Source organism: Lepus europaeus, chromosome 13, assembly GCF_033115175.1.
Source record: "Lepus europaeus isolate LE1 chromosome 13, mLepTim1.pri, whole genome shotgun sequence".
Taxonomy (NCBI): Eukaryota; Metazoa; Chordata; class Mammalia; order Lagomorpha; family Leporidae; genus Lepus; species Lepus europaeus.
The window spans coordinates 95,421,794-95,493,315 of record NC_084839.1 but is presented as its reverse complement, the minus strand read 5'-3'; the positions used below and the strand labels follow the sequence as shown (position 1 = coordinate 95,493,315).

The following is a 71,522-nucleotide window of genomic DNA, read 5'->3' as shown; positions in this document are numbered from 1 at the left end:
TTTATCAGAACCTGGGAACAGAAGAAAGGCTTACCCCACCGCTTAAAATTGGGCCATGGCATTTGGAAATCCAGGCAGTCAGTATTAGAATGAAATTCTGGCTGGAATGGAGGGTGTCATATCACATGAAATTTCCAAGGGAAAATGTAGGCTAAGATGCAAGGGAATTATCCGCCTGTTTGAGTTATTGGGCTGGTGAAGTGAGCGGGCTCAGAAAGCAGTCTCCTGGGACATTTAGAAATATACTGGCTAAAGCATCAGAGAATATGCCATCAAGAAAAACCTGCCGGATCTTGATGAGCAGCCTCTATTTTCGGGAGTTTATAATTCACACATGAAGTTCTACTCCAAGCTGCTTCCACGCTTTGACTCTGAGAGGAAAATGCCTGATTCAATTTAAAACAATTGGTTTTCCATTTTCAGATTATACAGATTTTTCAAGTAGAGGTTCTTGCATTTTGGTAATTGTTACAATTCCTAAAATGACTTAGCTGTAAATTAAATTTGGGGAAGGGTGAATCTCTTAGATAATCTAATGGCTTTCACTATTCAGAAATGAATGTGGAAGGTAACTTCTTGAAAATGTAAGGGGGACTTTTCTGAAATGTAAGAACACTGCTATGTGCTAACAAACTATATTTATACTACTGGCCACAAGTGGGTAGGAAAAACGTACTGTTGGACTTGTTTTCTAAGTGCCAGAGTTAACCCAATTACAAAATAAGTGTATGATCAAATGAAGAGGAATCTTGCTATGTAAGTTCTATTTTAAATCTGGGAAAAATTTATTCCATTAGAAATCTCCATATGAAAAAGAGGATTGTCTCTCTTTTAAGAGTTATTTATTTATTTATTTGAAAAGCAGAGTTACAGAGAGGCAGAGGCAGATGACAGACAGAGAGGTCTTCCATCCACTGGTTCACTCCCCAAATGGCCACAACAGCTAGAGCTTCGCCAATCCGAAGCCAGGAGCCAAGAGCTTCTTCCAGGTCTCCCATGAAGGTGCAGGGGCCCAAGGACCAGTGCCATCTTCCGCTGCTTTCCCAGGTCATAGAAAGAGCTGGTTCAGAAGTGGAGCAGCCAAGACCCGACCTGGAGCCCGTATGGGGTGCCGGCACTGCAGGTGGTGGCTTTACCCACGACACCACAGCAGTAGCCACAGAACTCTTTTAAAAGTGTGGGACCTGGCCGGCGCCGTGGCTTAACAGGCTAATCCTCCGCCTTGCGGTGCCGGCACACCGGGTTCTAGTCCCGGTCGGGGCACCGGATTCTATCCCGGTTGCCCCTCTTCCAGGCCAGCTCTCTGCTATGGCCCGGGAAGGCAGTGGAGGATGGCCCAAGTCCTTGGGCCCTGCACCCGCATGGGAGACCAGGAAAAAGCACCTGGCTCCTGGCTTCAGATCAGCGCGATGCGCCGGCTGCAGCGGCCATTGGAGGGTGAACCAGCGGCAAAAAGGAAGACCTTTGTCTCTGTCTCTCTCTCTCACTATCCACTCTGCCTGTCAAAAAAATAAAAATAAAATTAAAAAAAAAAAAAGTATGGGACCTTGAATTAGGAAACCTGAATGTTAGTTGTTGGGATTCACAGTGGTTGAACAAGATCAGACTGGGAGAAGAACGTCCTTCTTCCAGCATTGTTTATCTCTGAGAGAGTTGCATGTTCCATATTCCACATGGGTTATGGGATGCAAGTAACAATTGTTCAGTTTAAATTTTGCTCTGAAGGTATTCTGCAGGGCACATATATGGAAAGTTTGCATTTATGTATGTGTGTTTCTGTGTGTGAGCGTGCAGTGTGCGTATTTGAACATGTGATGGCAGCCGCTGGCTGGAGGGGTGACTTTAACTGTCGAGATTAACTCCCGAGAGCAGAGCGACCTCCAGGCTGAGCGTCCAGGGGGACTGGCCCAGGGCTGCCCACTGGACTCCTGAGGCTGAACTGCCTTCCATGTCTTAGGCCACTCTGGTGCCTAGGTGACTCAGGCCCTCATGGAGAACAGGTCGCTGTTTCCCTGGGACACGGCGCCCTCTCATCACTATAGAGAGAAGGTGAAAGTTTCATTTTCTAAACTGTTCTACCCTCTAGATTCCTAGGTAAGTTTTTGAATAATTGATGAGTAAGTGAGCGCTGGACAAGTGCAACCTGGTTTCCTTTTAAAAATAGATTAATATATGTGCACCATGTGTAGGTAGGTTATAATTTTTATTTGTCAAAGGGCACTTTCTCCCTTTTGGGTCACTGTGTAGCTAAAAAAAAAAAAAAAAAAAAAAAAAAAAGCATCCTCTTCTGCCTTATGTTTAAAATTAGTACCTGGGAGGGTTGAGTTAATTAAATTCTCAGCCTGAGTGAGTACCATTGACTCTGTATCCATGGTTTTCACATCCATGGATCCAACCAACCGCAGATGGGAAATATTTGGAAAAAAATATTATTATCTATATTGAATAGATTTTGCATTTGTACAATACACTGTGCAACTATTTACATAGTGTTTGCCTTGTATGAGGTACTGTAAGTAGTGTAGAGGTGATTTCACAGGCACGGTGTGCATAGGTTCTATGCAAATACTGCTCCAGGTTGTGTAAATGACCTGTGCACCTGTGGCTGTTGGGGTCCTGGAAGAATTCCTCTGTTGATACCAAGGTCTGACCATCTTGGTTCATTATAATAACCTTCAGATGACTTGACAGTACAGGAAAATGTCCAGGAGGTGTGCTTTAAAGCAATGGGATTGCTTTTTTTTTTTTTTTTTAAAGATTTAGCTATTTATTTGAAAGTCAGAGTTACAGAGAGATGGAGAAGCAGAGAGAGAGAGAGAAAAAGGTCTTCCATCTGCTGGTTCACTCCTCAATTGACCGCAATGGCCAGAGCTACACAGATCCCAAGCCAGGAGCCAGCAGCTTCTTCCAGGTCTCCCATGCAGGGGCCCAAGGACTTGGGCCATCCTCTACTGCTTTCCCAGGCCATCGCAGAGAGCTGGATCAGAGGAGGAGCAGCCGGGACTTGAACCAGCGCCCATAGGGGATGCCAGCACTGCCGCGGTGGCTTTACCTGCTATGCCACAGCGTCAGCCCCTGTGATTGCTTCTTAAATAAAGAAAATTAAAAGCTAAACATTCTTATTCTCATTCTACACTTTGCACCACAAAGTTGAAACGTCCTGTGCTGCATTATGGTCATACCATAGGAACAACCTACGTGTCACTGTCTCATATTCCCACCGAGAAAGCAAAGTTCATATTTTTGGTTTGGCGTTTTTCCAATACTGTCACATGACTTCTAAGTGCAGCATTAGGTGTAAAACCAGAAGTGGTAGAAGAAAACTTCAGACTATATTGCATAATATGCCCCTGAAGGCACAGTTAAAAGAATCCTGAGCAGAGGACCTTGGAATATATAACCTAATTATAATTACATAAAAATATATAATTATATACTATAATTATAATGCAGAACACCAGGAATATAATCAAGTGTAGCATGTGTGTATTCTATTGGCAAAATTAAACTAACTCACCTAACCCCAAATTTCCATGTGGGTCGGTCTCTCACTTAATTGAATGATCTTGCACTTTCATATTGCATGAAAAATGACAGGCGAGTTTCTGATGCAGGAATGTGGAGTGATCCTGCCAGTGGCATGCACATTTGGTTGGGGAATTATCATGTCCCTGTGGCGCCGAAGCAGCGGCCCTTGAATGTTCCTTGTGGTCAGCCATGTGGCCTGGGTGTTGTCCTCTGGGTCCCTGCTCAACCCAGAAAGAAGACTTTGCTTGGAGGCCACTCGTTCCTTGCTGTACTGAAAGGCGTACCTACGTTGGTCCATTTGCCTCCCAGAGTATAGATTTCCCAGGAGCTCACATGTTCTCTTCTCTGTGGGGAGAAGTAAGTCCAAATCAGGGCTTGGGGAAAAATCGAGTTTATTTCTTTGTAGCATTGGAAGAAAACAAGGATTGGTGGTGTAATAAGGTAGTTAAACACTGCTCTCAGGAGATGGATACTGCAACCAGGAGAACCTCCCGGTCACAAACGTGGTGAGCACACAGGTGTTCAGGTGAGTGATGTCGCTGGGTAAGACTGGACTGGAACTCGAAGGCCATCAAGCCTGTCTTTCTCTCTCTCTCTCTCTCTCTCTCTCTCTCTCTCTCTCTCTGCACTTACTTTCTTGTGACAGTGTTCCTGCTGCTCCATGTATACTTACTTAACAAATTCCATCAACTTCGGGGCCGATGTTGTAGCATAGGGTGTAAACCCACCCTCTGGGACGCCGGCATCCCAGAGGGGGACCAGTTTGAGTCCTGGCTGCTCCACTTCCAGTCCAGCTCCCTGCTAATGGCCTACGAAAAGCAGTGGAGGACGGCCCAAGTGCTTGGGCCCCTGTACTCACATGGAGACCAGGATGAAGCTCCTGGCTCCTGGCTCCTGGCTTCAGCCTGGCCCAGCCCTGGTCACTGCAGCCATGTCAGGAAAGGAATCAGCAGATGAAAAATCCGTCTGCCTCTACCTCTGTCCCTGAAACTCTGCCTTTCAAATAAATAAATATTTAAAAAATAGAGTCCATCAACTTCAAGTACAAAAGATTATGGCAGAATAATATCCCCAAAGTACCTTCTGAGAGCTCAGAGAAGCAAGCATGCCCCCAGCTTGCAAATTAAATATGGTATAAGAGATTTTCCTAACACATGCAAAACCGGCCAGGGGCACGCCTTTCCCTGATAATCCCTAAGCCAGAGATGCACAGTAGCAAGTGCGATTCGCTGGGAGAGAAGAGCACATAAAAGCACATCATTCTCAGCTTCTCCCGTCCATCACTTATTTTTCCCTCAAAAAGACTGGAGTCCTGAGCTCCATTTTCATTACTTTCAGAACATGCCTTTGTGCGCCCTGTGCATCTTGTGCCCACGTGTTGTGGTGGGCCCTGGGTCCAGAGGCCAGATTTACTCTGGCTAGGAGGCAGTGAGTTCACCAGCGTGTTTTCTTGACCACTGTGAAGATGGCTGCATGGAAATCCTCTGCCAATGCCACCTGCACAGATCTTGGATGCACAGTTTGATGGATTTCCATAAGCCACACGTTTTTTGTGTAACCAGCTGATCAAGAAAGACGTTATTACTAGCACCCGAGAAACCCTGCTTGTGCCCCTTCTTGGTCACTGTCTCCACTCAAGAGTAGCCAGTCCCCCGATTCCCTAGGAGAACAGAACACATTAGTGTCACCGGCTCTCGTTAAAGTTCAAACAAAATAACTTTTAAACAATTTAGTCTATTTGTATAGAATTAAGGCAAAGGTACCAAGGAAAGAGATATTGATGTGCAGTTAAAGTACAAATGGTTGATATTTGTTCACCATGGAAACTTTCAGGCTGTGTGAAGTGTGTTTTGGTATTAAGAACTCTGCATTGAGTAGCATAAAATTGTTGAGTGCTATAGATCATTCTTTCAATAGACTACAACCACAGAATCAAAAATGTATTGTAAAATATATTGAAAGCTAGTACATTATGCTCTAAATCTTGAAGACATTTTTATATATTTCAGTTTATTAAAAGTAATGCTGGAAAACACTTCAAAACTGAAATTTACTTGACTAATGGAATTTAATTTCATTTGCTTTACTAAAGGAATTTACTTTCATTTGGCAAATTCTGATTTGTGAATTTGAGTAATTTAATATTGCAGTGGACACTGACAAATGGATAGTTCTAGAAGCTGTTCTACATGATATACTCTCTTGGGAGATGTTTTAGAAGAATTCTTTCACAGGAAAAGTCAGCATGACTTGGAAGATTAAAGTCATATAGATTCTTAGGGATTTTTGTCCTCATAGATCTATTGTACCTGTATGCTGAAATTTGAAATAATGAAAATCTAAAAGCCCAGCCTAGGCCTGTCCCATAGCTCGCTGGTTGCCTGGCTTATAATTGGAGAGTGCTGGGCTGAGCATGACTTCCAGTATACTCAAAACCAAAGCATAAAGAACCAATAGAAAGGTAGAGCGATCACCGAAAATTCAGTAGCAAGAAAGAAGAGGGCCGGCATTTTGATGCAGTGGATTAAGCCACTGCTTGTGCTGTTGGAATCCTATACTGGAGCAACAGTTCTAGTCCCAGCCACTCTGCTTCTGGTGCATATTCCTGGGAAGGCAGTAGAAGATGGCTCGAGTGCTTGGGCACTGCCATCTAGGTGGGAGACCTGCATGGAGTTCCAAACTCCTGGTCTCTCTCTGGCCAACAGACAAATCTTAAAAGAAAAAGAGAGAACACAAATGCAAAGTAAAGAAGTGAAAAGGACAACAGACAGATTGCTTAATAAAGATCAGATGTACGCAGATAATATTATAGACATTCAGGGTTTTCCTGAAGCCAAAGAAGTCCGCTCACATCTCACGCCATTTGGTTTGGAGGAGCCTGTTTGGTAGCCAACACTTTCACGGCATCAAGGCTCCTGTGTTTGGGTTTCTGTCCCTGGAAGAGGAAGCTGCCTCTGTTATTTGCTACTGCAAGCCCTGGCTTCTCAGCTGTGCGCCCTTGGGCGTGTACTGATGAACTGGCTTGCAGATCTGTTAAGGATGTCACCTGTGCTTGTCCACAGACTCTCCTGCAATGGGGACAGTGACATTTACAGCTTCTGGAGGACAGCGTGTTTCTTGGGCTTCGGCTTCCAGAGAGTGTGATACTGTTTTTAAAGAAAACACTGAGTGGAAGCCGTGCACTGTTGCTGCCAAAGGAGCTTGTTGCATTCATTTGGTGAGCACCTATCCACTTTGCCGTCCTCTGCACATCTTTCTGTTCTCCACATTGGCAGCCATCTTTGCAGACCCTCAGCATGATCTCCTGGCGTCCCCTCTGACACTGGTGCCCCTTGTACACAGGACTCCATCTGTAGGTGTGGGATGTTGTGTGCTGCTGACTTGGGGCCCAGCGCCCAGGGCCTTCTTCCACACATCCATCCACTTTCAGAATGAAGACTGTCAATAACCTGGGTCTCTCTCGCGCTCTCCCCTGCCTACTTCCCAGTCCAGCCCCCACAGTTCCAGTTACAAGCCACACACCCACACACAGATGCATTGCAACTCCACCTCCCCATTGCTGCACTTTATTTTTTAAATTTTTTTTAAAGATTTATTTTATTTATTTGAAAGACAGAGTTATAGAGAGAGGTAGAGACAGAGAGAGAGGTCTTCCATCCAATGGTTCATTCCCCAGATGGCTGCAACGGCCGGAGCTGAGCTGATCCGAAGCCAGGGGCCAGGAGCTTCTTCCAGGTCTCCCAAATGGGTGCAGGGACCCCAGGACTTGGGCCATCTTCCACTGCTTTTCCAGGCCATAGCAGAGAGCTGGATTGGAAGAGGAGTAGCCGGGACTAGAACCGTCGCCCATATGGGATGCAGGTGCTGCAGGCCAGGGCTTTAACCCGCTGTGCCACAGCACTGGCCCCTGCTGCACCTTAGATAATGGACTCTGCTCACCCCTCACCCCTGAAATATCAGGAGCTCCTTACGGGTAGCCTTGGGACTGTATCCAGCTTCTTAGCCCATGGTTTAGGGCTGCCTGCAGTAGATTCTTCAGAAATGCATGTTGAATGAATGGAGCTGAAGGGATGGCTGTCCACTCTCTGAACCTCATTTTTTTTTTTTAAATAAAAGCAAGTGGATAGGATTATTGTACTTGTTCTTCAAGTTGAATTCCCATGAAAGTAGCTCCCCAAATTTTATCCATCCACTTTTAAATGACACCTTAAGGGGCAGGGGTCATGTGCCAATGGGGCCATTCTGGACACACACTGTCTAATCCTGGAGAATCCCGGTTGATCGCTTTGGAGAAACACACTCACCAGCAATGCTGATTTTTATGGCACTTTTTCTTTAAGATTTATTTATTTATTTGAAAGGCAGAGTTACAGAGAGAGAGCAGAGGCAGGGAGAGAGAGAGAGAGAGGGGTCTTCCATCCACTGTTCACTCCCCAATTGGCCGCAATGGCCGGAGCTGGGCTGCTCTGAAGCCAGGAGCCAGGAGCAGCTTCCAGGTCCCTCACATGGGTGCAGGGACCCAAGGCCCAGGAGAGAAAATCTGAAATTCCCCACTTCTTTTCCAAGTGCTGACAAAGGTGGTTGAGTGTCTTTGTTCTTCAGGAAAGCATTCAGAAGGGAGGGACAATAATTAGTATATGAATTGGGTAGGAGGCCCATGGGGAATTTCTAAAAGCACTCTGACTGGGATTCACATATCCTAACAATTAGAACCCCATACATTATCTGCACCTGCTGTGACAATAGAGCTGCCTCTGAGCAAATGGGCCCACCATGTAGCTAGTGAGCCACATTTTTTCTACCTGCCCAAATATCATTTATGAATAGAAGGTTAAAATTCGGGAAAGGTAACTGTAGACCAGGAGAAGTATAGGATGTCAGCTGTTCATGAAGAATTATAAATGCAGCATCTTGACCCTCCGTTCAGTCCAGCCTGACTGCCGGAGCAGACGCCAACACACATCTTTAGCCTGAAGGCTGCAGGAGGTCCTGTGCCAGCTCTTGCCTGTGTGTGTCAGGTGCAGGGCGGTGACCCCATTCTGCCATTGCTCCCTGCAGGAGCAGGTCACAGGGCTAAGGGACACCTTCTGAGGACTGGGACAAGGTTCAGAGTGCACCTGCAGTCATTACAGTAGATGTGGATCTTCCTGGGCTCGCCTCCTCCTGGGTACTGAGCACTGTGCATTTGTCTCCAGCATCTGTGAAGAGAATTTTGTTTTATTGGTCTTGTTTTGTTTTTGTTTGTTTGTTTGTTTGTTTTTTGAAACTTTTTAGTCTTCCAAAAGATTAGGTTGAAGCTGAGGGAGGGGCCTGAGCTGTGGCTTAGAGGGTAAAGCCACCGCCTGCAGAGCTGGCATCCCATGTGGGCACCGATTCTAGTCTCTGCTGCTCCACTTCAGAGCCAGCTCTCTGCTATGGCCTGGGAAAGCAGTAGAAGATGGCCCAAGTGCTTGGGCCCCTGCAGGCACAAGGGAGACCTGGAAGAAGCTCCTGGCTCCTGTCTTCAGAGCAGCCCCGCTCTGGCCATTGCGGCCAACTGGGGAGTGAACCAGCAGATGGAAGACTTCTCTCTCTCTCTATGCCTCTCCTTCTCTCTCTGTGTAACTCGGCCTTTCAAATAAATAAATAAATCTTTAAAAAAAAAAAGCTGAGGGCATGAGGCCAGCATTGTGGCACAGGAGGTTAAGGCACACAGAATAAGCCACCGCTTGCTACACAAGCATCCCAGTATCGGAGCACCAGCTCGAATCCCGGCTGCTCTACTTCGCATACAGCTTCCTGCTAATGTGCCTGGAAAAGCAACAGATGATGACCCAAGTGCTTGGGCCCCTGATCCCATGGGAGACCCAGTGGGAGACCCCAATGGAGTTCATAGCTCCTTACTTCATTCTGGCCATTTGGGGAGTACACCAGTGAATGGAAGATCTCCCTCTGTCTTTGTCATTCTCCCTGTCAAATAAGTAAATAAATCTTTAAAAACAAAAGCTGAGGGCATGCCTGGGACATGCCAGTTAATTAAAGGGCCTTTTTACCCAAAGTAGAGCAGAAATAAGAATGTCAGATGTGGTTGAAGTTAGGGACACTCGGTGATTTTCAGTGGTAAATCAAACGTTGCAGGGATGCCATGAAAATTTATGAACTGGAGTTTAAAACAAAGGAAAAGTATGTGTGGAGCCCTTGGATGGACAATTTCACTGCTCTACTTGTGCATGTGTTAGATACCAGGGACAGCAGGGAGTGAGGAGAGAAGACCCCAAGGGTGGAATTCATTGCACCCGGGGAAATACTTGTGCACTGCTCTCATAATCACGTTAAGCGGATATTAATGGCTTCATGCATGTTGGCTCTTTGTGGCTATGGTGTGACCTACAGCATTCTGGAAGTTCTTCTCTCTGGTTGTGGAGGGGAACCCACAAGGAAGGCGGCCTTGGTTCTTGTCTCATATAGAAGAGTTTCCAAGCAGACCAGACAGTGAACAAAGCAAGATTTATTAAAGTCAGAAACCTGCCACAGCATCAGAAGAGGGTCTCCAAGGGAGGAGAAACAGAGAAACTGGTCAAAGAGGAGTCTTTTTTTTTCCTTTTTTACTTGAAAGGCAGTTACAGAGAGGCAGAGACCAATAGAGATTAGAGAGAGAGAGAGAGAGAGAGAGATGTCTTCTATCCACTGGTTCACTCCCCAAATGGCCACAACAGCTGGAGCTGGGATGATCTGAAGCCAGGAGCCAGGAGCTTCCTCCAGGTCTCCCACGCAGGTGCAGGGGCCCAAGTACTTGGGCCATCCTCTACTGCTTTCCCAGGCCATAGCAGAGAGCTGGATTGGAAGTGGAGCAGCCAAGACACAAACCAGTGCCCATATGGGATGCCAGCACTGCAGGCGGCAACTTTACCTGCTATGCCACAGCACTGGCCCCAAAGAGGGGGTATTTTAAGCACAAGTTGAGGGTGGGGAAAAGAATAATAAAAAGCAATTAGAGGGCAGAGGCAAAACTCATCAGAGGGTCTGAATTGCAATCCTACCTAGCCTGCTCATGATACAACAACAACAACAAGCAACAAAAAAACATCAGAAGGGGCCGGTGCTATGGCATAGCGGGTGAAGCTGCCACCTGTGGTGCTGGCGTCCCATATGGGTGCTGGTTATACTGGCTGCTCCACTTCTGATCCAGCTCTCTGGTATGGCCTGGGATAGCAGTAGAAGATGGCCCAAGTGCTTGGGCCCCTGCACCCACATGGGAGACCCAGAAGAAGCTCCTGGCTCCTGGCTTCAGGTCAGCCCAGCTCTGGCCGTTGCGACCATCTGGGGAGTGAAACAGTGGATGGAAGACCTTTCTCCCTCTCTCTCTCTGCATCTCCTTCTCTCTGTGTGTAACTCTGACTTTCAAATAAATAAAGACCTTTTAAAAAAATCAGAAATAAGGGAAGACTACTCCCTTGCAATTCTCAGGATAAAACTAGAAGCTCTAAAGGGTGAAATAGCACTTCTGTCTCAGTGGGGCAGATTCTGGGGAGAAGCCAGCATTTTGTCCACTTTAAAATGGACTCCCCCTCTTCTCATCCTATGAGGGACCTGACCTGTCTATCCAGGTCCTCACATGGTGTCCCCACCACCAGCCAGGGCCTGCCTGGTCTCTGCAGGACAAGCACATGGCCCACAAGAGCCAAAGGTTATTGTCTTCATGTGAAACCTTGATCTTCTGTTAAGAGCTGGGTGGATGTTGCTGTTATTTGGGGTAATACATTAAAATGTGAAATTTAGTAGAAATTATGCTGTTTCTTGATGATGCCATCTGAATAGGGTTTTCATTGCCAGTTGGTTCTCTGCACTTTTTAATTATGTTGCTGTCTTCAGCAAGGTTTTTGATAATTGATATGGTTGGAAAAGCTCCAGAATGTTGGTGCAGCCAGGAAGGCCTTTCCCTGTGCTAAACCAACCCGTCAACATAAGAGTTGTACTCTTCAGGAAACCTCCAATCCCTGGGTGCTGGAACAGGTTGCAAGAAAACCCCAAGCTTTCAGGGAGTGAGCTTGCCCGGGTGTCCTTTCAACCACTGGTTCCATCTATTTTGCTAATTTCTTAGATTTTCTTTCGTTTTTTTAAAACTAGTTGTGATTCCTTGAGAAGGCTTACATCCAACAAATAAAAGTAAATACAATTTGTGGCTTCCTAGAACACTGATAATGAATGATAGGGCTCTAACAAGGAGTGCCGGATTTGCTTGTTTACATTTCATGAATATCCGAGGTAATTGGAAATTCCAGTGGGCCCTCGGAGTGAATTGCTATTAAACATTCAATTTACACACCCAAACAGATGTCTTTGTTCTCTTCTGGAAAGAAAGGCCTCCTGGTGCTCTGGGCCGGCAAGGCTGGGGCCCTGCTGGGCAATAGTGCCAGGCCTCTCTCTCCCAGGGAAAGGTGGGGGACCCTGGGTGGGGGATGTCACTCTGGGGGCAGAGGAATTGCTGGCTGCAGTGTCTAGGCTGGCAATGCCCCCAGGGACGGCCTGGTTCCTAAGTAAATAAATAAATGAATGAGGCCTTCCCTCAGCAGCCAGCTGCAGAGACCTCAGCTGTGTTCTGGGGTTGCTCTGTCGCAGCAGGTGAAGCAGGAAACTCCACGGTGCTGGGCCATCTTAATGCTCTCCCAGGCCATAGCAGAGAGCTGCTAGGTTGCCCCCTCATTACACTCTCCACCAATGAATACCCCAAGGACTCTCTCACCCAGGCTCAAAGGTCCGGGGTCTCCCGAGGCCAGGGCCCTCAGTTCTGTCCTGCTTTCTGTCCAGAGGGGACAAGGCCCGAGCTGACCTGGAGCAGGACATCTGTGCAGGTGTGAAGGAGAGAGGCAAGCGAGAGGGAGGATCTCCTTTCTCTCCAATCAGCCTTGGAGCTGGAGTCACCACGGTGAGGCCTCCCCATCAGTCCAGTTAACGAGGATGACTTAAAAATCCTTTCTTCCCTCCCCAGTGTTCTTTCCAGTTCTGGTAGGGCCTGACTGACTGCTTGGAGGCCCCCCTGCTGCCCAGAGAGAGCCCAGGCCATGGGAGGGGGGCCTCTGCACCTGCTAAACTGTCAGCCCTGACCTCCCCTCACCCCTGGGTGGGGCAGCCCCCTTCCCACCCCAACGGGATCGCTCTGTGCACTTACTGGGACTTGGACCGAGTGGCGGTGGTGGGGAGTACAGGGCAGTTGAAAGGAGAGACAGGTATGTTGTCTGCTTGCTGCAGGAAATTAACATTGGCCCCTGCCTGGGTCTTCTCAGCGTATCTGAAGGGGAGAGGCAAGCTCCAGGCCCACAAAAGCCCCCAGAGTCCCGGCCTCCGGCCTCCTGCCCCTTCCTGGTGGGTTGGCTGCACCTGTTCTTCCTGATAGAGGTGTCTAGTGAGTTCACAGCTCTCTCCCAGCCTTCCCCGGCTCTGCACGTATCTCCTGGGGCACACATCTTACACCCCAAATCCCCTCCATCCTGATCCTTCCCACCAAACACTCTTACCTAACTTACCTTTGTTTTTCCAGGGGCTAGCACATTCTTTCCATAGCTATTTGCTGAACCAATGGAACTTCTTTCATTTGCTCCCTGCCATCTACTTTCATTTTACTCCTAACTCATTGCAAAATATAATGGTGCTCCTTCAATGAATAATGAATTTAATAAGGTTTAATATTATTATTAGTAGTATTATTATTATTGCACTCCCTGATTCATGCTCTCTAGACACCGTTAACACATTTGGGAGCAGATACTTAAAGAAGAAAGGTACCCTCTGAGGTTAGAAATTTCCTTAAGGACAGAAACAGATCGGCTCATTATCATTGTCTCCTAAGCCACAAACGCTACACAGGTCCCAGGTCGATGACAATGTTTCCTGCTGGATTCTCTGCTCCATTGTCTCTGATTTGTAGTTCCCCTTGCACATCTCGTTCACCTCTCTCCTGCTCTGGTGTCCCAGCACATAGGAGCCCACCAGGAGCACCAGGCAGCGCCGCAGGAGGCAGCCGTCTCTGCCTCGGGACTTGTGCACAGACATTTACCTTATTATGGCCGGATCCAGAAATTTATGACCTATGAAAAGTTTATTTTCAGTGTAACTGAGGTCAGAATCGGACATTTAGTCTGAAATCCGTGTGGCATGGAGCTGCAGTGTGTGAAACGCGTTGTAACTGCAGAGGGCAGCTTTGGAGAGATGGGGCCTTGGAGTCAATGGGCTGGTCTCAGACTGCAGCATCTCCGCCTTGGCCGTTTGTGGGGAGAGTTGCTCTTTCGGCTCCTCCTCCTTTTCCCCCTCCGTCTTGTTCTGTTCTAACAAAGCAGAGAGAACCATAACCTAGGCATCAGTTTCTCCCTCTGTACAATAAGAGTAAGCGGTGTGGTTCTTTCTTGAAAAAGAGCATTTTTAGTGCCAACCAGCGCACCTGTACTGGGCTCAAGGGTAGCATCTGTTGCTCTTAGTGTTAGATGGGAATAGAATAGTCAGAGGGATGGAATTGGCCGCGTGTCTTGCAAATGTTTTTGGCCGTTGCTGACACAGACCTGCTGAAGTGATGGAGGCTCGCTCGTTGGCTTGTTTTGCCTCTTGTATCACCTTGCTCTTTCCTTGAGGGGTCTTTGAGCTGATGTAACTTACAAGCCAGATGGTGGTTTGGGGAGAATGTGAGGCAGAAAGAGGAGGGAGGCCTTGGCAGGGGGCTTACCTGACTGGCAGCCCCCTGCAGCACTGGAACACACAGTATTTTAATCGGCTGCTTCTGGTGCACACATGGTGTCCAGAGAACAAGGCCTCTTTGAAACTGAAGGCTGCTTGGAGCCAAGTGCTCTTTTCTGGTCGCTCCTTCTTCTAAAAATGAGACCTGCCTGGAAGGATAGCCAACGGCCAGAGAGGTAATTAAGGACAGGGTGAGAGGCACACTCTGAAGTCACATGAAACTCATCATCTTTCTGCTTTCATTAAGGCTTGTAGAAATGACTTATCCTTGTCTGTGAGCCGGTGGACGTTGGTGCTGTACCTTCTGCAGCTGAATTAGATGTTCCTGGCACAGGGTGAATGCTCATTCAGTGAATGGAGAAAGCTCAGCTGAAATGATTCAGAGAAAGGAGCAGTGTGGGGCGGGGAAAGAATCAGAAAATGCAAAGGGAATAAACAACGAACAAACTCCACAGGGGCCAACAGTGGAGGAATGACAAACCTATTCTGAAACTTAGGAGACCCATTGCTGGAAAGGGGAGATTGACTCAAATGGTATGAGAGCAAAGTTCTGGGTTCAGATTCTAACCCTGTCACTTCCAAGTTGTGTGACACAGGCCTGGCTGAGGAATTGCATGCAAAATTAGAATTTGGGATCCTGTGTTCAAAAAGCAGGCGACAGGTGCCCTAAAAGGTACTAAAACAAGGGGCCTGCGCTGTGGCATAGCTGGTAAAGCTGCTACCTGCAGTGCCTGCATCTCATGTGGGTGCCAGTTCGAGACCCGGCTGTTCCACTTCCGATCTAGCTCTCTGCTATGGCCTGGGATAGCAGTAGAAGATGGCCCAAGTCCTTGGGCCCCTGCACCTACATGGGAGACCTGGAAGAAGCTCTTGGATCCTTGCGTCGGATCGGCTCAACTCCGGCCGTTGTAGCCAACTGGGGAGTGAACCATTGGATGGAAGACTCTCTCTCTCTCTCTCTCTCTCTCTCTCTCTCTGCCTGCCTCTGCTTCTCTCTGTGTAACTCTGAATTTCAAAAAAATCTTTAAAAAAAGAAGTACTAAAACAAAATTTTTTGCCTTTCCATTCCAATATTTTATTTTCCTCCATTGCACCCCCACTCCTACATCTCTCTTGATTTGTCATGAGTCTTCTAAATCAAGAAAAATTAAAAGTTTAACTATTTACATGCATTTCTCTGCACATGTTTTCATAGGCAATGACAATTTTAAATGCAGACATAAGGACATTTCGCACGTTTTTGCAATCACCCAAATTCATGGCTGGCACAGGCAAATGTCTTCTGTTCTTACCCAAATAGTGGCAAAAGCTGCTGAACACTAACTCTACTGTTCTTATTTCACTCCTTTTTGTCTCAAAAGATTTATTTATTTGAAAGGCAGAATGACAGAGAAAGAGGGAGAGACAGAGACTGAGAGAGAGAGATCTTCCGTCAGCTGGTTCACTCTCAAAATGCATACAACAGCCAGGGCTGGGTCAGACTGCGAACCAGGAGCCTGAAACTCCCAGCCGGGTCTGCCATGTGGGTAGTAGAGACCCAGGTACTTGGTCCATTAACCACTGCCTTCTCAGGGATGTGAGCAGGAAACTGGGTCAGAAGCGAAGGCGGGACTTGTTACCAGACACTGACATGTGATGTGGGCATCCCACACGGTAGTTAACCCACTGCTCTGTAATACCTACCTTTTATTTCACTTCTTGATCCATGCATATTCTACCTTCAGGTGGCTGATGAGCAGGGCGGGGCTTGCTTTCCGTGTCATCATTTTCAGTGCAAGTGGTTGGCTAATGCAGGATCATCAGCAAGAACAATATAGGGTCCTTGGTCATTGTGTTTCTAGAAGTTCAGCTGCCGTGTTTTAGCTTTTGAATCTAAAACATGGCCTCTCCGGGCTGTCAGATTCCCTCCCACCATCACAGAGAGAATGTGTTTACCTTGTCTGTGTTTTGAATCTCACTGAACTCCATGCTCTGTGGCCTCTCCAGAATCCTGGGCTCCCAGGACATTATGAATGCTTGGATGTGAATGGGCAGTGGACATGCGAATTGCACACACATTACACCCATCTGCCCTGCTCACCCACAGCCTCCATTCTCCCACGTGCCCATCTGACTTCACTGTGTAGAATACAAAAAAAAATATGGAGAATTCCAGACTGACCCAAGTATGGCGTTCTGAGCGGGGAGTCCTCTGTGATCGCTCAGGTCACATACCCAGGACTCCAGCCCTGTTGATGTCTGTGGATTCCCACACTCAAGGAGCCTTCACGTCATCATCATAAACAGAGGCAATAAGGTTTCCTCACAGGCTGTTCTGCTTGTTTAAATGAAGTCAAGTTTATTGTCTGTGTGTGGTACCACACTTGGTACATAGTAAGTCTTTACTAGAAGTCATTCCTACCACTCATGCTGGGGCAAGCCTTCAGAAGGGGAGGGTTGCTTCTGTTGTTGTAAAGAGAGTCAAATGCAAATGCAAATCAGAGACATTAAATGTCACTTCCAGAACTGAGCAGGCTGCAAAAAATATTTCATAAGTCACAATGTATTTTGTCGCGGCTTTTGCAGCCAACGAATCGGTGTCTGCACAAACGAATAAGCAAATCAAATGCAGGGCCTTCAAGGCTTTGAGGAAGAACGCCGTTTCATAGAAATGTCAGGCCTGCCTTGCAGTCCGACATCTCTCACACAGGCAATTTGCTTTCCTCCTCTGTGCCTCGGTTCCCCTCGTCCAAAGCTGAGATGTCGATGTCACACATGGGTCCTCAAACTTGTTGCATCCTGGCATAGCGCCTAACTATGAACATGGACGTCAGGTGCAACTGAAGCCACATAAATAAATGTGCACAATAAGGACATGACAGAGAGGAAAGGTGGAATCCGTAGCTTCTTTAGTGCCATTACAATCGCCTGGGTGCTCCCTGGGTGTCAGGCATCCTGGAGCTTTTGTTCTCTAGAGAGACAAGAGTTCCCCCAACAGAGCTCAGTCATACAGAAACAGCCAGGACTATGCAGACACAGAACCTGTAGACAGATTCTACCCCTGTAGAAACCCCAAGGGTGCCCCCTGCATCTGTGTAAGCGGTGCTGCCTAAACCAAGCTCTGTAGGCAGACTGAAATGCCTGGAATTCAAACTTGCGCTGAGTTTTCTTGGGGAGGAGAGAGTGGAGCTCTGCTGGAGCTGACTTGGACGTTTCCAACCGTTTTAACTTCACATTAGAAGCAAGGGTGGCAAGTACTCAGCACTCAGCACTTCTTGCTGTGCCATCATCTGTGCTCTGGAGGTGGTTTTAGCCCGTGTGGTGGAAATGGCGTACCAGTGGTGAGCGGTTCTGCTCAGGAACATCACGGGGGTAGCTTGAAGTCGGCTGTGATGGAAATATCCACACCGCAGCGTGGGCAAATGCCGGCGATGGAGCTCGTTCTTCCTCCGCTGCCCCTCCCTGGAGGCAACTGTGAAATATCTATCAGTAGTCTAGGCAGCAGGAGGAACATTGAGCACAGGAGTTACTTTTTTGGGGGGGAGGTCAGGTACCAGCTCTGGCCTTTGTAGACCATCAGAGAGGCCGTCGGAGAGCATGACGAAGGCAAAAGAAAGAAAGGGACCTTCTTTGAGCATCTGTTCTGGGCAGTGCATGAAGCCCCTTGGGTAGACAGCTTAGTTAACATCCTGTTAGTTGAGGGCTAAGTGGTGTGATGTTACCCCAGATTTTGCAGTTGAAGAAAATGATCTGTGGCTTAGTAATTTGCTCAAGAAAACTTTTACACTGGAAATGTATTTGGAGCTAGGTGTTTATGACTCAGATGAGAATTATCTTTGCCTTCCTGAAAGGAAATTTGGATATGTTTTACTAAGGGATTAGTGCTAAATGTGGTGGTACCTTTTTTTTTTTTTTTTGTAAGTATAATTGATGCTGTATTTGTTCTTTCATTTATTTTATATCAAACACTGGAAGTAAAGTGTGCCAGGCACAGGTCCTTTAAAGACTCTGCCTAGGAAGAAGAGTGATGCGTGATGTGTTATGGCTGCACAGGCCAAGGTCAGGCAACGGAGAAGGCTGCTGAGGGCGGTAGTCTGTGCCAAGGCAAACAGGTGTGGGTCTGGCCTTGCACATGGCCTCCAAGGTGTAACACATTGTAGGGAGAGGTTGGCTTTGGTAGATGCTGTGGGAACCCTCAGACTGCGGTTAGACAGGTGTCTATGTAGTTTGGGAATTCCAATCAGTGTGTTTGACATTGCTTTTGTGGAAAACCCTGCCCAGCGTACCAAACCACCCCCCGCCAGAGGCACACATGCAACACCCTTGCCCATTTTCCTGGCCTCTTCTGGCTTTCACTCAGACAACCTCAACCTCACCGTGGGTGTGCAATCCTGTGGGAAGCCTTTGCAAGGCAGGCTGGGGGGCCACACCTCTCAGGTTTTGGTTTAGTAAGTCTGGGGTGGAACCCAGGAAGTTGCATTTTACACAAACATCCCCAGACTCTCTGAGCAACAGCAGGCACTGAACATTGAGAAGCACTGTTGTGTTACAGCCTCTGTGCCATCTTCCCGAGGAAGAAGGAAGGATGCACACACACATGGTAACAATAGCAGTGATTCCTAGCTCCATATCCTTCTTGTGCCCAGTCTCTATTGCACAGTTACCTTGTGAGATGGGCAGGGCAGGTGATTACTCTTCCTAGTTTACAGCTGAGAGGGCTGAGGATGGCAGAGATGAATGAAGTAGCTGCAGATCCCACCTGCAGCCAACGGTGGGCCCAGACTCTGCCAGTCTCTTTTTCTCTGGGGCATGGTGCCCAAGGTGGCTGGTGCCCTTGTGCCAAGAGGCTGCCATATTATGGTAGTCTGTCTTGGGAACACTGTGCTTTGGAGAGGTGACTACCTGTGCTCCCCAAAGCATATTTTGAACTTCCCTGGAATGATTCTGCACACTTTAGAATGCAGTCATTTTATTGGCATGCTTCCTCAATTTTTGCAGAATTCTATTTAGCTACAGATTTAAAATATACAGCGGTGACGTCACCATCCATGCCTTCATCCTATATCAGCATGCCTTGTTCAAGTCTTGGCTGCTTCTCTTCTGAGCCAGCTTCGTGACAATGCATAGCTTGCAAGGCAGCAGTTTGACTGCTCAAGGACTTGGACCCCTGTGACCCATGTAGAAGAGCCAAATGGAGTTCCATGCTCCTGGCCCAGCCCTGGCCTTTGTAGGCATTTGGGGGAATGAACTAGTAGATGGAAGATGTCTGTCCCTGTGCCTTACAGCACACAGTCATACGCCACAACATCTCAGTCAACAACAGATGGCATATACATGAGATTTATCACCTCATGACTTCAGCTTGGTTTGCGCAAGCACGCTCCGTGATGGTCACACAATAGCAAAACTGCCTAATGGTGCATCTCTCAGAATGTATCCCTGGCCTTAAGGGGCACTTGACTGTATTCTAGAAGTCAAATCCATGGTCTGATCCACTCAGCATCATCAGATGACCAGGAGCATACTGGGAGTGGAATAGGTTTCTGTAGGTTTTACATATTTCAGTCCTTTTCCATTACTTACTGACAGAGAAGGGCAAGACAGAGGGAATGAGACAGCAGGTGTGAGCTGGGAAACCTGTGTTTTCATTCTGCGTCTGTCTCCCACTACTTTCATAACCATAGGTCACCTGCCTCATTTCTGCAGGCCTTGGGTTCTTCATTTATAAAAAAGATGAGGTTGAAGCCTTGTAAAGTCTGTCCCAGCTCAACACACGGGCTGGCGAGCTTCTGATTGTCCAGGATGCAGAGAGAACAAATCCCTACAGATGTCTTGTTCTCGGGTTTTCCTGAGACAAAGAAAATATTTGCATTGTAAACAACGAACTCATGAATCTATTGAGGTATCCATTGATTTAGGGATCAGGCAAAACAGACACAGATGTCATCTCTCCAATTCACTATCTTTAATGTAGTTGAGCGATTTGGTTTCTCCAATATTTGCTTAACTTTCCTCGCCATTACTTCCCTGTCTCCATCTAGAAATGCTGCTTTTATGCCCAGTCTCTGTTTACTGCCGGGGTCATAAAGGAAAGCACCGTACAATTCCATTCATCTCAGTCCATGCTTCTCAGTCATTTTCACTTAGGACTGATATTCTGGTTTATTACAGAATTGGGACTAAAAGTTTTACTCAAACGAGAAGGGCAGCCAAGCCAGAAATACTTATTTTTCCTTAGCATGTAACTCGGTATAAACACGCAGTAGCCATACATGGCTTCACTTGAACTTTACATTTTGAAAAAGCCAGAACATCTTTTAGGATGTGTATTTTTTTCCTTTGAAATCAATGTAATAACCCTGCACCATTCAGAAATGAATTCCAGATACAGGTTTTTATCAAGCTCATCTGACATTTTAAATAATTTTAGACTGATGAATTCAGGGTTTCTGTGATAGAGATCATAAACATTTTCCTTTTTCCAAAAGCAATCTGGGGAGTGTATATTTGTACTGTAGTTAATGCTGTGTTAAGTCAGTGTAATATAGCTGCTGCAAACATTTGTAGAGCAAAGGAAAAAAAAAAACCTTTATTTAAGTCTTGCCAAGAGCAGAAATAAAATGAGTAAATGCACACTGGAGTGAGAGACAGCATCACACGCAGCACTGTTTTATTACTGTGGTGCAGTGGTATTAGCATTTCGCTTGAGCTCTGTGTCCTATCTGGAATGATCACTGATCATTTTATGTCTGAGTATGTAGCTTATGAGAGATGTTTGCTGAGTGAATCCATGTCAGATAAATGATTTCCTTTGTGCTGCAGAATTGTCATTGGCTCAGCATGGGAATCAGATGCAAGTTCTCCAAACGCAATACCACTTTCATATTTATATAACACCATGAGATAATAAATGAACATCTATTTTATTTAGCGATGGAATGTTCTTGGCTGACACAGTTATCATGATAACTTTATCAGTTAGTTCAGACTAAATGAGAGGATCACTCAAGGTAAGGCTAGATTGTATTGTCTTTTAAACCTGCCTCATTGGCCGGCGCCGGATTCTGTCCCAGTTGTTCCTCTTCCAGTCCAGCGCTCTGCTGTGTCCTGGGAAGACAGTGGAGGATGGCCCAAGTCCTTGGGCCCTGCACCCGCATGGGAGACCAGGAGGAAACACCTGGCTCCTGGCTTTGGATCGGGGCAGCGCGCCGGCTGTAGCGGCCATTTGGGGGATGAACCAACGGAAGGAAGACCTTTCTCTCTCTCTCTCTCTCTCTCTCTCTCTCTCTCTCTCTCTCTCTGTCTAACTCTGCCTTCTGCCTGTCCAAAAAAAAACCAAAACAAAACAAACAAAAAACCTGCCCCATTTAGCATAGTGCCTAGACATAGAATGAATGCTTAATTCACAAATCTATGTACACACCTGTACCACATGTGCACATGAATATTCACAGCGAGGGGCAGTAGTGCAGTTTGTACTTTGTGAGCTATTTACAGATTGTTAGAAAGAGCTCTCTGCTGGCCAGAAGTGGGTTCTGGCAGCAAAGAAAATAGGCTGGAGTAAGAGTCATCTTTGTTTACCATAGGCACTACAGCACAGTTCATCAGCTTTTATGATTCACAGTGTCACACTGGTGACGCTTTCTCCTCTGCTGTGCAGCCTTCCTGTGCCATCCTGGCTTGCTTTAGGTTCCGTGTCTGATGATGCAACCACACAGTGCTCTCACGTTTCTCTTTTCACAGTGCCTCCTGTCACTGACATTCCAAGAGGAGAAGGTTTCCAGAATTCCGTGTTGGCGCCTCCCAAGACACTGCCAAATGTGTGGTCCTCTCAAGCCAGCCAGTTCTGTGCAGTCAGTCAAAGCTGAGTGGGACATATTACTGTTTTCACTTTTCTTTCTTCCTTCTAGTTCCATAGACCACAAAATGAACTTCCAGAAGTCATACCTCCAAATTTCTACTCAATTGTGTATGGTTGAGTTTTATCCAAAACATATTTGTGAGGGAAGGTCTTTTGTGAACTTTGATAGGCATGCTTAACCCACTGACTGCTGGCTGTTACTAGATGTGACAAAAACCCTGGAATCATAATATTTTCAAAAGTTGCTATTAGTCTATTTCATGGAAGCCAGCATTTCCAAGGCTCTAGATATATATGTAGGAGCTGTCCATATATAGACTATGTAGCTCAATTATAACTATACATTTACATACATAGACAGGTATATATTTTCAAGCTACATACACAAGCATTCAAGGCATGTAACTTCAACTTAAGTTCAATCTAAGCTGTTTTTTCAGATTCCCATTCCATTTAGAATTAGGAAATTTTACTGCTGATTCAGCCAACCCTTTCAATCATATATATTTGTATGCGGGATTTAAGTTCCTTGTTTCTCCTTTAATTCCTGGGGACTTGGATAGTCTCATGATATCAGGGGAGTTGTCTGGGTCTTAGCTGGCATCCATGTAGATGTATGCTGTACCATCGGGCCTGGGCCTCCCCACGGTCTTTACAGTGTGTGCTGCCCTCTGCTTCTAACAGCTTCATGCCCATGCCTGCAGATCACCATTTAGGCCTGTGGGATCTTCCCTACTTTGTGGGCCACATGTGCTAATCTCCCATGCTACTGTAGGGATGGAAACCGTGGCTCCGACAGTCATCACAGTACCACGGTTCCAAGGGCTCGGGTGATTCCTGAAGTATCATGGTGTCCCAAGGTTCCAGGGACAGGATGGCTCCACCTGTTTTCAGCTCCTTCCACGTTCAGAGCTCACACTTACCTCCAGTTTCCTCTTCCTCTTGCAATCAACTCCTGTGAGTTTGAAGTTGGCATGGCATTGGGGATCCAAGCGAAGAGTGGCTCAGTAGGTGCTCTTACTGTTTTGTCCTTGCCCCCACCTTTGAAATGCAGCTTTAGAACTTAAAGAGTCTCCCATTCCTTCATGACGATTATCCGTTGCAGGTGGGAAGTCCTCTCTGCAACAGGGAAAGCCATAAGATAAAAGGGGATGTGATGGGAAAAAATCCAATAGCGAGTGTGCAATCTCCTGTGGGATTTGTAGACCTCACTTCTGTCTTTCCCATGTCACTAGACATTCAGTGTGCTCACTGTTGGCCACCTGGAACCCAGTACATGGTAGGTGGCCCAATGTCTGCAGACAGATGAATGAATAAAGCAACGGGTCATTGTGTAATGGGCAGTCAGTTCTGTTCTTGTGTGTGCACGCTCACATGTGTACAAAGAAAGCCTTATGTGCTGCTGTTCACATGGGAACAGTGACGCAGTGACTAGAAATCGGTGGAGTTTGTTGGAAATTGGAAGATATGATCAGAGCTAACTAGTCCTCACAGTTAGACATGACTTCATAATCTGGTAATTTCAAAAAATTGCTAACATTTCACTTAAAGGGCAGAGAAACAGAGAATAGGAGACACAGGGAGAAAAAGCACACACTCCCATCTGCCAGCTCACTCCCCAGGTGCCCACAACAGCCGGGGCTGCGCCAGGGCCACAGCTGAGAGATGGGTGCTCAATCCAGGTCTCTCACGTGGGTGGCAGGGACCCAACTAACTGAGACATTACTGCTGTCTCCCAGAGTCTACGTTAACAGGAAGCTGGAAATAAAATCAGAGCTGGGGATCGAACCTAAACACTCTGCTGTGAGATGCAGGCATCTTGAACAACAAGCTAAATGCCTGTGCCCTGGCACCTGTTTAATAACTTTGAAAACTGCAAACTTGCCAAGCATGCTGGGCAGAAGACACCTGACCCATGGCTAGGTTACCCTGAAGTCCACTGTGGGACTTCATTCTTGAGTTCACCCAGCATGCTCCTGTCCTGAGTGCCTCTCACCCTTTCTGTAGGGGCAACTCCGCAGATAGGGGAGAACATTTATTCAGGGCAATGTTGAAAGTCTCACACTGTGAAATTTCTTTGAAGTTTCACGTTTGATATTAAATATTCAAATTGACTTTATATTTGATTTCAAAATATGCATATGGCATCTTGGTATAAAAATTAATGCATTTCTCTCACCCTGAGTCTTCTATTAAAATCACCCTCCCAGGCACACATGGCTCGCTCATTCCATGATGTGTGTGGATAACACAGCCCATCATACAGAGCAAGTGTAAGGTCATTAATGACTTGGTATCTTCTTTAGTAAAATTTTTGAAGTTTCATCCTTCAAACAAAACTGTTGGCGTCTTACGTCTACAGCACTGCAGCACAGCCTTACAAAGAAAACAATTTGTGTCTTTATTTGCCCAGGAAAAATGTTCACCTGTCTGTATTTTTAAATTTTTTATTTTTTTAAAAATTAATTTTATGGCCGGCGCCGCGGCTCACTAGGCTAATCCTCCGCCTTGCGGCGCCGGCACACCGGGTTCTAGTCCCGGTCGGGGCACAGATCCTGTCCCGGTTGCCCCTCTTCCAGGCCAGCTCTCTGCTGTGGCCCGGGAGTGCAGTGGAGGATGGCCCAAGTGCTTGGGCCCTGCACCCCATGGGAGACCAGGAGAAGCACCTGGCTCCTGCCATCGGAACAGCGCGGTGCGCCGGCCGCAGCGCGCCTACCGCGGCGGCCATTGGAGGGTGAACCAACGGCAAAAGGAAGACCTTTCTCTCTGTCTCTCTCTCTCACTGTCCACTCTGCCTGTCAAAAATTAAAAAAAAAATAATTTTATTTTATTTGAAAGATAGACATACAGAGAGAGGTAGAGCCAGAGGAAGAGAGAGAGAGGTCAGAGAGGTCTTCCATCCACTGGTTCACTCCCCAAATGGCCATAAAGACCAGAGCTGCGCTGATCTGAAGCCAGGAGCCAGGAGCTCCCTTCGGGTCTCCCATGTGGGTGCAGGGACCCAAGGACTTGGGCCATCTTCTGCTTTCCCAGGCCATAGCAGAGAGCTGGATCAGAGGAGGAGCAGCCGGGACTCGAACTGGCGCCCATATGGGATGCCGGCACTGCAGGCTGGGGCTTTAACCCACACTACCCCACAGCACTGGCATCACCTGTCTATATTTTTCATTAGAATCTCTATGTGCACCAAGGTGATTTTTTTTTTATGTATACCAGGTCATCTTTGCATTGACAACTATTTTATGAGACAAAGAATTGATTAGAATTAGACATAATTATTAGAGCTAAACATTGCCTATTCCTCATATCATGGGAACTGAACGAATGAGTAGGGTGTCTACATTTAAAATGTTCTTACTGATGCATTTTTCCCTTGGCTCTGTGAACTCTGGGAGGTGAGGAGAGTGTACATCACCATTGTTCTCATTTTGACTGCTCCAGCAGCATCAGGCAGACACTGCAAGTGGACCTTGTAGGCATGCGAGCTGGACTCTTGTTTTCTCACCCATAAAATGGGCTTGAATGAACGGAGTTCCCAGGCCATTGGATTTGAGGGAGACTCAGACAGTAACTGCACGGCACCTCAGCTGTTGCCATGATAGACAGATGCAGGATAACATGTATGTATCACTGGGAAGGCCACGCGAAACTTGTGCTCTGGATATGAGGGAGAAATCCCATTGCCTGTTTTTCCTTTACTTATCCAAGTCTAGATCCCGGGCCAACCTGCTGGAGGGACATTTTGAGTCTATGGAAATTCACACTAAGATCCACATCTCAGTGGACTGGGGACTCCTTTCTCAGCAGAAAGGATTAGAGGTGGAGTGAGAAGCTGGGGAAGCACTCCTGGCACCTCCCCCAGCAGGGGCACAGGAGTTCTAGGAGGACTCCATTGTCTCCAGCAGTTAGGGATCAGATGGGATCAGTTAGGGGTCACACACAGCATAGCTGGTATTTTAGATACTTGCTATTAACAGGAATACCTACAGACTCAGACTCGTTATTGCATTTTGTCATTTAAAATCCGTCTTCCTGTTAACAACACCATGAGGTCAGGATTCCCTTCGCTTTACAGAAGATTCCCAAATTCACAGGGCTGGGAGGAACCACAGCCCGAACCCCTGTCCCACCGTGAGCTCAGGGCCTTCCACACTTTCACAAGCCATTAGAGTCTCACGTTATTCTTCTCTGGACTGATGATATCATTGGATGAGAGCTTCACCTCCATCCGGGGGCCAGTGTGAAATGCTAGATTTATGCTCTGTGTGATGATATTATTAGAAGTATGGTTCACCTGTGCAGCTCTGGAAACACATCTGTAAATATAAACACACTTAGTGATTTCTCTTGCTCGTTTTTACAGTTTCTTACAACTTTATTTTACAAATGTGTAAGTGTTGAAGGTTATTAAGTACTTTAAATGTGTGTTTAAATAGAGAAACTATTAATATAATAAGGGAACTTATGTTCCCAGATTTGATATATTCTTTTTTTATTTTATTTTTTATTTTTTGACAGGCAGAGTGGACAGTGAGAGAGAGAGAGAGACAGAAAGGAAGGTATTCCTTTTGCCGTTGGTTCACCCTCCAATGGCCACCGCGGCCGGCACGCTGCGGCTGGCACACCGTGCTGATCCGATGGCAGGAGCCAGGTGCTTCTCCTGGTCTCCCATGGGGTGCAGGGCCCAAGCACTTGGGCCATCCTCCACTGCACTTCCGGGCCACAGCAGAGAGCTGGCCTGGAAGAGGGGCAACCGGGACAGAATCCGGCGCCCCGACCAGGACTAGAACCCGGTGTGCCGGCGCCGCAAGGCAGAGGATTAGCCTATTGAGCCAAGGCGCCGGCCGATATATTCTTAATATTTTGTCTCATTTATTTCTGATCCTCTCTTTATTTATTGATTTTTTTAAAAAGATTTCATTTATCTATTTGAAAGTCAGAGTTACACAGAGAGAGAGAAGGAGAGGCAGAGAGAGGTCTTCCATCCGCTGGTTTGCTCCCCAATTGGCTGAAATGGCTAGAGCTGCACCCATCTGAAGCCAGGAGCCAGGAGCCTCCTACAGGTCTCCCACGTAGGTGCAGGGGCCCAAGGACTTGGGCCATCTTCCTCTGCTTTCCCAGGCACAGCAGAGAGCTGGATCGGAAGTGGAGCAGCCGGGTCTCGAACCTGCGCCTATATTGGATGCTGGCACTGCAGGCGGCGGCTTTACCTATGTGCCACCAGCGCCGGTCCCGATCTTCTCCTTATAAGGCAGGATGCGTTGTAGCAAGGAGGCAAGTGTGCTCCCTCCCATCCATCCATCTCTGTCTGCCCTCTCCTGAGGTGGTTTCTGGGTGACGTGGTATGTATTTTATGCTTTATATTTTACATAAATAGCCCAGTTCTGTAGATTTGCTTTTGCAGCATCTGTTTTCCCCCTGAGTCTTGCTGTTTGAGATTTATCCATGGCGATGGAGCTAAGACATTTAGCCTTTTAAAAATGTAGATCTTAGCACATAAAACTCTTTTTCCATTGAGAGAAACCAGTGCCACCTGGGGCCTTGGAAGTCTTATGAACCCTAGAATTCTTTCCTGGATTCTTGCGAGAGGCCTCCTTGTCTGGACTGAAGAGCTACAGGAATTTGAGCCTATAGTATCCTTTTTATTCATTCCTTTGTTGCATGAGCATTTAAATCTTCATTTCCTAGGAACTAAGTCAGCTCCCTGAGGGCAAAGCATCATGCTGTATATATCCAGCCTTACTTCAGTTTTAATAAGCATTTGTTGAATTCTAGAGGAATAAATTATAAGCTGATTAACACAGTGAATCCATTAGAAGATACTTATCAGGCATTCAGTGTACGGCAGGTTTATGTTTTTTTTTTTTAATTTTTTTTTTTTGACAGGCAGAGTGGACAGTGAGAGAGAGATAGAGAGAAAGGTCTTCCTTTTTACCGTTGGTTCACCCTCCAATGGCCGCCGCGGTAGGCACGCTGCTGCCTGCGCACCGTGCTGAACCGATGGCAGGAGCCAGGTGCTTCTCCTGGTCTCCCATGGGGTGCAGGGCCCAAGGACTTGGGCCATCCTCCACTGCACTCCCTGGCCACAGCAGAGAGCTGGCCTGGAAGAGGGGCAACCGGGACAGGATCTGTGCCCCGACCGGGACTAGAACCCGGTGTGCCGGCGCCGCTGGGCGGAGGATTAGCCTAGTGAGCCGCGGCGCCGGCCAGGTTTATGTTTTTTGATAGAAACAGCCAAGAGAGGAGTATACTTAGGCACTGTTTCTTTGGTGGCTATTAGCTGGAATCAGGCAGTAGTGTTGATCTAAACTGGCACCTGTCAATGTAGCGTCCCTTAAAAGAGGAATACCATTAAGCATGTGCACAGGGGACCAGTCTTCCCATAGAGAAATCTATGCTGATTAGTCCACTTTCTCCATTTTTACAGATTTTCAAAACCTAGATGGAAAGATAATAGTAATTGAGCTCCCACTTTGGGCCGGGCACTGTGCTAAGCATGGCTCCTTAGTTATCTGTCTTAAGCATTGCTGTGACTCAGTGTTTGATGAAGAAATGGATACACCAGGAATTCAGAATCTAAGCAAGCACAGCTGCCTGACCACAGGGCTTTCTGGTCAACCATGCATCGCCTTTACTCCACATAACAGGCAGTGTCATGTCTGCACATTCAATGTCTATGCCAGGGATGCTGGCCGGTCAGTGCGATGCCAGCACTCCCTTGCCATGGCACGCTGCCCCTGCCAGCTCACTGTGATGCCCTTGACCCCTAGGATGGTGAGCAGCCTACAGTGTTTCTCCTGAGAGATGGTGGCCGCTGCTGTTATAGAAGCCTTCTTGCATGGGCCACCTGCCAGCCACCTGCACTTTCAGCCCCAAGCCCACTTAACATTTTTGGCATCCAGGTGAACCTGTCCAGCTCTGCAGCCTTCCATATTCTTGACTAGTGGACATCAGTACTGATGCAAATTTATAGCTGCAGTCATGAGCCTGGGCACATTATTGATATCAAGTGTAAATATTTGAATGCTAATTATTGTAAAACAAACAGGCCCGGGTGGTGTCCAAAGCAGGAAGCCAGCAGACCTTGGCTGGTAGGCAGCTTGTGTTGCCCCCGCACAACCAATGATAGACGTCTGGAATCGCTGCCACCAACTGAAAGCTGCCCAGAGCGGCTCACATATGTGAGTCTTTGCCTTGCAAACCATTTCCCATCTGCCCTGCCTCTCGAGCAAAAATCCCGTACTGCTGGAATCATCTGAGACCGAAGGGCGAGGCATCCGCTTGTGAGAGCGGCACACACTTATCCGGCCTGGGCAGGACATCTGTCCACCATTCATAGTCTCCTCGCAGGCACCCTTGGCTCAGGCATGCCCTGGCTTGAACTAATCTGCCATACAGATGCCTCCTTCCATGTCCAACACTAGACGCCCTCCCGCCTCCAGGATCACTTTAATCCCTGTTCCTCCTCTACTGTGTATTAGGCAGTCCTGGGTTTGTACCACAAAGCAGTCAGAATTGTTTTGCCTTCCTGCCTAGAGGGCACACACCTTGCCGTCCAAGGCCCTCACACCTGTAGCCTTTCGGAAAATGCTAATGAGTTGGCAGCACATTCTGACGATGCAGAAATCAGCCAGGGAATTGTCTCAAGGCCAAGCTCTCAAAAGATGCCAGGCAAGTGAGGTTGCGTTCTGAGGTCTACCTGGGGAACAGAAACAGGGACGTTGTGGGAAATGAGATGGGAGGGGATCACGTGGTCCGGTTAATTTAGAGTGTCGGCCTAAAATTGGGTCAAAGAAAAAAGATCTCACTAAGATTTTAACGGTGCTTGAGTAGCACCCAGCAATTTTTTTCTAGCTTCATGATACAGAGAAAAAAAGACAGGGGCTTTGGGAGGGCACATTTGAAGGGAACCACTTGCAGCCCCGGTGTTGCTAAAATCCAGATGAGGAGACTGCTGGCTGAGGTGTTTGCTGTAGACTGAACTGACATAGGAATTAAAATGGTATGTGTGAGGTGCTCTGCACACTGCCTGGTGCACAGTAGGTGCTTTGTGAACAGTAGGCCTGAACCCCCTGCTGCTGGCTGGCCCCTCCAGCACCCTGACTCCTGCTGGGACTGCTGTTGGTAAAGGAAGCCTAATCTAGAACAACCTAACAACCAAGTCCCTGCTTGTAAGGTGAGCAAGGCATCGCCTTGATCCCAAACCATCCCCAAGGCCCTGTTAGGGCAAATCTATTGTAGTGCTTTCTCCCACTTATTTTATTACTATTACTGTTTCGATAAAGATTTATTTATTTGAAAGGCAGAGTGACTGAGAGAGCGAGAGAGAGCTTGAATCAGCTGGTTCACTCCTCAAATGGGCTGCAGCAACAGCTGGGGCTGGGCCAGGTCAAAATCTAGAGGCAGGAACTCGATTCAGGTCTTCCACATGGGTAGCAGGAACCAAAATCTTTGGGCCATCATCTGCTGCCTTCTAGACACTAGCAGGAAGCTAGATCAGAAATGGAGGCAGGACTCCATTCTAAGCACCCAGAATCAGGTTGTAAGTGTCCCAAGTAGGAGTCTAATCCACAGGTTAGGCTACAATGTCCTATCCCTGACCTATGTTATAAACGCCAGTCATTCATTTTGTTAATTTCATTTGTACAGATTGGGACTCTCAGTCCCACTATAGCTGCTGGAAAGACAAGAGTAAGATGTGCTTGTTCCCCTCCAGAGCTTACAACCTTCCCCAAGGTTGGTTGCTCTGTACCTGAATGTGAAAGGAAACCCAAGCTGTGGTGCACGTGTTTAAAACTTATGTCTTTGGGGCCCACATGGTGGCACAGTGGGTAAAGCCACCACCTTCAACACCGGCATCCCATATGTGTGCCTGTTCCTGTCCCACCTGCCCCACTTCCCATCCAGCTCCCTGCTAATGACCTGGGAAAAGCAGCGAAAGACAGCTCAAGTGTTTGGGTCCTTGCCACCCAAACGGGAGACCTAGATGAAGTTCCTGGCTCCTGGTTTGGCCTGGTACAGCCCTGGTCTTTGCAAGTACTTGGGGAGTGAACCAGCAGATAGAAGACCCCAGCCCCTTGCTCCTCATTCTGTAAATCTTTCAAATATACAAATACATCTTTAACAAAACAAAACTTATGGCTTTGCAAAGTGAGGTCATTTGGGTCTGCCAGCCGTAGCGCTGCTCTTCCTAGCACATGGGACTGCTTCATCCATCCTGTAAACACACAGCTCCCCATCGCAAGGAGCAGGTGCAGCAGTGGGGCCGCCATTCCTAAAACAATGACTTTGCAATGCTGCCTGGATCTCACTCCTTAGAAATGGGAGGAGGTGCTTTCCTGCCACCAGAATGCTTCGCTGTGCTCCTTGAACTTTCTGTTCTTCTGGACATTAGCTTAAAAATCATCGTCTGGGACTAGAGAGAGAATGAATCAGGGCATGGGCTCTTAGCATTCTGCACTTAGCACTCTGGGGAGATTCTTATAGAGAAAAGAAAACAGAAAGGGCCCTGTACATGGGGTGCACAGGGTTGTGCAGACGGAAAGTTTCCAGCTGGAGAAGGCACCTTGCAGTCTCCTGCAGGCTCAGTGATTTCTCAGACACGTGACAGTGACACGAGCTAATTTTAGAACATGATTCTTGAAAGAAAATGACTCCTGAAAGCTATGCGGATACACGCGTGTGTCTCACAAGAGCTCACACTGAATCTTCTTTATTATTTCAATGTTAAAATAAACACTTGGATTTAAGTTTAGTTCAGACAACTGCAAGACACAAAAAAAGAACCCTGGTGCTTCTCAAAAGCCTAGAAAACCTGGCCAGCTGGAGGGTGTAGCAGATCCATCAATCAAAGAGCATAGCAAAAAAAACCAAAACAAAGCAAAACAAAACTCTGCATTTAAGGAAACTGGTGATAAAAGCCTGTCCCCCCCAGGGCTTGGGAGGGACATCATTAAAATGGCAAGGCCTAGAATTAACCTCTCTTTGCCCTTGGACAAGAGAAGTTAGCAGCCTGAACTGCAGGCTTCGTGGTAGCCTTCCTCTGTGGCACTGTTTGCATTTCCTAATTTCATCTGACAACCTGTGATAAATTGGGCCTTTTGGAAAACGTGATTTCTTTCAAAACCATTTGAGGGAGAATTTAAACAGTCTTTTGTACTAGCCTGAATATCCATGGGGGATTTCAACTTGCTTCTTTGTTTGGGAATTAGTATCTAAGAGAAGAGCAACAGCCTTCATGATACGCAATTGTAGACAGATCCAGTTTCCAGCAGTGGGGCCCTCTGAGTTTTCCTGCAAAAGTAGGAGTTTCCTGGCATCTTGGCAAGAAAGGAAACAGCAGTGGGAGAACCATGGGAGTGGAGAGAAGTAGTGCAAACGGGCAGAGGGCACTCACTGCTAGGATCGCCAAGGAGAGGAGGAGAAGAGGCCATGTGGGGAACCGGCAAGAACCCAACAGCAGCAGCGCCCCAGCCATCCTGGGCAGAACACATGTGAAGGTCTGATTAGGGAGCACTTTGCCATGGGCGCCCGGGGACGCACAATTTGCCTGATGGGCCTCTTATGGTTCCTTGATGTCATTCAGATCAGAGCAGCTAATGAGGGGTTACTGCAGAGGGGATCCCAGCTGACTTTGGTTAAGCTCTGTCATCATAATGTTTCAGACGCACTCCATTAGAGAGAAAAGTGCGCTTCCCATCGCCTGGCCTGCCTGCCTTTCAGTTAGGCAGCCTTGCCGTTCCAAGGAAAAGGACGACTCTCGGCTTCAATCTTGATGACATCCCCACCTCCACCGTACCCTGGACTTGCTACAAGCGCACTGATGAGTGAGCCCCATGCTGTGCAGAGCCATTTCCGTGGCGTTGTCTAGCAGAGAGCTTGCTGTTTGTCTTTGAGATTTCATCACTTTGGAGAATGCTCGCTTAATTGGCCAGGGAAGGTGTGCAGCAAAGGCTTCTGAGGATCAAAAGTCAAAGCCAAATCCTGAGTCCAGGCAGCAAACCCACTTCTTTCTATTATTACGATGCATTCTGAGCCATGCAATTCTCCTTAGTGAAAAAACATCTTTCTTTGCACTGGGATGCTTATTCCTTTCACAGGTGCCCAGAGGGGTTCGTGAACTCTGCCTCGTTCTACTTCCGAGGGCGCCTTGTCCTCACCTCCTCTGTCCCAGTGTCCTCACCTCCTCTGTCCTGCTAGGCTCTTCTTTGCCTTTCTGTGTGTCCCCCGATGTCCTTTATTCCCCTTCCTTCCATGTCTGGCGTCTCACATACAAGCAGGGCTTCCATTCCCCTCCACAGGGACCTAGGTCTTTGCACCTGATGCAGTCCATGCCTGATCATCTGAATCCTGCACGAAACCAAGCAGGTTCACTTTCTCAGCCGGTAGCACTCGTCTGGATGCCACTGAACTTGGGCGAAGTTATGTAACTGATGCTGGAGGCGCTGGCCCAGGCCAGGCGTTTTTCACTTCTTCCCAACAGCTCACTGCTTCCCAGCATGTGTCACCTTCCCCCACTCTGCACAGCCTGCCCCTTTGCCTCCGTGTTTTAAAAACCATTCTCAGCAAATGCTGAAATTAGCAACCTCTGTTTCCCATTCTTTGGTCGCCCACCAGAGCTGCTGTGCAGTGCTGGGGAAAGAGGCAGAAAAACTGAGTCTACAAGGCCTCTATCTAGCCCTGGTGTGAGAAAATAGACTCAGGCACCAGGCATAGAGCTGCTAAAACTCTTGGAATTTTTGGGTAATAGGTCTGTCTTTCTTGTGCTAATGCGTTCACTGCGGGAGGCTCCTGTGGGTTTGGGGAGGGGGGTTGGTTACCTGAAAACCCAACCAGGTGTCACTGGGTTGGAAGTTTGGACTTGCCTGACCTCCAAGGAAACTAGGGCACCTGGAGGTTGAATTCCATCACTTGGCCCAAGATTGAATCAATCCACGAAAGCTCTACACGCAGGCTCAGGGAGTTTCTGTTCACAGGGCATTTTTGTCAAGAGGGAGCCCCACCGGATTCCACTGGGAGGAGGTATCTGCTGGTATGTTTGCTCCAGATCCCACTCCGTGTGTATCCTTTCCAACAAAAGTATAACCACACTTTCCTCACTTCTGCTAGTCACTCAGCAAATTATCAAACCTGAAGGGTGTCACAGGAACGCCCCCTACTTTGGTGGCTGAACTGTCAGAAGTGTGGTGGCCTGGGGACCCTACCCTCAGCTGTCATCTGAAATCAGGGCAGTGTCTTGGGGAAGACTGAACCCTTGACACAGGGGGTCTGCGCTGACTCCAGGTACTGAGTGTCAGTGCAGTGTGCCTAGTTCAGACATGAACTGACTTAGTAAGCCCTGTAGAAGATACTGCTCAGAGAGTCTGCAGACTGTGCCTGTCCACAAACTGCTCATTACCAGCTCCCAAACAGAGATGCTCAGAACTTGAACTTCAGCATTTAGAAACCTGGACAGCAACCGGAAATGGTCACAACAATTAGGTACGGAAATGTAAAAATATCAGACAGTGGCAATTTGAGGGAAAATGACCCCTCATCACAGATAGTTTGAGGAGCCTAATTTAGAGACTGTAAGCTCAGTTGGTGTGAGCAGATGGAATCAGAATTCACTGGTAGAAGTGGGCCTAAAATCAGCCCTAGAACTGAGCAGATGGCTTGAACGTAAATGTCTGAAGCTTGCTCTCTCTGTGGTTTGGGGCAAGTTACTAAACGCCTGTTTGGGCTGCAGTGTCTTCATCCATAAAACAGATACAGCAGTACTTCCTACCTAGATGCTGGATAAATCAAAAGCAGATATAATCCAGGACAAGTGTTAAGCGCAGGGTGTGGCACGTTAACTGCCGGTGTCATTTCCCTCTGTGTTCCTTCCTTGGCATCAGGGATTCTGGCTTAGCTGCAAAAGCAGAGGGCATTATTTAGGGGCAAGGTCAAAGTCAGCAGGCACCCTGGCATCGCGTTCTCCAGCAGCCACAGTCGCTCAGGCTTGCCTCGTTCAGCACCACCAGTGGACCCCTGGTGATGTCTGGGCAGGCTCCCAGGTCTGGCGGAAGACTGACAATCTGCTACGGTTGTCACCCCTGAAAAAGGCACAGAGCTGCTGCTACTGTAGGATGTACAGGAGCCTGCCTGCAGCCTTGGGTGGTCCGACAGGAGGGGAGAGAGGGCAAATCAGCCCAGTTCTCCTGCTTTCGTTCCTTAAACTCGGGCACGATGGGGCCCCCTTAGGGTGGGCAGGCAGATCGGCTTTGCCTCACCTGGGGGCGGTGTGGCTAATACAGAGGCACCAGTTGAGATGGGGAGGTCGGGGCTTCCCTCCCGATTCAGGACTCTGCTTTCTGATGCCCCCACTCCCAGGCACCACTCAGCGAGGCCACCAACAGCGGAGTCGGTCCCGCGGGTGCCCCACTCCGGGTAACCTTAGCTCCCCGCTGTCTTTTCAGGTTGCTCCCGCCTGCCTCCCACGACTTCAAGGTCCGAGGTGCTGACCCCAGCGCTCTGCCATGAAACCACGCCTGAAGCAATGGAGACAGCGGATGCTCCTCGGGATCTTCGCTTGGGGGCTCCTCTTTTCGGTGGTCTTCATCTACTTTACCGACAGCAACCCCGCTGAGCCGGTACCCAGCTCCTTCTCCTTCCTGGAGACGCAAGGGCTCCTACCGGTCCAGGGCAAGCAGCGGGCCATCATGGGCGCCCTGCACGAGCCCTCCTCGCCCGGGGGCGCGGACGCCAGCAGGGCGCTGCCGGGGGCGCAGGTGGCCGGTGCCTTCCGCTCGGGACCCGGCGACCCGCAGCAATGGGCGCAGGTGCCAGCCAGGTTTGAAGACGAAGACGAGTTTTTTGCATCCCAGGTCGGGAGAAAGTCCCAAAGTGCTTTCTACCCGGAGGACTACGACTCCTTGTTTGCGGCGGCTCGGCCAGGGTGGCCCAGCCACACCCAGGGGACCCTGGGGCTCCCCTCCCCGGGGGCGCCGGGCCAAAGTCCGCGTCGTGAGAAAAGGCGGCACAGGCGACAACGCCGGAGCCGCGCACCTCTGGAAGAAGGCGAGGACGGGGACCGGCTGGCCGCCTCCATGTCCAGGGCCTTCCTGTACCGGCTCTGGAAGGGGAACGTCTCCTCCAAAATGCTGAACCCGCGCCTGCAGAAGGCCATGCGGGACTACCTGGCGGCCAACAAGCACGGGGTGCGCTTCCGGGGCCCGCGGGCGGCGCGCCGGAGCCGGGCCCAGCTGCTGTGCGAGCTGCGTAGACGCGCGCAGGTGCGGACGCTGGACGGCACCGAGGCGCCTTTCGCGGCGCTGGGCTGGCGGCGCCTGGTGCCCACCGTGCCCCTTAGCCAGCTGCACCCGCGCGGCCTGCGCACCTGCGCCGTCGTCATGTCTGCCGGTGCCATCCTCAACTCCTCCCTGGGGGAGGAAATAGGTGGGTCCTCCTGTGATGCGGGAAGCTGGCCAGGTGCCGCTGGCCTTAGCTGGGGAGTCGGTCTGGGACCCCAGCGGAGGTCTCAGAGTGACCCTGGAGCAGGACCCCTGTTCTTAGAGCTGGTGCTTTGCGGCGCACGCTAGCGCCTGGCATCTTTCTTTACTGCCCCCATTGGAGCCCTGGTCTCCATCGCAGGCTCCGAGCCTGGCGCCCCTCAAAGCCTGGTGAACCCAGGTGGTGGGAACATGGGGGAGAAACTCCAAGAGGAAGAAGGAGAGCAGAAGACCCCCCCCACCCAAGTACTGTTAGCTCCAGAGACGAGGCCACATGAACATTAGTTTGGTTAGGTCCCGTGTCTAAATCGTGGTCCAGGGGCTCCCAAGAGAGCCGGAGGGCTGTTGAGAACATGCTTTACAATGGCCAAGTAAGCACTTTCCTCTGCAGTGTTGATCCAAACCTATCCTGTGGGTCTCTGCCCCGGGCGCCCAGTGGAGGCCTTCTCCAACATGGGGGATAACTCTGTGGGATCTGGGTTTCTGTCTTCCAAGTTTCTACACTCAGGACTGTCCACCGAAACAGAACAGTAGGATAGAGGGATAGAGGGATAGAGGGAGAGGGAGAGGGAGAGGGAGAGGGAGAGAGAGAGAGAGAGAGAGAGAGAGAGGTTTATTTTAAGGATTTGTCTCAGCGGGTGTCTTCGGGGCAGGCCAACAGGTGGGGGAACTCAGGCTGTATTGCATTCTGCAGGTTGAACTCCTTCCAACGTCTGCTTGTTCTTAAGTGCTAGCAAGAGGCCCACTGACACAGGTGACCGTAATCAGAGTCTGCAGATTTCAGTTCATCATGCTTAACAAATGCCTTCCTGGCAACAGCTAGACAGGCATTTGACCAACTGTGCACCATAGCCTGGACAACTTAGCACAAGTATCGCGGATTCCCAGTGTCCCCTGGCTGAAGGAAGCAAGTTAGGGTTAAGTGTATTCCCTTCCCAGAGCCCAGGCTCTGCATGGAAGGGCTGGCATTGGTTCTCCGTGGAATTCTACAGCCTCACAGGGTCACACTCGTATCCCTGCCTTTCCCAGCCCCTCCCTCGCCAGAGATACACAGCCTCCCATCTTCCTGTAGCCGCTCTCTGCCTCCGCGGTTTTTTTTTTTTTTTTTTTTTTTTTTTTTGGCTTGGCTTGTGCTCCTGAGACTTCTCTGGATGCTCAGGCTAATTCCATTCCTCACCAGTGAGCAAGCAACTTGGCCCTTTCTGCTCATTCATTCACTTAACAAACTTGTGTTTAGCCCCTACTATGCTCCCGGTTCTGGGTAGGTGCAGGAAAACGAACGGGAATCCCACACAGCCTCGGCCCCAAGTCCAGATGTAAAACAGTCGCGTTTAATATCTCCTCACGGGAGATGGCATTAGGTCATAACTGGTCTGCAGGTGACGTGCAGGGTGTAGCGTCTCCTTACAAAGGCAAACTTGCTGTCTCCTGGCTTCCTTTTAAACAGACCCCTTCATTGTTCTGTATCCTGGAAGACTGGCTGCAGAATGGTGAGATACTCAATAGGCAGACTCCGAAACCCACCCTCAGCTCACACGTTCTTGGGCCGTGAGGCTAGATGAGACTTTAAAAAAAAAAAAAAAAAAACAAGCAAGAGAAGAAGTCTGGGATTGAGGTCTAGGTTCCTGCGTCCCTGGGCTGACTTTACAGCAGGCTCCTGTGTCACGTAAGTTTGTAGCTGGAGCCAGTGCAGAGCAGCTTGCGATTTGTTAAGAAAGAGCCCTGGTTTAGCGGTCCCCGGGGTGATATAACCCCGCGGTTCCTTCTCATTTCTGAGGACCAATGTTAATAACGGAGAGGAGGAATTTAAGTATTACGCTTTAAACAGGCAGTAACTTGCTTCTGGTTTTGTTTTCTTTTAAACACCCCTGCATCGTAAATGAAGACTATTTGGATTGCTCTCCCATGCCAGCGAGAATTCCCTAGCTCTTTACTCCTGCATAAATATCCCTGGCCAGAGACTTGTCAGCTCCATTCAGCATTTGTAAGAGAGCATGAAAGACACTGGGAAGCCCCATGTTTTGGGCGAACATGAAATACCAGTTATATCTTGGCTAGATGCTAGTGTTCATATTTAATTTATGTTGCATGCACTTCAGGCAGCTTCGTGATAAAATCACAGTGGAAGAACACGCCTGGACATTAAAATCCTCTTTATTTTGCCTAGGTTCCTTGGATTGAGATTGTCTCCCTACCATTTAAGAACACCTAACGGTGACATAACTGGGTTTGTGAAAGCAATCAGTCTGGGTTTTGTGAGCTGGCATATCAGAGCACCTGCCCTGTCTCCTCCTGCCTACCTGGGTGTATGCTCAGACCCACATGGTGGTTCACAGCTCTCACAGGAAGATCGAGTTCATATAGCAGATCTCCTCGGGGCATACTGTAGCTAAGTACACATTCCCTGAATATCGACTTGGGAAGTGGCTAAGTGAAGATCAAAGACTTAGCAAAGGTCATGACCTTATGAAAAATTGAGGGCAGAGCTAGAAAGTGCCTGAGGCCACCTGTGCAGCCACTCCACAGCTCTGCCCAGAGGCCCCCTGCAGGCTGATGGCCCAAGTACTGGACAGCTAACTCCCTGAGAACCACTTAGCCTTGGGCACGTTTGGGCTGCCCTTTAGCGCCCCCTGGTGTCTGCTTCATTGACAGTGCAGCCCTGTCATCCCATCTGTTAAGACTGATTCATCCAATGTCATTGTTTTTGGTCAGAGAAGTGTGGCAATTGTAATCCCTGCCACTTTAAATATACAATGGAAAAGCAAACCGAACTGCTTTGGAAACATAGAGCATCCTTTTATGGTGTCACAACAATATCTGTTGTCGCCCATACACATCAGCAATTATAATTGGCTGTGAGATCACTGCTGGCTCTCCTGTGGGTGCACACTGCAGAGAGCGGTCTGCCCTAACCAGCAGTGATAGCCTTGATGGGGAGGATCATGATCTGTGTCCTTGGCACTCATGTTCTGGCAAGTGGGGTTGGTAGTGGAACACAGGGGAGGAGGACAAAGAGAGAGCAGGGTGCACAGTTCTGGCCAGAGAGAGCTTGGGATTCTGCGTATCCTGTTATCTCAAAAATACACACAAGAAGCCCTTTCATATAGTCGTTTGACAAGCATTGGTTATGAACAACTTGCCAGCAGATCCGGTGCTAGACACAAAGATGAAAAATGCAGACCCAGCCCGGATAGCTCACACACTCCAGTGGAGACGACAGACAGTCCAATGTCCTGGGGTTGGGAGAAGGATGGGGGGAGGTGCAGGCAGATGGGGTACAGGTGATGGGCTCCTCGCCCACCCTGTGGGCTGATGGCTGAGCAGGAAGAAGGGGCGAGACTTCTCTGAAGAGGTGATTGATGGCCTGCTTCTCGGGGAAATTGCCTGGTGGTGAGAACTATAGGGGATCCAGGGACATGGGGATAGGAGCGAGACAAGGCAGCCAGAAAGGCAGGAAAGCTGCACACAGCTGTCTGGCACAGCTTTTTCGAGCACAAGGCTTCATTTGGTACCACTTAGAAGGTGTTTGCTACAGACAGGCTCCTGTCCAGAGAGCTTTGTGTGTGTTAACTGTGTGAAGCCTGACACCCCTAAGTGATAGATAGTTATCCCCATTTTACATGTAAGGAAATGGAGAAAGGGAGACACCCCGAGTCTGAATTCCAACCCCCTGTGCCCCAGATGTAATGAGGTCTTTCAGATGGCCCCAGGGCCCGGATTTGAAGGTGGGAGGGAAGTGGGCCCAGAGTTGAGGGTGGTGGGGGAGGAGGCCAGGGCTGTGGGAGTCGAGCGAGCTGAATCCTTGCTTTGTTCTGATCCCTGGCAGCACCTGCTGTCTCGCTGCTGATCTTGCTTTCTGATCACTGCAGGCAAGGAGGAGGGGGAGCAATGTGGGCCCAGAGCGAGGCAGTGACTTGGTGCTGGCCACCTCCTGGCCTGGCAGCTCCTCGAAGGGTTTAATTTTCCTTAGTGGATGCACTCAGCTGGGCTCCGTGCTCATGGTCCCCACTACAACACGCTGGCTTGGAAATACCTTCTGGAATGAGACTTGACTTCCCTCCCCTTGGGCTTGCTCTATGATCCATTCCTTTTCTAAACATGAACGGATGACTTAGCTTCTTGGGCTGCACAACACATGCCTGTGTGACAGATGCCCTCTCTGCTCCCACTCCCCGCCCCCTCCCAGCCTTTCCTGCTAACTGGCAGCTTCCTGCAGGAGCAGTGCCCATCCCTATAAACAGTGCCACCTAGAGGCAGGCAGCCTTGTAGCTCTTCAGACCCTTACCACTTCCGAAGGAGATCCATCCCTCTGCCTAGGGTGTCAGGAGGCTGAGGACACAATGCCCCAGAATAAGGGGCTTGCAGATGCTGGGAGGTTTTCAAGCCTGACCACTATTGAGAATTACTGCTCGGTTCAATTGAAATGCTCCCACTGCTTGCTTGTCTTACTGTTGGACAGAGGCTGTGTCTGTGCAGGCACCATGGTTGCATGGGGAGCTATGGTTGGGTGTTGTGAGCATCCTGCCACACCCCTAGCCTCATGGCCAATTCTCTTGGAGCACCTGTCTCCCGTGCCAGAAGTGGCTTCTCACTTCTGCCTCATCACAGGGTTACCAGCCCTGGGTCTTGTGTGTGTGATCCGCTGAGACCCTAGGGACCCTTGAGGGGCTCCACAGTTGAAAACTCTTTTTGTAATAATGCCAGATATATTTTCCTTTATAACTGTTTACATTTGCACTGACAATATGAGAGCAAAGATGGATCGAACTGTTGACTGCTTAGCACCGCTCAGGGCAGCAGAGCCAAGGATCCTCGTTGGGAGGATATGTTTGACTATTAAGCATTGCAGTGAAAGAAGAGAGTGCCACTTCCACTTATGGGCGACCACGAGGAGCTGTAAGAATGGTTACGTTAATGGAAACTTCAGCCCTGCAGTACACATGTGTTTTAGATGCTGAGTGAAGAGTGGGAAACAGGAGAATGGACTTTGACATCTCAGGGCACAATGGAAAAGTGCGTATGTGATTGCCTTGTGAGCTGAACCAAACAGTCTGGGCATGAAATACAATTTTCACTTGCAGCAAATGACAGATAGACATGGTTTAATTATTCAGACTTTGATGTTTGGCACATAATTTCTCAGAAAAGAATTAAGTGAGCCTGGCACTTTTAGGAAAATGACTGCATTTGTTTTCAGTGATAAAATTCATTGATTTTGATTGTGCGCTTGGAAGTTACCTACATTTGAAAATAGACAAGACCCATGGTGATATCAACTAGTGTAGGTTTCAAAAAATACTTTATAATGAAATGCATCAATGGTTGGAAGATTTGCCTAATTTGTTGAACTGGTAGTTTTCAGATGATCACAGTGGAATATTATAAAATTAATCATGGATAAAAGGTCATTTTAAGAGAAAGATAGACTGATGGATTTTAGCACAGCAGAGCTTGTTGGATTCTCTGACTTGCCACTGTTCCTTTTTGATTTTTTTTTTAAAGTCTGCATTTTGGCAGCCTCATTTTCTTTGAAGTAGGACTATGATGCGATTCTGCCTGGTTGGTGAGTGCAGGCACTGGGATGAAATAGAACCTTGCTTTGTACTTTAACAATTAAAATCTGGAACTATAAACTTATCAGGAAAAAAAAATTTCATCCATATGCTTTCTGATGACACATTACAGGCAACCAACTAACACTTGTCACTTTTTTTAAGTTAACTTTTTTGTTTTAACATGAAAATCAAAGAAATGCATACAGAGAAAGAGTTTCTGTAGCTGGTTTGTTCCTGAAACGCTTGCAACCCCAAGGCTGGGCGAGACCAAGAGCCAGAGCCAGGGAGTCAAGTCAGGTGGGAGACAGGAATGCGCTCAGTTGAGCTGCAGTGCTGCCTCCCAGGGTTTGCACTATCAGGAAGCTGGAGGTGGGGGCTGGAGCAGGCATTGACCCCAGGTACTTCGATGTGCGATGCAGGCATCTTAACCAGTATCTTAACTGCTCCCGGGTCTGCCAGCTTGTCAAGTTTTGATGAACTATCAAAGAATGATGTTCACAAGTCTCTGACAGGACTTTCCAAATGGGTCTTTCTTTTAACAATGTCGTTGTCTTCATACACTTCGACTTAAACAACGTAGTACAACACCAGACAGAAGCAGAGATGAGAAACCAGCTGTCTTCTAAAAAGCCGCAAGTGAGCAGGCAGTGAGCCTCGTGTTTAAGAGGCTGGTAAAGACACTAGTGACGGGGCCAACCCATGGCCAGCTGCCTACGATGGTAGCATCCCAAGTGGGCACTGATTCAAGTCCTGGGTGCTCCTCTTCCCATCCAGCTCTCTGTTAATGTGCTTGGGAAGGCAGTGACAGAATGGCCCAGTCGCTGAGCCCCTGCCACCCATGTGGGAGACCTGGATGTAGTTCCTGGCTTCTAAATTCCACCTATTTGGGGAGTGAACCAGCAAATGGAAGTGCTCTCTCCTCCACTCCAACCCCACCATTCTGTCTCTGTATCTCTGTCTTTCAAATAAAGAAATCTTAAAAAAAAACAAAAAAAGATACTAGTAGTGTACCATGTTGGTAATACCTGAGTGTGATGCTTGGCTGCAGCTCCTGACTCCAGTTTCTTGCTAAAGCAGACCCTAGAAGGTAGCAGTGATGGTGCAAGTGGATGGGTTCTTGCTGCCCTTGTAGGAGCTCCTGAGCTGAGACCCAATGTTGGCCATTTTTGGCATTTGGGGAGTGAACCAGCAGACTCTCAAATTAATGAATACATAAATATCCCACTGTGAGAGATTCACAAACAAGAAAACAGTGCCAGTCTTCTCATGACTTTGTTTTGTTTTTGAAAATACATTTTTATAAAAAAAGGTTATTTAAAAGTAAATTAATGAACATATAAAAATTTTCTGTTTCTAGTGTGTTAAATGTCTATATAATCCTGACAAACAAAAGTTTTTGGGTTATCAGTAATTTTTAAGAGGATAAGAGGGTTCTGAGGCCAAAATATAACATATCTTGCTTTGGGTAATCTACCTTATCTAGTTCAAAAACCATTTGAATTTTTACAATAAAATATTCAGTAAAAATAGTAAATCAATTCAAGTTGGAAAGTGAAGAAGCAGCTCTTAATAGGTTCAGGTATTCGGAACCATTTATACAAAGCATAGATCCCTTGAATCTAGAGATTGGCAGACTTTTCAAAAATGTTTTATATATATATATATTTTTTAAAAATATTATTTATATTTCAAGAATAGAGACAAAGTTCTTCCATCTACTGGTTTACTCCCTCAAATCCAGGGCTGGGCCAGGGCGAAGCCAGGAGCCTGGAACTCAATCCTGGCCTCGTCTTGGGTAGCAGGGACCCCAGTACTTGAGCATTGTCTGCCCCTCCCAAGGTGCACGTTAGCAGGAAGCTAAGATCAGAAGCAGAGCCGGGATTTGAGCCCTGATCCTTAGGGCGCTCAAAGGCATTGGCTGGTTTCTGGGCATTTTTGAGACATATGTGTGTTTCTAGCCTGTTTTGTGCAAATGCCAGGTGAGCCCACCTTCCTCTGCCTCTCCCTCTTGGTCTTGTTGTCAGCCTGAGTCATAGGCTGTGTCATAGCTCCCCCTGGGAGCTCACAGCCCAGCATCGAGAGGACATGGGGAAGTGTGACTGTCGAATGGAATGACATGAGATGTAGATTTGTGTCCTAGTTCATGCTTGTTGGGCTACACTGCACCACTACAGATCAAAAGGGGTCCTGACAGCTGGTGACCCTGGCAGTCTGTCCTGCCCTCCTGGACCGCAGGGCCAGGCACACGATGGCAGTGAATGTAGAGTGCTCTGTGGTTGCCGTTGCCCGTGTCTTGTTGGCAGTGTGCAAGACTGCATGAATTCAAAGCTGGTTTTCTTTTTCAGCCTATGCCAGCAGTCAAAGTGGTAAGATGGGAGTGAAAGCTGTGACTCTCACTGTGCGAAATTTGTTTTTTAGAGCTTGATTTTATTTATTTGAAAGGCAGAATTAGTCAGAGAAAAGGAGACACAGAGAGAGAGAGAGAGAGAGAGAGAGAGAGAGAGAGAGAGATCTTCCATCTGCTGGTTCATTCCCCCAATGAATGCAATGACGGGGCTGGGCCAGGCCAAAGCCAGGAGCCTGGAACTCCATCTGCGTCTCCCACTTGGGTGGTAGGGGCCCAAGCACTTTGGCCATCTTCCATTGCTTTCCCAGGTACAAGAGCAGGAAGCTGGATTGAAAGTAGAGCAGCCAGGACCCAAACTGGCCCTCATAGGAGATGCCTGTCTTGCAGGTGGCAGCTTAACCCCCACTGTGCCACTATACCCAACTCTGGTGCAAAAAATCTTGAAATCCATGCACTGTTTTTCATAGTACTGAATTTTCATGCACTTTTTAAAAAAATCCACATAAACATATAAGGTGATGATATAGGCATACACACACACACGCAGTCACTATACTTTTAGCAGATCCTATTCTTAATTAATAGTAAATTATCTGAATACTATGTGTATGAGTGTTTTGACTTTATTTGTATGTGATTAGCCTCAGATATTGAAAACTTTGCTTTACCACTTTTTCCTAGATTATGTGATTTTACAGAGAAGAAAAGTAAGCTTGTCATTTGTGTGCCCTTAGATTCTCACGATGCAGTTCTGAGATTTAACTCTGCTCCCACACGTGGGTATGAGAAAGATGTTGGAAATAAAACCACCATGCGCATCATTAATTCCCAGGTAAAATGGACGGGGTGTTTTACAAGTGTACGTTTTGCATGTAAACAGTTTAACTGGGTGAGTGAGCAGAAATTATCTGGTTATCCATGTTCACTGTGTCTGCTTATTTCTGTGGGTCAAATTAGTGAGGGAAAAGTGCAGAAAATGGGGATTTAGTGTAATAAAAACAGTAGGAAATGAGTAAATAAGATGAAAAGGAAAAATCAGAGTAGATACATAAAAATATATATTCTTTTTCTCCCTCTCCTCCCCTCCCTCAATAGATAGTTTCTGGATGTAGATACAAACGTAAATATGGACATGTTTATGAGCATATACTTGTGTGTTGCATTTTGGGAACTGAGAAGGGCAGTTGGACATAGGAGAAACCATGGCAATAAAAAAGGCAGGAATTCAAGAGGACAAATACCAAGGAACGGCCTCTGAGGGCTTGCAGGCTATCTTTGCAATGTCAGTCTGGTATTTGAAAATTCACAAACTAAAAATGATTTGATTGAAAAGGAAAAGACCCCCTTTCCTTGTGTTCTTAATGCAACATGTCTTCTAAATTTATGGCAAAATTATTCTTAGAACAAACCACAACAATTTCTAGGGTTTTAAAAATATGTAGAAAAAATGAGGCGATAAGTGATTTATGACGAGTTTCTTGCAGAACAAACGATTAACTTTCTGCACAGCTCACTGCGCCAGGCAGCCCGAAGCGAGGAAAGAAACAATTACCATATTTCCGTAATTCATGGATGTCATTGACTGTAAGATCTGCCGTTCCTTTAATAAGAACTTCTCTGAGAGGTGGAGATAAACCCCACCAAATTAAAATACATGTCCCCTACGCGGTCCATCCTGACTTCAGAGCCGTTACAATGTAAAGGGGAATGTACATCATAATTGTGGTGAGCAATTGCATACTAAGATGAGGGAGAGCCGTGCATCCCCCACCCCCCCCAAGTTGATAGCTAAAAAAGATGATTGACAAGGGAGGTTGAAGAATTCTGCCAGAACCAGACATGGCCACAGAGGAAGCCTGTGGTTGGTATCTCAGCAGAAGAATTTCTTTCATCCACACCCACACTGCTCTCCCTCCAGATCACACGGCAGAGCACTTGTGAAGAGCTTGGGGTCCTGAGTTAGTTCAGGGGTTATAGTTTTCAGGAGCTGGATTCCATACCACTAGATAGACAATGTAAGACCCGATGTGTTTTTGTTTTTGTTTTTTTGAAAACTTCATCTCCCCAAACACTCTTTAAGGGCATCAGCAAAGTGAGGGCAGCCTTTCCCTTCCCTAAAGGAAAACAGTATGAGACACTGGTGATGGTGGTGGTGGTGGTATGCTTCCGTTCTTTAAAAATGTTCACCTCTTTTTAAAATGCAATTTTGAAAAGCCAAGCACTAGCTCTGAAATTGTTTTTTTTTTTTCTTTATGTATTTGCAGATTCTGACCAATCCCAACCATCACTTTGTCGACAGTGCATTGTATAAAGATGTCATTTTGGTGGCCTGGGACCCTGCTCCTTATTCTGCAAACCTTAACCTGGTGAGTGGCTCCCCGGGTGCCCCCGCCCCAGTGGTCAGACACTGCCTTTGCCCGTTGAGGGGATCTAGGATTCTGCTGTAACACACAGAGTGAACGTGATCCTGGATCCTAACTAATTACATGTGTGTGCATACCCTGTCACGATACCCAGTTACAACAGCATACTTGGTGAGTGTTATCAATCTAACTCCACAGTACCTTTGTTCTGGAGCTTTGGGAAAACATGTAGAAGATCTAGATGTTTAGAAATTCCTAGTTACGTTGAATTGGGTTGATTATACTCAGAACTGTTCCGTTGTGATAGGGTCACATCATCTCTCCAAGAGTTGCAAGACCTTTTGAAATAAATTAAAAGTGATTGGCAAGAAAATTTAAACTTTGTGCATTCACAGCTTATTGTTCTGCAAATGGAACTTGCTCCAGGCTTTTTTTGAGTGTGTTTCTCTTTGGCTTCTGCTTCTGAGCCAGTTAAATACAAGAGAGCTGAAACACATTCAGCACTAGCCATCAAAACACAAACAGGCTACCTCTGGGACATTGTGACAAACCATGGCATATCCAGCTGCTTTTGGTGAAATCTGGGATGAAAGGCCAGTGAACTTGTTTTGCAGTGAGGACTGGGAACATGGTCTGGGCTTTCAAAGCTCTATGAATTGTACCATCCCCCACCCACCATCTCCAAATCTCAGGTCATGGTAATACCTGGCACAGTTCTGAAGTTTTCAAAAGTCCACTCCATTGATTTTTTTCTTTCTTTTATTTTTTTAAGATTTATTTATTTATTTGAAAGTCAGAGTTACACAGAAAGAAAAGGAGAGAGAGAGGAAGGAAGGAAGGAAGGAAGGAAGGAAGGAAGGAATAAAGGTCTACCATCCGCTGGTTCACTCTCCAATTGGCTGCTTCGAAGCTAGGAGCCTGGAGCTTCCTCCTGGTCTTCGCACAAAGTGCAGGATCCCAAGTACTTGGGCCATCTTCTACTTCTTTCCCAGGCCATAGTGGAGAGCTTGATCGGAAGTGGAGAAGCCAGGACTTGAAGTGGCACCCATATGGGATGCCAGAACTACAGGCAGTGGCTTTACTCACTATGCCACAGCGCCGGCTCCTGATTTTTTTCATACAATAATTTACCTACAATAAATGTATGTGTACATTTTGATGAGTGTTAACAAATTAATACACTCAAGCACCCACCATCACAATCAAGAATTAAAGCATATCCATCACCCCATGTCAGTCCATCCTCATCAATCTTGCCAGTCCCAATTCCAGAACCAGGCAGCAATGATGTGTGTTCTGCCACTGAAGATGGAAAACTTATTTTTGAAATACATTGATTGAGCTCAGGGGTCAGCAGCCTTATAGCCATGACCCAAACCTGGCCACCATTCATAAATAAAGTTTTGTTAGAACACAGCACACCATTCACTTGTGTGATCTATGGCTGCTTCTGTGGCAGAATGGAGTAGTAGTAACCAAGACTGCAGGGCTCACAAAAGCTAAGGCATTTACTATCCGTCTGGCCCCTCATCCAGTCTCTTCTCTCATTTTACTAAAAAATAAAGCGTTAGTGCCAACGAGAGCTAGAACCCTCCTTTCTCTTTGTGCTGGGCCTTTCACCCTGGAGGGAAGTGGCTATGGAGTCACAGGCCCCTCCCTCCAGCCCCATGCCCTGCCTCCTTTCAACACTGTGGTCCTCTGAACTTGATTGTGTGTTTTTGTTTTTGTTTTCCCCACCTTAGTGGTACAAGAAGCCAGATTACAACCTGTTCACTCCGTATATTCAGCATCGCCAGAGAAACCCCAATCAGCCGTTTTACATTCTGCATCCTAAGTTTATATGGCAACTTTGGGACATCATCCAGGAGAACACAAAGGAGAAGATTCAGCCTAACCCCCCATCTTCCGGCTTCATTGGTAGGTGTATTTTTTTTTAAGATTTATTTTTATTGATTTGAAAGACAAAGTTACAGAGAGAGGTAGAGACAGAGAGAGAGGTCTTCCATCTGCTGATTTACTCCCCAGATGGCCGCAACAGCCAGAGCTGAGCTGATCTGAAGTCAGGAGCCAGGAGCTTCTTCCAGGTCTCCCATGTGGGTGCAGGGACCCAAGCACTAGGGCCATCCTCCACTGCTTTCCCAGGCCATAGCAGAGAGCTGGATCAAAAGTGGAGCAGCCAGGACTTGAACCGGCGCCCATATGGGATAACAGCACTGCAGGCGGTGGCTCCACCCGCTACACCACAGCGCTGGCCCTGGTAGGTGTATGTTAAAAGCTGCAGTGACTGGATAGGTGGGCAGGATGATGCCTCATATCTAGTAAATACGCAGGTGACAGAGTAGAAGCAGTTAACAAGTGGATTTGGAGGGGTTGTAGATTATGGAAAGAAAAAAAGTGTTGTGTTCCATTTATTTTCCTGTCTAACTAACTACTCTGAAATACGAAGATGTGAAGCAGGGACTGTTTCTACTTCCTCTCGGGATTTTGTGGATCAGGCCCTCCGTGGCTGGGACACCCCTCTGATCCACATGGCATTGATGGGGTTCACTTGGGGATGCTCAGCTGCCCTGTGGGGTGGCCGCACTTGCATGTCCAGATCTTTGGCAGGGATGATGAATGGCAGGCTCAGCTGGGACCACTACTCTTGTGCCAGTACATGGTCTTTCTTGCATGGTGGGCTCACCGTAACTCGGCTTATTAATTGGCAGCTCAAGGGATCCTAGGGAGAATGTTCCAAAAGACAGGAGATACCAACTGCCGGCTTCTTTAGGCCCCAGCTAGAGGCTCACCTGCAGTGTCATGGGCGACAGCATTCACAGGGCTCACCATATTCTGGGGAGGAAACACAGATCCCACTCCCTAATGGGCGGCTTGTCAAGGAATTTGCTGTCAGCCTTAATCCACCAGCCGCTCCATGTGCTGCCTGCTGAGGGCGCCACCACGGGTCCTGTTGCATGATTGCTGATACCTAAGGGCTTCCATGAGACTGGTTGCAATGTCTCCTTCAGCTGGCTAAGCCAGAGACTGCACCAGCTCTATCCCAAAACAGGATTTTAGATAACAAAATAGTCACCCATGGTTTATGTTGATTTCGGTCAGACTTTGATCCTCAAAGTTTGTGGTTTTACCCCATTTCTTTATCTGCATTTCAGTTTATCACACCTCCTTCTTTGATTTTACTCGAGTAGGGCAAGATGAAGGATTGTCTTAAATCCTCTTAGCAGTACGAAAGATGGTGATAAAACCACACGGCGGTGGTGGGGGCTGTTAAAATCTGCACTGTCCAATAAATCCATGACCTTGCACCTTCCTTGGGCCGTGCAGGGGGTGCTCACTAACAGAGAAGAGGATCTTGGAGACAGCACTGGTGTGGTTCCAGGAACAAGGCACACGAGTGTCCCAAGCTCAGGCTCTTAGATTTTGGAAGGGGTGAAATGCTTCACAAAGGATTCAAGGAAAATTTGACAAAATGATTGCCTACTATTTTCCTTATGCGCCGCCTTCGCTGTCCTTTAAAAATCCTGCCTTTGACACTCTTTGTTTCCAAGTCACTTCGGAAATCCTAAATTCTTCATCTCTTGTGTAGTTCCTTAGCATCCCGTTGCTTTAGGAAAGAACGTATAATCTGGTTTGTCAGCTGAGGGTAGACAGGATAGAATAACGCTTGGACAGCCTAACAGGAGGAGGCAGAAGTTTCATAGAGTCTTTTCCATACTGTGGCCGTCTCATGATTTCATGGGGGTAATATCTGATTAGAGGACAATTTCAAAGCACATTGGGGGGCTGTCAGATACAGTTACTGCTGATAGGAAGCTGTAAAAACTCAGGTTCCAAAGTCAGAACCAAGGGAAGTACTTTCCTGTGTGTTTGTGTTGAAAGAGGCCATGCTACCCGTGAGCAGCCTGCTTTCATAGCTATTTGCTGAGAATTGAGAGTTTTCGGAGCTCCTACTTGCGTTTCCAGGCTTCTGTGGTGTGCACAAGAAGAATTGAAGTTGGATGTTATTGCAAGTGCAGCCTGGGGAGCAGAGATCTTGAGCGTGCATTCCACTCCGTGCTTGCCAGTTGCTTCACCCTTGGACCCCTGGCATCCTCAGCTGGGAAATGGAAACGAGACTGAAGCCTCTCTGAGGATGAAGTCACTGGCCGAGCTGCAGTCATCATTTTCCAGCACGGTCCTGCCCAACACGGCAGCTATTACCCACATGTGCCTCCTAAAGTTTCAATTAATTACAGTTGAATAAGAGGAAAACTCATGTCTTAGTCCCACAAGCCTCATTTCAAGTTTTCCAGAGCCTCAGGCTCCTCCGGGGGGGGGGGGGGGGCGACAGTGGGGAGCCAGGCCCTTCCCACTGAAACAGAAAGCGGTGCAGGATAGCTCTATCAAGTTTGCAAACCATGCCAAGGGTGCAAAGGAGAAAGAAGCTGCTAGGGAATTGTTAGGTTCCCATGGGGAAGGATGTGCTCTGTGGGTGGGGATAGAAGTGGCCTGGTGTCACCCCTTACTTCACTGCCTGCCCTTGGGGCCAGCCTTGTGGCACAGCAGGCTAAGCTGTGGCCTGCGACACTGGCATCCCGTGTGGACACCAGTTCGAGTCCCGACCCCTCCACTTCCAATCCAGCTCCCTGCTAATTCTGGAAACTTGCTCTGTCTGCCACGAAGTATGAGGCGGATGAACACATCAAGAAGGTTTTCAGCAAAGTGTTTTAAGGAAAAGAAAAAAAGAAAGAGCAGAGAGATGAAAAGAGCAGAGGGCAGACTCCCAGGAAAGCAGCTGGGAGGGGCTCCCGCAGAAGGAAAAAGCCACTGAAGGGAAGTGATGGGGGGTTGTATACCCACTGGAAAGATGGTGCAAGGTCCTTTAAGAAAAGTGTTCCTTGAGTGGGGAGCGCATCCTGGCTTCTTAAGCTCCCATTTGGTTGTGACTTTTTATGGGACAAAGAGAAACTTCTATCTTGGGGCCTCTTGGCGGGGAGCTGTTTGTCTTTCCTGTACTCCTGAAACCACAGACAGCTCCAGCCACCTGGCCTTCTCCACGGCCTTTGCGCCGGAGCCTGCTCCTGCTAATCAATGCTAATCAATGAAATTGAGGAAAATGTTCCTCATTACCAGACAGTCCCCTTTGTTCTCTACCTTTTTACCCTCCCTGCTGTGACTCCTTCACTAATGTACCCAAGAGAGCAGTAGGAGATGGCCCAAGTCTTCCTTGGGTCCCTGCTCTGCATTTGGATGGAATTTCAGGCTCCTGGCTTAGTCTGGGCCAGCTACGGCCTCTGCAGGTCATTTAGGGAGTGGACCAGCAGTTAGAAGATATCTCTCTGTCTCCTCCTCCCCCCACCCTCCAAATAAATAAATCTTAAAAAAAAATTCACTTGCTATCCTTTCTCCTCCCCAGAAGATGGGCATAGACACAGCCCAGGTGAGCTCTGCCAAGCACACAGCAGTGCCCTCTGAATCCACCACCCCCATGTAGTCTTCTTCACCCCTCTTTCATCTGGATCAGAAGTATGCTGAGAGCTGGCATCTGAATTATAATTTATCTGACTTTCCTAAGTAACAGGAAGTGATGTCATCTGCATCTCTGTCGACTGTAAGAGTTTTTAAAAATCAATGTTTTTTTTTCTGTTATCGGAAAGTGTTCTTCCAATGCCCTTTCATGTTCTGAGGTCGTGCTGGAAGCTTTGACTTGTCTCCACAGCCCTCCCTTTGCAAACACCCTAACCTCTGACATCAGCTCCTGGCCCTAAGGAGCCACAGGCCAGCTGGGAGGAGAGAGTAAGGCATTTCTGGGTCTGCAGGGTGGCCCTGATCAGAAGAGAGCCGCCTGCAGTGCCCCAACCCCTGACCGTGTTCATCTGCACAGGATGAATCTGCACAGAGTCCCCTTCTTTCCTGACGGGCTCCTTTATGTGTGCAGTCACCTCCTAGGTCATTGCTTAGTTTCCAAACCCACTACGTGCATTTCCCTTCTAGGGACTTTGAAAGAGAGGCCCCCTAACACTTGAGTGTTTGGAGCACAGAAGACATTTTCTTTGTTTCCAGAGTATGGACATCCAATGGGAGTGAGGTTCCCAGGCAGACACTCCTGGGGCCCCTAAATGTAGATGCTGTTGTTGCAACTCAGAGTCCTTGTTACTGGGGCTGAATTCATCACCTAGGAGGAAGGTGGTGAGCAAGGGAGGGAAGAGTTGTCCATCACATGGTTATTAGTTGAGGACCCCTGTGGACCGGGCACAAGGCTCCAGGGACGTGGTAGGGAGGAAACCAGACAAGGGTCCTGCACACCTGCAGCTTACAGTTTGGTTTGGGAGGGGTATGCATTACACACGTGTGTGTCCCTAGATGAAATATAGACACTGCTGTACGTGCAGTGAAGGAAAAGAGAACGATGCATTGAGGGCTGGCAGTTCCTGCTGTCAGCCTAGACATGGTAGATGCAAATAATAATTAGAGCCAGCCACCAACAATGGGATGAAAATATTCAGAAAAAAATCACATCTGCCCTGAATATTCCAGACTTTTTCTTGTTATTATTCCCTGAACAGCACAGTATAACAATTCTTTCATAGCATGTGTATTGTATTAGGCATTATAAGTTATCTGGAGATGATTTAAAGTAAATGGGAGGATATACATAGGTTCTATGCCAATGCTATGGCATGTTATATAAGGGACTTGAGAATCCCTGTGTTTTGGTGTCTGTTCTGGAAGTAGTTCCCATTGTATACTAACAGAGACCTGTTTTTTGGTAAAGTTCTAGCCAGCAGTTCTCAAGGTTTAGCAAGTTTCAGATTCGGTTGCTGAAAGCAAAACTTGGATGTTGAAAAGAACAAGAAGCAGTGATGAGGTCGCACAGTTCCTGCGGGCAGGCACTCGGGGAGCAGATCGGCAGGATTCTGACTTGCGTTTCCTCGTAAGGGCTCAGTCAAGCTGTCTTGCCCACACTGGATGACCAGCTTCCAAGATGGCTCATTAATGTGGCTGTTGGCAGGTGAGGGACCGAGGCTGTTCCTCACCCCATGGACCTCTCTCTAGGGCTGCTTGGGCTTCCTCACAGTGTGGTAGCTGGCTTCCCGGGAGCAAGGGATCTCAGAGAAGCAAGGGGAAAGCCATGTGCTATTTTAATTATGTTGCAAATGGCCACATCCATTTAACTCATTTCTCCACTTTGGCCCCATTGATGTGGGAGGGAGTTACTCCAGAGCTTGGTGAGCAGGGCTGGGAACACTGGGAGCCAGTTTGGGAGGGTGGGGGTTCTAGGTCAGTGTTTTAAACCAGATGACTGGCTCCATTCCTGGAGTTTCTGAGTAGGTGGAGGTGGTGAAAATTTGCATTTTTGACAAGTTCTCAAGTGATACCAATGCTCTTGGCCCTGGGGACAGACTTTGAGAACCATTTCTTTTTTGTACATTTTTAGAACCTTAGAGAACGTTTGCAGTCTTGTCCTCAAGCCCTGTATTTACAGCTCTGCCAGCAAGGCAAGGTGCATCGGGCTCAATGGGAACACATAGGATTCTTTAATAACTGCAAATTCCTTGTTTAGCGCCATGTTTAAACACAAGGAAAATGATGACTTATACTTGTGTTTAGTTAAAACAATAGAACATATTACTAAAATATAACTTACTTCCATCTTTGTCTCTTGGGTTTTATACCAGTAAAACCTATATTCCAGCATTATTAATTCTTAACTACAAATATCATTATTCTCTTAGTTTATTTTGAAGACACAGCTATAAAATTTACTGCCCTTACTAATGAACTCATTTTCTGTGCTCAGAACTTATTGGAAATGACGTACACAACAGCTGGCTCCAGTGGTCCTTCTTAGAAGTGGATTTTTGTGTGTCTCTATGCTAACTTAGTGGCTCTACTGATTAATGAGTGGGGGTTGGAAGTCAACTGTCATTGATTTCAAGAAGCCATGCTCTCTTTATATCCCTCTCTCTGTCCCCCCCACCCCAAACACAAAGAAACTCTTTTCTACTTTATAAAAATAAGGAGGAGCCATTGTCACAGTAACACTTGGGAAGATGGTTCAGGGCCATGGGCTAAATGTCTGTCCCCCTCGTGTTTGTGTGTTGAAATCCTAAGCCCAAGGTGATAGTATGAGGGGGTGGGAGCTTCTGAGAGATGATTAGGTAGGTTGTGGACTCAGAGCCCTCCTGCATGGATGTTAGTGTTCTTATAAGAGATTCCAGGGAGTCCATTTGCCCCTTACACCACATGAAGACACAGGTATCCATCAAGGAACCAGGAAACCAGCCCTCACTAGTCATCGAATCTGCCAGTACCCTCCCACAGGGTAGACCTGGTGTGGGGCCCAAGCACTTTGGCCGTCTTCCACTGCTTTCCCAGGTCATTATCAGAAAGCTGGATTAGAAGAGGAGCAGCCAGGATATGAACCTGCACCCATATGGGATGCCGGCACCACAGGCAGAGGCTTTAGCCTACTAAGCCACAGTGCCGGCCCCCTGTGTTCTGTTTTATATCTGCCGCTCATTTTGCTATTTGATGAAGGATATTTTCATCAAGATCCTGTTTTTCTTAGTGATTTTCAATGTTCTGCCAGGTGAGAGGCAAGATCATTTGGATGTAATCACAATTAAGCTAAATGCTAAATGACTCAGCCACATTAAATTCTGATAGCATATCAATTATATCTAAACAAGTAATGTAGAAATTATATAGAAACCTCATTCATTCAGAATTTGTGATTCTCTGGGCATGCCTTAAAGTTTCTCTTTGTCCAGATTTTGAAGTGAATAAATAAATCCATCTGCTTATTAGACTGACTCACGTAACGTGACATTTTATTAAAACCAGTAGAAATACTTTTTAATTAGTTTGATAATCATGTCACATTACACAACATTTAAAAACATATAATGTGGCAAATGACTTTTTCTTAAGTCATAATTGCCTGGAAAATACTAACACGTTTTTTACTGCAAACAAATCCCTTGAACAGACTAATTTGTAAAAACTGTCCATGGAATTACTTGAATTCTGCTTAAAGATTTTCGATAGCTGGTCACATGCCCATTTGACTTGCATGGAAAAACACACTAAAAAGCCTAGAAATAATGATCTGCTGGTCACAGTGCTCCGCACTGAAAGCAGTAAAACTTTTATTGCTGGTGAAAGCAGATGATTTTTTTTAGTCTTAAACAGTATTACTTAACCTATTAGTTCCTTACGTGATTTTTTCAAAGTTGTTCTTCACTGAATTGCAAAATATTTGATGATTTAAATTCTTCTTGCATTTTAAGTCATCCTGAGCGGACATGAGAGGAAATGAAAAATAAAAAAATCAGTAACACTTTTGGCGTAACCCATGTCAGTGACTAAAGGAATGTGAAACTTTAAGTATGTGCGTCCGTGGTGTCTGTGTAGAAAGGACTTCTCACTGCAAGCTTGACCACTTGTCCAGAAGAGGGCCCATTTGCAAGGCTGGCACCCCACTTGTGCCTGGGGGCTTGGGGAAGGCTCCCCCGAGACGGTCACTCTGCCTGTGCTGTTTATGCGAGCATTGTGCTTTGAACGCTCGCTTTCTTTCAGGCAATCTATGATGCTGGCACTTGCCTGGCAGAGGCTGCCAACCCCAGCAGCTCCCAGGAAAAGCCCTGGGTTCTGAGTCTCTTACGAACTTGGTTGACCACATTTGCAATGTGTTGTCATAGTCATTTGGGGGCTGCTACGCCAGAAAGGCCTCCGTCTACGTGGCTTGAGCAACACAGATCTATCTCCTGCAATTCTGGAGGCCAGGAGGTCCATTGAAAGCTCTCTTCCTGCTGTGGAGTTGGCTGCCTCCTTGATAGGTCCTCGTGCAGCATCCTAGAGAGAGATCACATCTTAGAACTGCACTAGTCCCATCCGTGGAGGCGCCACGATGCTGACCTCATCACCTCCCAAAGTCTCCTCTTCCCAGCACCATCTCACGTGGGCTACATTTTCCACATATGAACTCGAGGGGGAGGGCAGAGTCAGTGCATAGCAGTCGTCACACCTCATCACTGAGGAAATTAGTGTTACCCTGTAGGACTTCCCAGGGAGAAGGCTGTAGAAGCTTGCACCTACCTGGGTTCTCCTCAACTTCCCCCCATGCACCTTTTCCTTTGGCTGGCTTTACCTTTCATTCTTCACCATAATACATCAGAACCATGGGGACAGCTCTGCTGGATCCTATAGGTCCTCCTAGAGAATCGTCAGCCTGGGGAATATGGGGGACTCCAGCACCAGGCCTCCGTGGTAAATCCAGGGCCTTTGGAGAGTCTTGTGCGATCGATGCTTGGGTCAGCTTCACAGCACTTCAGAAAAGATGCTGGTATGCTGGTGACAGAGCCCAAGTGGTGTTTTCTGTATGGCATTAAGACATTTGCTTCAAGTCATCCTAAGGATGGTCATGGGACTGGCAGCTGTCTTTGAATGTAAAGGCAGGTCCATTAGCTTGTTTTCTCTTAAGGACGTTCTTTGAATCTGCACCAACTTGCACCAAGCCCAGTTTGATCCATGTGGACATTCAGTGAAGAGGCCTGCAGTAGCACTTGGGGTGGCCGTGTTCTGTCCAGCCCTGCCCCAGCCCTGCCCCAACCCTGCAGCATCTACTCCCCACCAGCCTTCCTCCCTACACTCACTCTAAACTGTTCAAGAGCTATCGTAGTCCTCCAGACATTGATATCTGCCTAGCTGGTTTTTTATGGCAAAGTACAGTCACGCGCTGTGAAGTGTAACAGTGTTTTCATCCATCATGGGGCACATATGCAGCAGTGGTCCCATAGGTCATATCGCCCAGTGGCGCTGTAGCCATCTTAGTTTGTGTAAGTGCGCTCTGATGCTGCCGCAAACACATTTATCAGCATGTGTTCCTGTCATTAAGCAACACATAACTGTGTAAAGAAATTGATTCCTCGGGTTTCTGGGCGTTGCTAAGTACTATTAACCACTCTTAGGAAAACTGATGTGTGGATTTAACCACATTTAATGTTGATTTTCAGTACTCTATGACAAAGTTTGAGTCTAATCTCAAATTTATGTATAATAATAGCTTTAAGAAAATTAAAAGGTAAAGAATGCATATGCCAAATAAATTGAGTGTGCTAACTGTAAAAGGATTATTAAAGAACATTCCCCTTCCTGGGCACCATCAATCTTTTCCACCTTTCATATATGCCAAATGAATTGCAAATTCTTTTCTTCCTTCCCCTTAGAAGGTACTTCTGTATCACCTCCAATATCTGTACTGCACCTGTCTGCCACTAAAGCACTAGGGACAATCTGTTATTGCTTAAATCTTAGGATGCTCTTGGCCAAGGTTCCCAACGACCTGTGTTCATATTAGAATACAAAAGGAGATGGGAAGCCATTGTTGCTAAATCTCTATCAGATAGGCAAAAATACAGAGGACTTATGAAGATAACTTGATCAAATACCCTCATTTCTCTTTTTAATTTTTTTTCAATTTTATTTATTTGAAAGTCAGAATTACAGAGAGGGAGAGACAGAGAGAGGAAGAGAGAGAGAGCTCTATCTGTTGGTTCACTCCCTAAATGGTGGCATTGGCCAGTGGTGGGCCAGGCTGAAACCAGGATCCAGCAGTTTCATCCGGGTCTCCCACATGGATGCCAAGCAATTGGGCCATCCTCTGCTGTTTTCCCAGGCACATTAGCAGGGAGCTGAATTGGAAGTGGAGCAGCCGGGACTTGAACCAGTGCCCATGGGGATGCTGGCACTGTAGATGACAGCTTAATATGCTATGGCACAGCTCTGGCCCAGCACCCACACTTTGTTTATTGTTAAGAGTAACATGAACTAAATGAAAAGTTGCTCTATTTATGGTGTTCTGTTAATTATATTCTAAAAAGTGAGAGAAAGAAAGAGAGCTCCCATCTCCTTTTTCACCACTTCCCCTTTCAAGTGTCCTTGACATCTGGGGCTGAGCTAAAGCTGAAGCTGGGAGCTGAGAACTCAATCAAATCTCCCATATGAGTGACAGGAACCATCACTGCTGCCTCCTAGGGGTTGCGTTAGCAGGAAGCTGGAGTGTGGAGCGGGAGCCAGGACTTGAGTCCAGGCACTCCAATAAGGGGTGTGGACTTCTTAACCAAATTCTTTTTTCTTTTTTAATAAATAATTCAATAAGTAGTACATAGACCACTGTGGTTTTTTAAATGTCATTTTTTAATTTATTTATTTGAGAGGTAGTGTTACAGAGAGTGGGAGACAGAGAGAAAGCTCTCCCATCCACTGGTTAACTCTCCAAATGGCTGCAATGGCTGGAGCTGAGCTGATCTGAAGTTGGGAGCCAGGAGCTTCTTCCAGGTCTCCCACATGGGTGCAGGGACCAAAGCACCTGGGCCATCTTCCACTGCTTTCCCAGGCCATTGGCATAGAGCTGGATCAGAAGAAGAGCAGTCAGGATACAAATCAACACCCATATAGGATGCCAGTGCCTCAGGTGGAGGCTTAGCCTACTGCGCCACAGCACTGGCCCCTTTTCTTAACCAATAGATGAAACACTGCCTCACCTGTAAGTTATTTTACAATGTGAAGTAATTACCCAAGGAAATCTTAGAATTATACTTGTTTACTTTGAATAAAATCTGTACAGTTGGTGCTCAACTTTTGATGGTTCACCTTAGAATTTTTTGATATCCTGATGGTACAAAAGTGTCATCACTTCAGTAGAAACCATCCTTGGCATGTTGAATTTGGATCTTACCCAGGTTAGGGCTATGAAGTCAGATTCTCTCTCACAGGGCTGGGCAGCAGCACACGAAGCTCCCAGTTTTGAGGGGAAACCATCCATGCTCTAGAGGGTGATGTGCTAGGATGTGTGGTTGGTGAGGTAGGTGCATCGCATTGCCAACTGCAGATATGTTCAACTCACTGTTACCCGGATGTAACTCCATCAGAAGTTGAGCAGCTCTGTATTGCATGTTTGGCAGATCTCACTATTACACTAGCTTGGTCCTCAAAGTGGCCAACAGACCAGCATTGGTCCAAGAACATTTGTTATTAGTCCACAAGTAGATTAACAGAGAAATAAAAAATATTGAGAAACATTTTAGCCACAGCCACAGCACTCAAATTGGTGATCATTTTTCATAAAGTGTTTTTCATAATACGTGTATATCATGAAAAAAATGCATGGTTGAGAAAATTTTTTGCACCAAATTCAACTTACCCTTTAATTCCATTTCCATGAACTTTTGAAGAACCTTGTATATAAGATACTTTTGTACAAAAGATACCGTTGAAGCCACTCACTGCCATGTGTTAGAAAGACACTGTCCTAAATGATGTGCATGCTGTGAGGTGCACCTCCTCAGAGGCGTCCAAGGTGGTGGCTCCTTGGACACAGCTTAGTGTATTGCACACCCAGCAGGGGGAGTGGCCAGTGCTGGCCAATATGCAGCGGTCTGTTCCACAGCCCCAGGGCTAAAAGCCCTTAAGCCGTGCTCAGCTCTACAGCCCAGGGCCCTAGGAAATCATCACCTCCAGAAAACACTGGAGAGTTTTCTTTGTTCAGGTTTAGAGGAACTGGGAATAAAAGGAGGATTAAATTTCCCTGGGCAGGGGCAGGCATTTGACACACAGGTAAAGAAGCAGCTTGGAACACCTGCATCTCGTATCAAAGTGCCTGGGTTCAAGTCTCAGCTCTACCCCCAATTCCAGCCTCCTGCTGATGGGCACCTTGGGGGGCAGTGGTGATGGTTCAAGTAGTTGGGTCCCTATCACCCACATGGGAGTCCTGGATTGATTTAAGCAGAAGGAGGCAGAGCCATGCGTCAACTGTGTCTCCCATTCCTTCCCTGATGCCTTATGGACGTCCACCCCCTCCTTCTCAGTTGGCTCCTCTGATGTCACAGTGGCTGGAGGATGAACCTGCAGCTGTGGAAGAGGGGAGGTCGGTGGTAAGCCTGGGTAGGGGTTGGGGAGGAGAGGAACGGATCAGTGACTTGAAGCCCTAGCGTTGTTCCTGAGAACGATTTCATGGGATGTTAAACTGTGCAGTCTCTTTTGGGGCTGGCGCTGTGGCACAGCGGATTAACGCCCTGGCCTGCAGTGCCAGCATCCCATATGTGTGCCAGTTCAAGTCCTGGATGCTCCACTTCCCATCCAGCTCTCTGATATGGCCTGGGAAAGCAGTGGAAAATGGCCCAAGTCCTTGGGCCCCTGCACCCACGTGGCAGACCCAGAAGAAGCTCCTGGCTCCTGGCTTTAGTGCAGCTCCGGCCATTGCAGGCAATTGGAGAGTGAACCATCAGATGGAAGACCTCTCTCTCTCTCTCTCTCTCTCTCTCTCCTCTCTCTGTGTAACTCTGACTTTCAAATAAATACATAAATCTTTAAAAAAATAAACTGTGCAGTCTTGTCTCATTAGAGGTATGTTTTATTCTCAAACATCGCGCTGCACCATGGCTCTAAAATCTTCCAAACAAGAGACCCTGTTCTCTGTGAAGCAGCAACTCTCCTGTTTCCTCGGCCCCCTTGTCTACAGGCAGCCCCTTTAGATCCAGGCTTCACTTCTGCTGGGTGGCTTCCCGGCTCCCCCAGGCAGAGTTAGGCCCCTTCTGTTCCCTTCTTCAGTGTCCCTTCTCCAGGATGCTCTGGTTTGAGAATTTTTGTTTCTGTCCTCTGTAGACAAATACTGGCTGTTCCAGGACACAACTCTGTAGCTATGTCATTTGTCATAGTCCTCTCAGAAAAGGGATAAGAGTTTAGTTTTTTAAAGAAGTTTCAAGTTAATGATGGTGCCTGTGGTGCTGGGAAAAGAAAGTTTGCTAGTGTTGATCAAGAATAAGGTTTGCTTATCAATGATCAGATATTGTAGTTATTTGGAACATTAAAATAGAAACCATTTTTATTTTAAAAATTTTATATTTATATTTTTAGTAACATCTACTTTTTTTATTTTTTTATTTTTTTATTTATTTTTTTATTTTTGACAGGCAGAGTGGACAGTGAGAGAGAGAGAGACAGAGAGAAAGGTCTTCCTTTTGCCGTTGGTTCACCCTCCAATGGCCGCCACGGTAGGCGTGCTGCGGCCGGCGCACCGCGCTGATCCGATGGCAGGAGCCAGGTGCTTCTCCTGGTCTCCCATGGGGTGCAGGGCCCAAGCACTTGGGCCATCCTCCACTGCACTCCCGGGCCACAGCAGAGAGCTGGCCTGGAAGAGGGGCAACCGGGACAGGATCGGTGCCCCGACTGGGACTAGAACCCGGTGTGCCGGCGCCGCAAAGCGGAGGATTAGCCTAGTGAGCCGCGGCGCCGGCCTAGTAACATCTACTTTCAATTAACTTTATACACATACAATTAACTCTATACCGAGTAAAGAGTTAAACAGGGCTGGCGCCGTGGCTCACTAGGCTAATCCTCCGCCTGCGGTGCCGGCACCCCAGGTTCTAGTCCCGGTTGGGGCGCCGGTTCTGTCCCAGTTGCTCCTCTTCCAGTCCAGCTCTCTGCTGTGGCCCAGGAGTGCAGTGGAGGATGGCCCAAGTGCTGGGACCTGCATCCCCATGGGAGACCAGGATAAGCACCTGGCTCCTGGCTTTGGATCAGCGCTGTGCGCTGGCCGTGGCGGCCATTTGGGGGGTGAACCAATGGAAGGAAGACCTTTCTCTCTGTCTCTCTCTCTCTCTCTCTCTTACTGTCTAACTCTGCCTGTAAAAAAAAAAAAATAGAGTTAAACAAATTGCATGGAAAAAAAAAAAAGTTCCTCAACAGCGGAGACAAGGACTGTTCAAATCACTGCATCTTGAAGTGTTAATTTCACTTCTGTAGATTACATTTTAGGTGCACTAAGAATGAGAGTAGGAGAGAGGAGGAAGACGGGTGGGAAGGTGGGTGGAGGGATGGGTACTGTGGGAAGAATCACTATATTCCTAAAGCTGTATTTATGAAAAGCATGAAGTTTGCATTCCTTAAGAAAAAAAAAATAAAACCAGGTAAAAAATACAAAAAAATGAGTTTCAAAAATGTACATTTATAAATAAGAATATTATATTTAAAGACTCACTTAAAAACCAGAATGACAAATAGAAAGGGGGAGAATGGGGAAGGGGATTGAGTTCTAGATCTTCCGTCCACTGGTTTGCTCCTCAGATGGCCACAACAGCGAGGTCTTGGCCAGGCCAAAGCCAGGCACCAGGAAGCCCATCCTGGCCTCCTCCAGTATGTGGGCCGTCTTCTCCTGTCTCCCCAGCAGCATTAGCACAAGCCTACACAGAAGCAGAGCAGCCAGGCCTGGAACTGACACTCTGACGTGGGAAGCCGGTGGTAGGCAGAGGCTTCCCTATTGTGCTGCAGTGCCAGCATCCGGCAGCACACATATGGGATGCCATTGCTGCGGGTGGGGCTTCATCTGCCACAGCACCGGCCCCCGCAGGTGACTTTGGTGTACCCTTGAATCCTGGGATCTCCTGTAATGACCTCCTAGCAGTATTTGCTGTTGTTATTTATCCTTTGGGATTTATTTCATCTTCAAAGAGTTTTGTTCTTCCTTCCCAGTCTGCACACCCTTTGTTTCCTCTTATTGTACTACCAAGAATTTCAGCAAAGTGTTGAGAAGGAATGGTAAGAAGGACCATCCTTGCCTTGTTTTCCTGTTCTTAGCGGTAAAGCTTTAAGCTTTCCACTGTTAAGTATGGCATTTGCTACAGGTTTTTTTGTGAATGTTCTCTATCAAGTTAAGGCAGTTCCCTTCTATCCCTTGTTTGCATTCCAGTGAGAATTGTTAGGATGAATCATAATCTCTGTGTCTGCTAACTCTATTGTTTTCATTCAAGCCACTACTTTGTAGTAACAGTTCCATTATATTTTTTAAACAACTGTTCATCATCAATTGATAATCAACCAACTATTTTGTAATGCAATTTTAATAATATTTGTTTCTTTAGACCATAGCAGTCATAGCATTGAAAGTCAGATGGGACATTGGTATAGAATGTGATATTCACCATCTATTGTGGGAGTTGCAAATCTATCCCTGAAGTATGGTCAGTCCCCTTAGGTTCAATGACTTTTTTTCCCACCTCTCATTATGGGGTCCTCAGCAATCAATCAAGCAAGTAACTGTGTTCAATATTGTACCTGAATATGTCCAAATGCCCCATGAAACCAGCACACCAGCTAGTAGAAGGGCTGGCATTGCAAGAAAGTGAGTGCCGAGCTGCTGTCTCTGGCCATAGTCATTCTCTGTTGTTTGCTGCCATTCCAAAAATAAACAAACAACAACAAAAACCAAGATTCCTGTCACTGGCATCACTCACTGGTTGCTCATTTTCTTGTCCCATCAGGAATCCTCATCATGATGTCCCTGTGCAGAGAGGTGCACGTGTATGAATACATCCCGTCCATCCGGCAGACGGAGCTTTGCCACTACCACGAGCTATACTACGATGCCGCCTGTACCCTGGGCGCCTACCACCCACTGCTGTACGAGAAGCTCCTGGTGCAGCGTCTGAACATGGGCACCCAAGGAGACCTGCATCGCAAGGGCAAGGTGGTCCTGCCTGGCTTCCAGGCTGTGCAGTGCCCGGCTCCTAACCCCGCCGATCCCCACTCTTAAGAAAGGAACTCATGGGAATCAATGTGCAATAAGGTACTACTGTTGTCCTCGTCACACAAAAATACTTGAAGAAAGATTTTAGACATGTAGTATTGAGTCTTTCAACTGTAATTTAGTGGTGGCCATGAGATTTCTTCTCTTACTAAGCCTTTGAGTATTTATTACAGCTTTGGATATAGAAATGGACTTTTTAAAAAACTTAAGAAAGATGAAAAAAAGAGGATAGTTAGAGAGAAAACAAATGTATAACCATGAGTACAATACCTCCAACAATGTTCTTATGCCATGAGTACCTGTTACCAGGGTTGGTTCCAACTACAGGTTTCAGGCATACTCTTGATAACACGAAGTGGTTTCTAACTAGAAACATCCACCTGAGGTACAGACTCTGCCACATCTATTGTGTCATTTGTACATGCGTTGGTCATCAAATATCATAGACTTTATGATGTACATCCGAAATATCACTCACATGTGTTTAATAGCAAAGAAGTCCCCTCAGGATCCCATCAAGTATATATGTTTTCAAGCATTGTATTTCTCATCTCTACTTCCCAATGTCCACTGGATGCTTTGCTGGCTGTGTGTCAGGACAAATTTCTGAAACCGTAAGACGGCCATCTGGAACGGTCCAAGAACAAGCCTGACCCCTGAAGTCCCCCGAGGAGGCCCTTCGTCTCCCTGCATTGTCTCATTACTCACTGGGTGCGATAGTCTCACACAGGAGGAGAAGAACCCTACTGGCAAGTACACACAGGATCATGGGCTGCAGTGGGGCCTGCACCTGTCACAGCTCCACCTTCCCAGGTGCCTCCTCACCTGCAGGTGCACCCCACAGCTCTTGCATAGCCATTGACATGCTTGGCAGTTGGCACAGCCCAGCCAGGGAAGGCAGGGCGCACACCCTTGTTCCTTTCAAACTAGAAGGAAGGACTTTGGGCCCCCTGGGCAGCTAAGGGTACCTACTTAAGCCTTTTGTACACATTTCTCACAGGTTTTTGTTTTTTTTTTTAAATCAGTGATTGGGAAGTCATCAGTGATGTGCGCTGCGTTTTCACCAGTTCTTCCTGACACAAACATTTAGGAACCCAATCCTTGTTTCCGCAGATATGTTTTCTGTCAGCAGCATGACAAAGCCATAGTATGAAGACTGTGTGGAAGCATTGTCTTTTGACAACAAGGAACGTAGGTGGTCTGTGTTCTGAGGCAAACATGGCCAGACCAGAGAGGCTTGCATTCCAGTGTGGAAGTGTAGCATAAGTCTGGGTAGAGAAGGTCAACCCAGGATTCTCCCCATCTTGCTAAAAGGCTTTGGCCTTATTTTCATGTGAGCTGTAAGTTCTAGGACACAATGGGGCAGCTCTGTTGTGAGACGAGCCAACCCTTAGATGTTTCTGGATTTACCAGGATTTTGCCATTTTAAATGCCCACGGCTATTGAGGTTGCTTTGGTAGTCTTCCAAGTAGATTTCTCAAGAGACATCCTTTTTATACAGAAGAATCCCCCTTTGAACCTTAAGAAGTTGATTAAAGAATAATTTATTGGGATCAATGTAAATATTTAAGTTCAAAAGCCTCAGAAAATACTTCAAGAACATTTAAATAGCATTTTATTGTGAATTCATGTACTTTTAAAAGAGTACTCTCAGTTTCATTGAGGTTAGAAAAAAAGGACTGAATGGCATAAAGGAAATTTAATTACATTTTTTGAATTTATTATGGCCTTCCAGACTCTTGGGAATCATAGTCTGTTGAATATTCAGAAAGTGTATGGTGTGCATGTTAATATAGCCCAGGCATTCTTCTACTTGAAAGTTCGAATTATTTAGCCTCTCCAAAATATTAGGCAGCCAGAGTTAGCATGATACCTGTTTCTAGAATTGGCCAAATGAGTCTGAAGTGGCAATATTTTGGCAGACGTTGATTTAATCTTTGCATGCCACATATACGGGCTCCATTAATCACAGGCCCTTTTGTGAAGTGGCTAATGGACAGATGGCATCCCAGCACATTTCTCCCAGGCTCTGCGGCTTCCAGGGACCATCCTAGGCCATTGAGAAGATGCCATGGCTCAACCTGAGGCCATTGGGTTCCTTATTTCATTCCCAGGACTAACAGAAATGATGTTGCTTTGCATTTCGAGAGAATTTCACTTTACTTTTTGTAGCTGTTGTTGTTGCAAGAAACAGATGACAATTCAGCTGCGTCTGGATTCTCCCTAACTGGTTTCTCTAGTCAGCCGCACAGGGCACTGAGGTAGCGTGTAAAGGATGTGGTATTGTCCACATTCCCTGGAATACCAATGCCCTGGTCCCATGTCACTGAGGGCTATTTTTAACAGAGAGCTTTGTGCTCGGGGCCAAGAGCTTATTAATCTCAACCTCAAGGGTGTGCATTAAAATGAGCGCATGAGGAGCGTTCACCCACCTTTGAATAATCGTGTGACCTGACACAGAGTTCCAGGTACCCTGCATCGGAAGCAGCAGTCGCCACATGTCTCCTCCCTTTGGTCTCCCAGTCAGTCAGGCCTGGGCTCCCCAGGGATCCTCTGTCGTTATAAACATAGACCTGAACAAGAACAATGCTAACATAATCATTGGCGTTTTCCAAATTGGGAAATCCAGGGAACCAGGTCACCCCATGAGCCAGTTCAGTCCACTGGGACAGATTATAACATAAGGGGCAGGCAACAAAATGGGCAGACATTTGCTGACTCAGTTAGGACCTGCATGAGTGCATTCAAACCAGATTGAGATGAGTCACGTTATGTGATGGGAGGATTGTGTCCACACCACTGATGATGGAAGTTGCCTCTCCAGGTTTTCTTACAGATCAACATAGTGCATGCAGCCAAAGTTACCCGGCCCTATTTCTCTCAGCTACGGGACGAGACAGAGGAGGGAACTGGGGTAGGGCTGGGGGAATTAATGAGACTGAATAGATAGGACAAACAGTCTCTGAATATATTCTCTCATAGTGTCTCTTTTGAGTTCTGACTCTCTGATAGTTTGAAAGCCTTACTAAATGGTAACAAGAGTGAGGAGGCAGCCCGACTCAGAAATTAATTGCTTAAGTAAAATGTTCCTGACTTTCAACCCATTTTTTTATATCCTGGATCTGTCCATTGTGAAATTATTCTGCATGTTTCTGTCACTTGGATTGGTAAATGAAAAGTATTTCTCTGTCAGTTCTAAGTTCTGATTGTTGCTTTAGTAAATGAGAAAAAAAAGCCTTTTAGTAAGGAAAATAATTCAGGGTATTCCTCTACCAGTTTATGCTAATGAAATTTAAAGAATTAAATCATTGCGATAGTTCTTACTCTTAGTATAAAAGTGTGTGCATGTAGATATAGTTATATAATCGCATATATACATATCTACATACGTGGCTGGTTTCATATTGTCATTACCAGTCTTTATGGCTGAAACTCTCACAATAAATTTTCCTTTGATTTGCAAACACTGAATTTTTAAGAGAAGGAAGCCAATATTTTCTGTCCTTCTATTAACAAAATTCAGTCCTCTACCCACTCCACCCCACCGCTCACACTCATTCTACACTTGTCTACAATGACAGAGTAGGATGGAAACCTTTGAAAGGCACACTGTATGTGGCACACCGCTTTCATATCATGTCCTACTCAGAGGCCTGATTTAACTCTGAACTTTGAAGAGAGGTTTGTGTAGAGCTCATGGCTTTTTACAAGATTAGAGGAAGAAACTTTTATGATTCAATGGAAAATAGTCTTCTTAGTAGGGGGATTTTAAAGAAATAAAATGCATTGGTTGTGCTAAAACCTAATATTTATAACACACATCTGTTTTACTCCAGATAAAAGACTTAACAAAATTCTTCCAGTGGAAACCAGTGAACTTTTTTAACAACTTTGGTGGGAATTTTTTTGTATGCTAATTTTTAAAACGAAATGTGTACTCTTCAAACTAATTAAGGCTTGAGGTTTTCCAGGAGTCGCCTTTTAGAAGTGTTTGTACACATTTTAACACTTTGATAGTTTCTATTTCGGTTTTGTATATTTTTATGTATACACAGTGTACAGACTTTTTTCTTGTAAATAAAACATGTTTTCATTTGTCTAGAAGTGTCTCTGTCTTGATTTGTAGAAGCTACACACACAGATGAGTGAATGGCAAAATAATGAGCCATTCCTAGGAAAAAAGGCCCTCAAAGCTGAAATGTCATTAGAAGACTGAGTAGCAAAAGGAGAAGCGACAGCGCGTCTTTGAGCCTTCAGATGGGTGCACTGGAGCCTGGGTGGTGTGGGCCGGCAGAGGGGGGAGCTTCTAGAGGTTGACGGCCACGTGCAGGAGAACAGCAGTAGCAAAGTCAAGTGGAAGAGGCTCTGTAGGCTGGCAGATGCTGCTGTTGACTTAGTAACCCAGCATTTGGATTCATTTACTGCCTTTATTAATTGGTTCCTCTTCTTCCGCTTGACAGGGTTGAAGCCATAGAAAATATAAATAAGTTATTAGAGGAAAGCCTAGAGGGAGCTGAGTCATCCGCAACCCAGCAGAGTGGCAAAACAGCCCTGGTGTATGGCTGGCGCCACGGCTCAATAGGCTAATCCTCCGCCTGCGGCGCCGGCACACCGGGTTCTAGTCCTGGTCGGGTGCCGGATTCTGTCCCGGTTGCCCCTCTTCCAGGCCAGCTCTCTGCTATGGCCCGGGAGTGCAGTGGAGGATGGCCCAAGTGCTTGGGCCCTGCACCCGCATGGGAGACCAGGAGAAGCACCTGGCTCCTGCCTTCGGATCAGCGCGGTGTGCCGGCCGCAGCAGCCATTGGAGGGTGAACCATTGGCAAAGGAAGACCTTTCTCTCTGTCTCTCTCTCTCTCTCACTGTCCACTCTGCCTGTCAAAAAAAAAAAAAAAATAGCCCTGGTGTTCTCCTGCTTGTCACGTAAAGGGAACATCAGTTCGTTAGGCTCCTGGGAAGAAATCCTTGGCCATTTGTATTCTTCTGATGGGAACGTGAAGGAATTCTGGAATCAGAGAAGCCACGGAGGTATTGCTGTGAGCAGGTGGGAGGCTTGGAAGGCATCAATTTCTGAGACAGTCAATGCTGAATTGGAAAGGGTTCCCACCACCCATGTGACAGCTTTCTCCCAGGTGACTGAAACAAAGCCCTGGTCCCTCAGACCCTGCTGGGGAGACCCAGAGACCCAGGCAAAGGATACAGCTGTGTGCTCACAGAGGTGCTCGGGCACACACAGGAGGCTTGCTGTTCTTTGAGATGAGAATGCCGCTGAGAGGATGAAGGGGAAGCACCCCTACATGGAGGAGGAACGGCAGCCTCTTCCCAGCTCCACAGTGATGGCAAAATAACCCGCGTTCAGCGGAAGCCTTACTTGGCAGGTTGCGTAAGAATCCGCCTGGCTCGTGCCCTGCAGTCCCATCCTCTCTGGTGATGTTGGGCAGCGGCAGCTGCTGGTCAGCCCTGTGGTCATGAGAGGAAGCCGTCCACACTCCACAGGGGGTACTGCTCAGCTAGGGTGTTAGGCGGTTTAGGTGCATTCAATGCATTTTGGGTACGAGTGAAGAGCGTGGCAGGGAGAGGACAGGCTAAAGTGAGAGGAAGCCAAAAAAAAATTAGATAATTTAAATAATTAAGGGCCAGGGTCTACAATGCTATTTTCATCTCAAAGTCATTAACTTAGGGACAAGACTACCTTGTTTCCTAAGGACTTAAGTTGACCCAGCTGTGCTCAAGAAATCTCAGTGCACATAATTGGGGGGACTGGGGGCCGAACCCTGCACCAAATCTCTCCTGCACCTCATTGCTTGCAGCAGGGATCGGCAAGCTCCACCTACCACTGGCCCTCTTTTCTAAATAAAGTTTTATTGGAACACAGCCACACTCACTCATTTGTGCATCTATGGCTGCTTTCATGCAGCGGAGGCAGAGTGGGGCACGGGCACAGAGTAGGGGGCCCGCCAAGCCTTAAACATGTATTGCTTGGCCTTTTACAAAGAATTTGCTAACCCCTCACTGTGCATACAATCTGCTGAGAACTCTGGAGGCTAGCCTGTGGTAGATGGTGTGCACATGCTCTTTACAAAACCTACTGCTCGGGGCTGACTCTTTGGCGTATTGGGTAAAGCTGCCGCCTGCAGTACTGGCATCCCGTATGGGCGCTGGTTGGAGTCCCGACTGCTCCACTTCCAATCCAGCTCTCTGCTATGGCCTGGGAAAGCAGTAGGAGATGGCCCAAGTCCTTGGGCCCCGAGATGGAGAGACCCGAAAGAAGCTCCTGGCTCTTGGTTTCAAATCGGCCAATTGGGGAGTGAACCAGCGGATGGGAGACCTCTCTCTCTCTCTCTGCCTCTCCTCTCTCTGTGTAATTCTGGCTTTCAAATAAATAAATAAATCTTTTTTTAAAAGAAAAAAAAACCCTACTGCTGTAGTAGATAATCAGGCAGGCATGGCTAAAGAGAGGTTAAAGTTGTCAGCCTGCAGCCACACTGCCAGGAAATGACAGAGCCAGGGTGGTAATCCTCATCTTACATCAAAGCCCATGCTCAGTGCCATGGTGTCAGGCTTTGAGAGAATTGTCCTAATACTCAAAAGCCCCATAGTCCAATGAACCGCAAGGGCCCTGCCTGGAAGATAACTGGACAGAAGGGCAGTCTCAGTCAAGACAGACCACACACACGATGGTGCCTACCAGCCAGCGAGGTGTGTGGTGGGTTCCACCGTCTAGTTTGTTTAAGCATACTCTATGATGTGCATACAGCAAAGCAATCGCCCAACAATGCATTCCTTATGGTCTCCCCATTATTTAGCAATGCATGACTATGCTTTGAATACTGTGCGCATCTGCGTTGAAATGTATGGAGACTGACAGCGGGCTTTTCCAGAGGCCTTTCCAACCCTCTAGACCCTGAGGGCACCACGGGGTATACGTGTTGGTCACAGTCAAGTGCAGTTTCTGTTTTGTTAGGAGCCAGCCCCCTCTGATCGTCACAGCCCCAGTGGAGTGAGTGTCTCTGCAGGGACGTGGAAGCACAGGACTGATGTCTAACTAAATCATATCACGCTGCAGAACAGGCTCTCATTAACTCGAAGAATGAGGCCCCAGCTGAGAAACTGATCCCGAAAGTCAAGGTGAAAGGAGAATCAATGAGTTT

At 47.2% G+C, this 71,522-nt stretch overlaps 1 protein-coding gene across 1 annotated transcript; it reads left to right on the top strand.

Annotated features, from left to right (window-relative positions):
- Window positions 1-35,571: 35,571 nt before the first annotated feature.
- On the top strand, window positions 35,572-64,380 carry ST6GAL2 (ST6 beta-galactoside alpha-2,6-sialyltransferase 2). Its single transcript, XM_062208805.1, has 5 exons — window positions 35,572-36,490; window positions 45,180-45,277; window positions 46,710-46,811; window positions 48,551-48,725; window positions 64,109-64,380. The coding sequence occupies exons 1-5, from the start codon at window positions 35,572-35,574 to the stop codon at window positions 64,378-64,380; spliced, it is 1,566 nt and encodes a 521-aa protein (XP_062064789.1).
- The last annotated feature ends 7,142 nt before the right edge of the window (window positions 64,381-71,522 follow it).

Excerpts from the sequence above, each read along its gene's own strand:
- ST6GAL2 (XM_062208805.1), top strand. The coding sequence starts at position 35,572 with ATGAAACCACGCCTGAAGCAATGGAGACAGCGGATGCTCCTCGGGATC. Across the intron at positions 45,278-46,709 it reads TGCGCATCATTAATTCCCAG|ATTCTGACCAATCCCAACCA; the intron begins GTAAAATGGACG and ends ATGTATTTGCAG. Across the intron at positions 46,812-48,550 it reads ATTCTGCAAACCTTAACCTG|TGGTACAAGAAGCCAGATTA; the intron begins GTGAGTGGCTCC and ends TCCCCACCTTAG.